Source organism: Acomys minous (genome assembly GCF_964271855.1).
Source record: "Acomys minous genome assembly, chromosome: 2".
In the NCBI taxonomy this organism is placed as follows: domain Eukaryota; kingdom Metazoa; phylum Chordata; class Mammalia; order Rodentia; family Muridae; genus Acomys; species Acomys minous.
The window spans coordinates 21,497,572-21,558,519 of NC_140484.1; the positions used below are offsets into that span (position 1 = coordinate 21,497,572).

Here is a 60,948-nt window from a genome sequence, read left to right on the forward strand (position 1 = left end):
TCAAAAAACTTTATAATGCCACTAGGCAAAGTAGGGCCACTTGGGGCAAAATAATACAATTAAAGCTCCTGGCAGAACACTCAGACCATGGGAAGGAGAGCCGGGGAGAGAGTATCTTTGGAAAAATCGGGCCACTCAAAATCATTCACATATACTGATGTTTTCAAAAAGCCAGGGGACATCCACAGCAGGCACAAGGTAAGAAAAGACCTAGGAAAAGTCCTGTACTTTTCCCTCTGCTGGTTCCTGAGTGCAAGGACAGTGTGCCTGGGCACAGAGGCCTTGTGGTGGGAATTTCTCCTCCCTGTCTCTTCTGTTTTCATCTCTAATTTTCATCTTTTGCTTTCTTTCCTTTTTTATCACCTTCTTCCTTCTTTCTCTTATCTATCTCTATTTTCCACCCTCTTTGTCATCTATAACTCACAGCAACTCATAGTAAAATAATTTCTGTCAGAAACTAAATAAATAGAGTCTTTGGAGACCAAACATGACAAAGAATATAGTCTAGAAAAGTTACTAAGCATACACTTCCTGCCTATAGAAAACAAAAAGTACATGGGGAAAAAAATCTTTTTCTATATCAACAGCTGGGGGCAGAGCTCCTCAGTTAAGAGAACATGTTCCTCTTGGAAAACTGAACCTCAGTTCCCAGAACCTACACAAGTAGCTCATACCCACCTACAACTCCCGCTCTGGCCTCTGCAGGCACCTATACCCCCTCACCCGTGCGTGCATGTGAGCACACACAGCACATGCACACACAGAGCTGAAAAATACGTACAAAGAAAAAAAAGGAAGAAAGGGGAAAGAGAAAACAAAAGAAAGAAAGAGAGGGAGAGACAGAGGGAGGGAGGGAGAGAAGACGGCAGGAGGGAGGTAAGGAAGGAAGGTAGGTAAATGATCTCTAAAATGTCTGGAAACATTCACTCCACAGCTTAGTCCATGTAATTAATGCTGTGACCGTCTCAGAGGAAAGAGCTCAGACGTGTCTTTAGGAAAGAAGCCTTTGACCTCACCTGTATCCACGGTGTGCTCAAGAGCCTGAGGTTTTCATTAAATTTCTCCATCAAGTTAAGAAAAGTCTGATCGTTATAATCAAAGCGTTTCTGGAAAATAATGGAGCAGATGACATTGCAGGGAGCACAGCCCAGGATGAAGGTGGGATCACAGGGTGCGCCTGGATCATAGGAAATATTAAAAATAGCTGTTGGTACGTGTACATAAAGACTTTAACATCATATTAAGGTAATTTTAGAAACTCTAATTAATAAGTTTCTAGAGGGGCTAGAGGGATGACTGAGTGGTTAAGGACACTGAATAGTTTTCCAGCCCATTCCAGAGGACCCAGGTTCAAATACCAGCACCCACACAGTACCTCACAACTGTCTGTAACTCCAGTATCTGACACAGACATACATTCAGGCAAAACGCCAATGCGCATAAAATAAAAGTTAAAAAAAAAACTTTTTTAAAGAGCATACTTAGCCAGGTGGTGATGGTACACCCCTTTAATCCCAGCACATGGGAGGCAGATTTCTTTAAGCTCAGGACTACCCTGGTCTACAGAGCAAGATCCAGGACAGCCAGGGGAAGTTACACAGAGAAACCCTTTCTTGAAAAATCAATCAATAAATAATAAAATAAAATAACTTCTAGAAATTCTCTGTTAGGCAGAGCTATACCATACTGAAAACCAGCATACTGCTTTTCTCAGACCTGATTCTCAAACCTGATTTATTAACTCCTCTTAACCTTGTTTCGGATGGTTATCCAAACACTATGTTAGTGTCACTACCTTTGCTTACACTTAAGGCCAAGTGACTTCTTTGGCAAGCAAAAGAAGAATGATGTGAAAGAAACACTTTTTAAAATAAGTATTAAAGTCAGGCATGGTAGTATGTACCTTTAATCCCAGCACATGGGAGGCAAAGGCAGGTGGATCACTGTGAGTTCGAGGCCAGTCTGGTTTACAAAGTGAGTTGAGGAAAAATAATAAAAATAAAATAATAATAATATAAGTTATTAAAATAGTGCTGGGCATAGGGGGCCCACCTTTACCCAGCACTCACGAGAGCTGCAAGTGCTCCAGCAGTATGAAAACTCTAGGCCAGTCTGAACTACACAACAAGACCCTTGTCTCAAAAAGAAAAAGAAGGAGGAAAGAAAGAAAAAGATTTAAAGATATAAGTTATAAATACAGAACCATGCCTCTCTAGAAAGCTTGTAGATAATTAAATATTAGTATAGGAAGGAAGAAAGTAACAATCTGAAAATCTTTAACACAGATAATAGGTTGAAGGACTTGCAAATTGAACCAGCAGAGAGGAAGACCAGAAAAAAAAAAAAGATTACAGGAAATGCAGGTATTGTGTGGGACAAATGTAACAAGATGTAAAAAAAAAAAAAAAAAAAAAAAAAAAGACAACAAAAAAAAATATTAGGTATGGCTGAAGAGGTGAGCACTGCTGCTCTTGCGGAAGACCCGAGTTCAATTCCCAGCACCCACACAGCAATTTACAACCAGTATAACTGCAGTTCCATGAAACCTGAATCCATGTTCTGCTGTGCAGACATACATGCAGACAAAACACCCATATGCATACACAAATAAATCTCTAATAACAACAACAACAATAATAATAATTAACATTATTTTTAACTAATAAAAATAAGCACATCCTGGACTGGTGATGCAGTCCTACCTCCTCAAGAAGCTGAAGCAGGAGTGTCTTAACTTCTCAGCCTGCCTGGGCTACAATGAACTTGAGGCAATCCTGGGCACATTATAGAAAACCTATCTCAACATAAAACATGAAATCACAGATTTTTTTTAGTAGCTGAGTACTTTCTTAGCAGACACAATGCCCTACATTCGATCTCCAATACCGTTTGTTTGTTTGCTTGTTTTTAAGTAAAAATGAGCACACACTATTAGACAATAGCTTTGCTTACCTAAAATAAGTTAAATTTTTAAATTTTTCATTTCTAATTTAAATCACATACAGGTAAAGCATAAAGGTTAAACTGATAAATAGCATCCTTTATTTCTTATTTCAGTGCAGAAAAGACAGCTAACAAGAATTTCCTATTGAAAATGTTTGCGATCACCGACCAGGTGCCACATTTGTTTGGTAAACCCTACCCTCTAGTGGAAGTCTGTGGTACTGCATAAAAAATCAACAATACGTATTTAAGTCGTTTGCCTACATGTATGTATGTACACTATGTGCATGCCTGGTTCCATCAGAGGTTAAAAGAAGTTAGGGGTGGAATCAGATATCCTAGAACAGGAGTTACAGATGGTTGTAAGCCACTGTGTGTGCGCTAGGGACCAAACCTGTGTCGAATTTCTTACTGGACTCCATAAAAATGTACAATTATTGTTTGTTAGTTTTAAAATATATTATTGCACAGGGATGAGGAATTTAGCAGAAGAAGAGTAGTTAACTATACCCAAGCCAGGCCCCTTTCCTGTTGTGACACATAATGACACTGAATGTTCAGGGTTTTTTGTTTGTTTGGTTGGTTGGTTTGGTTTGGTTTGTTTTTTTTTGGGGGGGGGGGCTAGGAGAAAAAGAAAAAAATTGGAATTATTAATTTGAGATTTGGGGGAAGAGGATTGACAGTGAAAATCTGATTCTTAATCTTGATTTCCACCTTACTTTGAAGAGACATGTAAATATCAAGGTCATTTGGAATCCGAGCTGAAAATCATATTTACTGTGACAACCACATCACAGATGGGTGGAGCCAAGAGAAGAGGGTAGAAAAAAGATAACCACCAGTATTCTAACCCAAAATCTAAATGATTCAAAATTCATCCGGAATTTTGTTTTTATTCTGATATAGTGAGATTCATTAATCAGGATGACCATCAACGGACAAGGACAGCTCCCATGGGATGGACCTGGAAACAGATGGCAAAGGGGAAGCAGATGGAGTTTGTTTGTAGAGAGATTGATGAGCTAATAAAGGCAGATTTTGTAAGTTTGGGATTGCAAAGTGTGCAGAAACCTCTGGGCCATGGGTGTGAGGGGTCATTAACTGTCCCACCCTGGCCCTGGATGGATTCACAGCAAGAACATGGACTTGATGCTTGGGAATTTATTAAGGGAGATGGTGGAGGGTCACAGGTAGACTGGTGTGTGTGCCAAAAGCGTGCTCTGGGGAAAGTATTTGCTATTGTTACCAATTAGCTAGCCTTGGGAGGGGCAGCTCAAGATGTCAGAGCCTCACCCTGCTTAGACGTGGTAGGCTGTGGTCACATGGTGGGGGAGGAGGTCCTATTCCGTCAGGGGTCTAGGGGAGGGGAATAGGGGAATAGGGCAGAAGAGGGGGAAGGGTGTCAATGGGAAGATACAAGTGAGGGGATAACATTCGGGTTGTAATCTGAATAAATTATAATAAAATTTAAAAAGATGTCAGAGCCTCATAAAATATAGAAAATAAAACTCATAACTAATACAAAAATAAAAATGGAGGAAACCATGAGACGAGCTGAAACAGAGCCAACTTACAATTAGGGAAGTTGAGGTTAAGCATTAATAATACTTGAGATTTAGTTCAATAAATCAATTCCAAAGTTCCTTTCTGTAATGTAGACAACTCTTAAAATAAGCAAACAATAAAGTGCACAGTGAGCAACATTAAATAACTCCAGCTGGCATCAAAAACTGAGCAACAAATCACAAGTGTTAAGGGGGCATTGCCAATGAATGCCGAGGGTCTAGCAACCATGGATGAACACCACCGCTGTGAGCTGTGCAGACACAGGCCTTTAAAGAAGCCCCAGACGCGTCCCTTAGGGAGGCTAAAGCTACAAGACTAATTAAGCGAAAGCAAGAATGGTTTCATGTTGCATGGAGTAGCAGGTCACTTCTGCTCACAAACATTTCCTCGTAAAATGTTCTAGAATAGTTAGCCAACAATTATACTATGGGGGAAACATTGCCAAATTTAATAAGTGATATTCAACCCTTCTGTGTGTATGGCATGGTTGGAAAATAAAGCTCGGCATAAAATAGAATTTAATGAATCTTTATCCCCACCGCCTATGCACAGACATTGTGTACAAGCACAGAAGGCACACAGCTACAAAAGCTTCCGTGGCTCTCTGGACCAAACTGTTCCTCTGGCACAGCACTGGCAAGCATTGCCCTCGAGGTAAGATCTTCTATCCCAGGTGTGTTGCCATGAAGCTCATTAAGGAAGAGAGCATGCTGGTCAGTGACACAACGCGATACCTACCTTTGGTTTTCCTCAGTTCCTCCACAAGGCACCGAGCCTCCTCTTGAACACGGTCCTCAATGCTCCTCTTGCCCATCCCAAAATTCCGCAGGGTCATGATGGAGAAACGCCGGATCTCCTTCCATTTCTTCCCATTGCTGAAAATGATTCCTACCAGAATTGGAAACAGAAACCAGTCAGGAGGCGCCACCTGCACGAAGAGCTCATCAGGTCTCATCTGCACACCCAAGGCCCAACTCACACATGCGCACATTTGTACTCACACTTACCAAGGCCTTTGTTAACTCTTTCAGACAAAGGGAAACTGCCTCTTCCAGAAAATTCCTCTCCTAGATCAACAAGAGCTTCTTTTATGGCTTCATAACCATGCAATACCACAGAGGGCTTCATGCCGAAATACAGAGTGAACACGGGGCCATAGACTTTTGAGAACTAGAAAATTGAAGAAAAAAAAATCAAATAAGAGCAAAAAAAAAAAGTCAACATGTAAATTGTACATGATCTACTAATGTCATCATACTGTTGGTAATTTTTTTGTTCCTATAATACAGCTTCAAAATCCAGTTGCTGGATTTTATACATTAAGAAAAAAAAAAAAGATGCTGTTTGTTACAGCTGCCCCAGGCAGAATGGTCCCATCTGCCGGGTAATGATAAGGGAAGTGCCACATGGGTCATGGCAACTCCCCAACACCTTGAGCTACACTTATTAATTTTACAACTAAAGAGGCTGAAGCCCAGAGGGTTTTCAGATCCATCTCAGTGTTCATGGCTAGTAAATAAAAGGCCCAAATGTGAATCCTGCTTAGTGGATTTCCATTTCCTTTGCAGTCAGTCTCTAAAGCGCGCACTGGACAAATGTTCAGCTGCTATTGAACTTGCCTTAAGATCACTGGCTCACCTCTTTTCAGGGAGCTATGACTAATAACTAGAAACCTACATTTTTTTTTTTAAAGTCCCTCGAGTCTGGGGAGATGGCTCAGTTGGTAAAAGGCTTGCTGTACAATCATGAGGACTGGACTTCAGATCCCAGCATTACCTATACAAAGCTAGGTGTTCCTGAGTCAATAATCCCAGCCCTGGGAAGGCAGAGAGAGGAGGAGCCTAGGGCTTGATACTTGGCCAGACTAGCCAATCACCGAGCTCTAGGTTCAAGGACCAAATTTGTCTCAAAACAATTAAGATGGAGAGGCAAATAAAAACACTCAACTTCACCGGGCATGGTGGCGCACGCCTTTAATCCCAGCACTCCGGAGGCAAGGGTGGCATTTCTATGAGTTCGAGGCCAGCCTGGTCTACAAAGTGAATCCAGGACAGCCAAGGCTACACAGAGAAACCCTGTCTTGAAAAAAAACCAAAAAACAAAAAACAAAAAAAATGAAAGACACTTAACTTCAAGCTCTGGTCTCTTCACCCACACATGCAAACACATACAACACACACACACACACACACACACACACACACACACACACACATACAAAAGCAGGGAAAAATTATAAGCATTCCACTATTTCTGACAGTGACAGTCTAAATATAAAACCTATGGGAATATTTCCTTTACAATAAAACAAATAATAGCAAAGATTAATTTTCTAGTGTAAGTTAATGGAGGAGCTTGAAAAACACTTACTTTTTCTAAGGATTTGCTGATGTCCTTCATATCTATCTGAAGGATGTTTCCAATAAGTGGGAGAGGAGTGGGGCCCGGAGGGAGCTTCCCTTTCCCGGAGCTCGATCTCCAGAGTGAGAGGAGAAGCAGACAGGACAGACTGAGCACCAGGACCAGGACTGGATCCATGGCAGCCTTCTGTTACGGAGATGCCTGTGAGCTGGCAGCCGCGAGCTTTTATAAAGCTAACTGCTGATTCCACATGGGCCTCTGGCACATAAGTAACCAATCAGCAAGGTGTGCTTTAATCTTTCTTCTTTTGTGGACTCTGGCCTGCTGGAAAACACGAACGGAAGCTGTCCTTCACTGTTCCTCTCTACCGCCCCACCCTGAAAACCTGCTGTAACTAGCCCATGCACTGCTGGGTTTTTGTTTGCTTGCTTGTTTTTTAAGCATCCCAGGTAGTTCCAACATGCAATCTGAACTGAGGAATAATGAAGTAAAACATTTGATCCAGATTGTTCCAACTTCTGCACTCCTAGACTGGTGTTCACTGGGCATGTTACCGCGTTGAAGGCAAATCCCATATTTGTATATAAAGCAACATTTACTCAGTAATGCTTCCCACTGATTGCGATACTTGCTTTGGTGTGCTGTAATAGCTTTAGAGTGATTAATCATAAGTTATGCTATGCAATTACCTCAGTACATATACACACCTTTTGGCATTAAACACCCTACAAACCCTTTTGGGCAGAGGTTACTTTTCACCCCTCAGAGAGTGCAAGATAACAGAATGGTAGTGGCACCACCACTGACAGACACTCCTGGGGACATACACTACGCTGCCTGCTGACAAGATGGGGCCTGTGTTCCCAAGAGATTAAATCAATAATACATCTTCTCCCTTTGATTCAAACTCTCCCAGCTAAGGCTCCCAGGCTTCTGTGAGGGATGGAAGACAAGAACTTCAGCCTGAGGACCACAGAGTGAGCTGGACTGGAAGGATGTGGTCCACCATCACTGGAGCAGAGCTGACAACAAGAGCTTTCACACAGGTATAGCTGACAACAGAGCTTTCACTGCATCTGTCGGAAATCAACCAGTACAGGGAGTTGTTTCTAATTTTTAAAATTTATGTATTATTTTATGTTCATTCGTGTTTTGCCTTTATGTATGTCTGTATAAGGAGGTTGGAAACTCTGGAACTGGAGTTACAGACAGGTGTGAGCTGACATGTGGGTGCTGGGAATTGAACCCAGGTCCTCTGGAAGAGTAGGCAGTGCTGTTAATTGCTGAGACTTCTCCAGGCCCTTTAATTTTTATTTTTACTGCCTATACTTAAAATGTGCAACATGAAACTCTGATACACATAGTTTAGTAATTATTATAGTCAAACAAAGTGAAATAATACACCACTTTACACCAGTTACTTTTTCTTTCAAACAGGGGGAACCTAAATCTATCCTTTTTCTTCTTTTGCAATGAGATTTATTGTTGTTGTTGTTGTTGTTTTTATCCTATACCAGGTGTTAAATGTTGTTGTTGTTGTTATTATTATGCTATACCAGGTGTATTATTATTATTATTATTATTATTATTATTATTATTATTATTATTATTATTATTATTATTATTATGCTATACCAGGTGTTAAACTCTGTGGAACAGGGATACAGTTCAGTGATAGTTTGCCCATTATGCACAAGGCCTTGGGTTCATTCTACTCACATATACCACATGCACACACATACACACACATACACATACACACATATACACACACATACACACACACATAAAAATCTACGTTGTAGCAACTTTTCACATATAGTACCATACCAGTAACTATTAGCTACTTCCTTTAGATATTACATAAAATCACTGTACATCTTATCTAAGTGCAAATTGAAGCATATGACCTTCTATTTCCTCCTCCCATGCCCCGGAGACAATCGGTTCTACTCTTTTTGTTTGCTTGACTTTTTTTTTTAGCTTCAGTTTGAGGCATTATTGTGTTTATGTTTGGCTCCTTTCACTCAACACATCTTTTAGGCTCATTCATATTGTACTAAATAAGGTTGAATGCCACACTACATACACACATACATATATACATACATACATACATACATACATATATACATACATACCACAGTATCTTTATCTATTCATCTGTTGATGGATATTTAAGTTAATTGATTTTTTTCTTAAGATTTATTTCTCTCTCTCTCTCTCTGGGTGTGTGTGTGTGTGTGTGTGTGTGTGTGTGTGTGTGTGTGTGTGTGTGTGTGTGTTGGTATATGCACATGAATGCAGAAACCTGTAGAACCTAGAAGAAGGTGTCAGATGTTTGGCACTAGAATTTTTAGGGCTTGCTAAGCCACCCGGCATAGGTGGTGGAAACCAAACTCTAGGCCTCTTCAAGAGCAGTATCTATGTATTCTTAACCACTGAGCCATCTCTCTCTCTATCCCTTGTGTCTATATCTTGGCTATTATGAATAATAATTAGCATAATTCAGGCCACAGTACAGGAAAATTAAGTTTTGTTAAGACCCCAAACACCCAATGATTTATTACCAATTTGACTGGGATGCCTAAGTTTATAGGCAACTTTCACACCCATCATATCCCTCAGGATTCTCCCAAGCTCCCTTGCGCATTTGAGATTGAAGGAAGCTGAATTTCAGAAATTCAGTGCTTTAGCTAAAAACCACAAACTTTATGTGGTAGAGTTGTGGCCACAACCCATATCCCTTCTGTTTTGCATTGTCTTTTCATGAAAGACTTCCACTTCTATGGGTTCACCAACACTTACTCATGTAACATGATTCAGTCTCGATTCGGCCTAATCAATGACTTTCAAAGTACACATTAACTAGGTAAATAATTAACACACCCAGTTAATTTAAGTGGAGCTGTAAGAAGAAACCATGCATGGACTCAGACACAGCTCTGAAGCCTGGAAGGGTTTGGAAACCTCTCTGCACAGCATTAGCTGAAGGACAAAGGTCTACAAGGGTCCCCAGGGAAAAAGAACCTGGTTAAAAACCAGGATTCAGGTGATGGAATAGAAAAGGCTAACAGTGGAAGAATCCAGGACCACAAATAGAGCCTCAAGTCACAGTATTTTTAAACAATAAAAAAAAAATGGGGGTGGAGAGTATTCTCTTCCAACACGCTGAAGAAGAGGAGGAAAAATGTACCAGACAGGGACTCATAGATGTCCAGTCTGAGAAAGTCCCCATTAAATAGATAGGTCTTGAGGAAGGCAGATGTTTCATTCATATAGAAAGCTGCTTCAGCCTAAGGCCCATAATACAACCAACACATAATACAGACTACAGATAATATAATACAAACAACAGGCCAGGCTGTGCCAATCCTGAGTCTGGTCCAGAGCCATAGACCTTCTGAGAAAAGCAGCTGAGACTTCAAGGGAGCTATAGCAGAGCGTTGGTGTCAGAGACGAGAAGTTGAACTAAGTTTCAGGTCCCCCACCTGCCCATGGATGCAACATCAGGAAGTGTCTAACAGTGGCCCTGGGAAGACTCAGACATAAGCGAAGTCATTGGGGATAAGACAAAAGCTGAAGCTGCACAGCCCTGTTCCCAACGACTCACTCTGGGCCAAGTTGTACTGAAGAGCACAAGGACACTTGGTAGTGATGAAATACTATACTACTCCAGATGTATGCTCTCACTGAACCCCCCAGTCTAATCTGAGTCAGTCATTTCATAAGAAGATAATTCATAGTCTGTACTGGAGAACCAACCAAATCAAGCAGATCCATGAGATTACCTAAGGCGGGGACGGAAGGGGGGTGGGGGAGAGGGGAGGGGGGGTGTGCAAAGATCTTGAAGACCACATTTTCAAACTAGGACAGAACACAAAATGCATTAAGCAGCAAATATCATACAACTGGAATAGTATCAAATAGAATGTCTCAAAAGTCAGAGTAGTCAGATAAGTTGGCTATATACTTAAAATTGTCCCCTAGCTCAAATGGCTTTCTTTGTGAATTCTGTCAAATGAAAGAAGCCATGCTAGCCTTGGGACAAAAGTATAAAACACCAAAAAATAAAAATAGAAAAGTATAAAACACCTTTTTGCAGAAAACAGAAAAAATACTTTATTTGTTGTCAAACATCAGTATTACTGTGCCACCAAACACAGCAAAGACATTATAAAGAAACAGAACTGTATGCCAATACACTGATTCATATGTTTATACAAACTCTTAAGTATGTTCATTAATCAAGCAGTATATGACAAAGAAAATACATAATAAGGTGATGCTTGCCCATGGAAATAAAACTTTTTAATCCAAACTTCTTGAAAGATTTTTAAAAATTTCTCTATCATCTGAGTCCTTTGGATACAACTAAGGATATTAGACTTAATGGCATAATCTTTATACACTGAGCCACCTATCTTTTTGTTTTACTTTTTATTTAAATTTTTATTTACTTGTTGCCTTTACATCCTGATCACAGGCCCTCCCCTTCCATTTCTCTCAGTCTCAAATAAAGTGAGCCCCACCCCACCCCCGGCTCCACACCACCACCAATTCACAGCAGCACATCAAGTACCACCAGGACTGTGTGCATCTTCTTCTCAAGTGGCCTGGTGAGACAGACCCACCAGGGGAAAGTGATTGAAAAGCAGGCACCAAGCCAGGTGTGATGATGTATGCCTTTAATCCCAGCACTCAGGAGGCAGAGGCAGGTGAATCGCTGAGTTCCAGGCCAGCCTGATCTACAAAGCAAGTCTAGGACAGCCAAGGCTACACAGAGAAACACTGTCTTGAAAAACCTAAAAAAAAAAAAAAGAAAGAAAGAAAGAAAAAGAAAGAAAGAAAAAATGAAAAAGAAAAAGAAAGAAAAGAAAAGCAGGCACCAGAGTTGATGTCAGAGATAGCCCCCTCTCCCCTTTCTAGGGGACCCACAAGATGGCCAACCTACCATTGGCTATGGATGTGTAAAGGGCCTACGTCAAATTCATGCATGGTCCTTGGTTGGTGCAGTAGTCTCTGTGAGGCCCCCTGGGCCTAGAACAGTTGGTGCTGTTGGTATTCTTGTGGAGCTCCAGTCCCCTCCAGGTCCTTCTATTCTTCCCCTCACTTTTCCACAAGACTCTCTGCACTACACTCAATTTTTGGCTGTGAGTCTCAGCACCTGTTTTGATACCCAGATAAGTGGAGGCTCTCAGAGGACAGATATGTGAGGCTCCCATCTGCAGTCATAAGAGAGTATTATTAATAGTGTCGGGGATTCGCTCTCTCCCATGGGCTGGGCCCTAGGTTGGGCCTGGCATTGGTTGGGCATTCCCTCAATCTCTGCTCTGTCTTTACCCCTGCACATCTTAGGGACAGGGTAAATCTTGGGTCAAAAAACATTTACACTTTAATTAAAATTCTTTCAAAAAAAAGTTTTCCATACAATATACTTTGATCATGTTCCCCTTCCCATCTCCTTCCAGATCCCACCTATCTCCTAACACTCTGTCTTTTAGAAAAAAACAACAACAAAAAGGCAAAACAAGCAAAAGACCAATTAAGACAAAAGCTGCCAAAACAAAAGTCCACAAGTAAAACCATGGAGTTCACTTTGCCAAATTAGCCACCCATGAGTGTGGTTAATAGATCCAGTGACCACTGGAGGAAACTGACTTTCTCTTTGCCAGCAGGCATCAACTGCAGACCGCCTATGGCTAGGGGTGGGGCACTGAATCACCTCCCCACCTCAGTTCTGGGGTCTTGTCTTGCTATGCAGGCACTGTGCATGCTTCCACGGTCTCTGTGGTTCATGCATGCATCAGTCCTGCTGTGTCTAGGAGACACTGTCTCTCTGGAGTCCTCCATTACCTCTGGCCCTTAAAATCCTTCGGCTTCCTCTTCGAAATGGACCCCTAAGTCTTGAGGGATGCATCCCACTTATTATTGGTCTACAGAATGAGTTCCAGGACATCCAGGGATACATAGAGAAGCCCTGACTCAAAAACCACCCCCCAAAAGGGGAGGGGGAGGAGTTTACTTTTGAAACATTGTGCCACTATCTTCCCAGCTTATTTTGCAGGCAGGTCAATGTTCTGGATTACAGGTTGTAGCTGGGTGATACTGACACCTTTCTCCTCTGGTAGCACGATAGTATCCAGCATTATGAATGCTAGTCAGTAAGAGGTAAGATTCGAACTAGACACCAGCTTGACTTGGCCATGTTCAATAACATAAGTGCTTTCAGCAACAGAGCCTTACCATCAGGTTGTGGAAAGGAACCAACAGCCTTGGCAACAGCCTGTGATGTTTACAGGGTTTCATGGGATCTCCTAGGCCAACAATTCAACAAGATGTAACCCTTTCCTGGCTCTGGAGCTTTTACTTGGTGGCTTAAGATGTCTAATTGGGGCATTCATTGTCTCCTGCTATTATCTGGTGATTCCATTTACATTCCTCTCATATATGTGTATAAAAAAATCCAAATTCCAACTTCACCTTTGTTTGCTAAACAAAGAAAGCAAGACATAAGTTCAGCTTAATAAATAGAGGAGAGACCACTGTGAGGGAAATCTCCATTCATTACAGGGGGAAATTTTCACAGCAATATTGAAATAGGAATAGAATATAAATACAGTTTTGGCAAAACATTTTTTTAAATCTCCATAAAATTACGACCAAAACAAACATTCATCACTTTTATTCAGCATGACAGAACGCACAGAAGTTAAGCAAAGAAGAAAAAGATATGATGAATACTGTAAAGGAAAAAATCAAATGCATCCTCTTGGCCAGGCCTACTGGTATACAGCTGTAACCTCACCACTCAAGAAGCAGAGGCAATATGATTGTATTAAGTTCAAGGCCAGCTTGATTTACACAATGAGTTCCAAGCCAAACAAGGCTAAACAGCAAGACTTTGCCTCACTTCCTGAGGTGTAAGAGGTGGGTAGATACATGGATTCAGGCTGCTTGGGCTGCAGCTGCAGTAGGATTAAAGGCGTGCACCACCATGCCCAGCTGGCTTGTCACTTTTTAAAGGAAACTGTGGGAGTAATAATAATGGACTTTTTTTTTTTTTGTCATTTATAGAAAATTTTATCCAACAACAGCAGAATGCATACCAAATTTTTAGGTGACAATGAAATAGTCACCACAATAAGTCTTAACAATTTAGAAAGAATTGAAATGATGCAGTGCATACTCTTTGGCCATAAGGAATCAAACTAGAAAGCAGTATAATAATGGACTTTTATAGAGTAGAATACAAGTTGCTTTCAGCAATATGGAAAACGTTATGAGTAAAAACTAGTAATCTATTTAGGCTTGTCTACAACTAATTTCCTATTTGCATGGCTCAACAAATAATATGGACCTGAAATTTCTGGGCAGCAATAGTAACATCATGGCAGGGTTGTGAACTAAAAATAGACATTTGTCAATATCTCAGAATATTTCTTTAAAAAAAAAAAGATCTTATTGTTAATTAGTGTGTGCATGTGCACAGGAATGCCTGTGCCTCTGGGAGCAGAGATATCAGATTCCAAGGATCTGGTGTACAGGCAGTTGTGAGCCACTTGTCATGAGTACCAGAAATCAAATCCAGGTCCTTCCTAAGAGCACTCAGCACTTTTAACACCTGAACCATCCCTTCAGCCCCTCAGTATGTTTCTTAAGTTACAGTGCCAGGTCCAGCAGCTACATTGTTACACTGTTGAAGGGAATAATGAACTTATTAGTAAAATAAATGTGTGGATATATGTGGTGTTTCTTGATTAACTACGAGGAAGAAGATATGGCTAATGTATCAAGGTAAGAAGTTATAGTAAAATGTGGTGGAAAGGAGTAAGTAGACAGGGATTGATATGAATCAAGAGCTCCATAGGGGAAAACTCTTAAACACTGGTTTTTAGAATGATACAAGTATTTTTTTTTTCTTAGTCCATCTGGGCTCTTACAGTAACAAAAAATATAGGTAGCTTCTAGATGCCAGGAATTAATTTATCACAGCTCTGGAGGGCTGAGAACTTATACATGAAGGTGTCAGGCAACTTGACAATCTACTTAACGTCTTGGTTACAAACAGTGCATTTTTATTATGCCCTCACTTGATGAATAGGCAAAGGAGATCCACATGTCCTCTTTTGTTAAGGGTCAATCACCTGCCAAATACTGAATTTCCAACATGTCATCTCATTAGTGATTAGGTTTCAACATATGAATTTTGGGGAGACATATTCAGTCAACAGCAAGTCACTTTTTTAGGTATAGTATTATAGGGATGTACATATTGAATCAACTGTCATCATGTACTAAGTACACAGCAGGTTCAGAATCATAACAATATCCCTAATATCAGACATAAAAATAAAGCAATACATGCCAATTAATGCCAATTAATGTGTACCTTAGCAGACATAAGTCCATGGGTGTGACTGAAGCTGAGGTCTCAGTATCTGGGATGAAGTCATCTCTTTTTCTTTCTTTTGTAGAAAAAAAGATTTATTTAGGACACCATACAAGCTGGGCAGTAACAAGATGACTATCGAAATAAAGTCATTTCTGATTAAGGAATGAAGTCATCTCTAATTCAGGAATGAAGTTACCTTCAAAGGTAAGCTCTGGGCCAGGATGACATCATCTGAGGTGACACCATCTGGAATATGAACCTTGGGTATCCTAAGTGGTTGTTCATGATAGTGGACGTGGCTTTTAGCATCTGCCATGTGAAGTTGAAGCACTTCTTTTTTTAGATGGTTAGGACTTTATAATTGTAAAGCCATTAAAAGTTCTAAGACATATGGCAGTAAGACCAATAATGGCTATGATGATGTGTGCACCTGCCCTTGGTGATATATATGTGTATGTGTATATACAAGTGTGCTAAACAACTTTCCTTCACAGCAAACAAAAATAAAACTACAAGAAAAAAAAGTGGTTCAGAATGCTTGCAGCTCTTACAAAGTATCAGAGTTCTGCTCCCAGAACTACATCAGGTGACTTAAAACTGTAACTCCAGCTCCAGGGGATTCAATATGCTCTTCTGATCTCCAAGAGCATAGGCCCACATGTACATAAGAAACACATGCAGATATATACACACATACACACATAAATAAAAATAAAAGTTTTAAAAAACAATATAGAGAATATTTTTAAATTGGTGTAAGTCAGCCATAAAGCACAAATTTTAAGATTATCTGGGCAAAGATAAAGGCCTATTTGTGGATCTACTGCTGGACAGAAATTGATGAAATTATTGTGTTCTTGTTAAAGTGGCCATCAGGGACCTGTTGTGTATATAGAAGTTGTATTGTCAACAGTCCAGTGAGGGTCTGGAGTGATGGCTCAGCAGTTAAGAGCATTTCCAGAGGTCCTGAGTTCAATTCCCAGCAACCACATGATGGCTCACAACCATCTACAATGAGGTCTGGTGCCCTCTTCTGGTGTGTCGGTGTACATGCAGATAAAGCACTCATACATAAAATAAATAAAATTTTAAAAACAAAAACAGTCCAGTGATACACATTTTGGGAAGTGAAATGTACCCTTATTTCTTATTACTAAGAATGTGGGCATCTTAGCAAGATTGGGCAGTTTCCTTGCTCTAATAATGGACCAGTGATTTTTGTTTATATTTTGGATATCTAGAAGGTAATATGCCAAGCATGATGATGCATGTCTTTAATCCCAGCACTCAGGAGGCAGAGGCAGGTGTGACCTCTCAAAACCTGCCTAGTTACAGGCCAGCCAGGGCTGCAGTAAGAACCTGTACCAGAGAGACAGAGAATCAAGAGAAGGCCAGAGATTCTTTGGCCTAAAGAAAACAGCCAGGCGTGGTGGCGTACACCTTTAGTCCCAGCACTCGGGAGGCAGAGGCAGGTGGATACCTGTGAGTTCAAGGCAAGCCTGGTCTACAAAGTGAGTCCAGGACAGCTAGGGATACACACAGAGAAACCCTGTCTCGAAAAACCAAAAAGAAAAAAAGTTCCTAGAGCCGGGCATAGTGGTACACGGCTTTGGGAGGCAGAAGCAGGTAGATGGCTATGAGTTCAAGGCCAGCCTGGAATACAAAGTGAGTCCAGGACAGCCATGGCTACACAGAGCAACCCTGTCTCAAAAGGGGGGGGGGGGGGAGCCAGTTCTTAGGTAATAAATGTGAACATGGGGAGATTTACTGGCCAAGCCATTCAGTGCTAAGGAACTGTAGGCAGCAATGTGACACTAACCTACAGATGGTGAGACCAGTTATAGTCTGTTACCATTGATTGTTATTCATGCAATTAATGCTAAGGGGTTTCCAAGGTAGCTAAGGTAACTGGTGAGCAGTGATCTCTCCTGGCATAGTAGCATCTTACGAGGACAAGGGAGGCCATTTCTCCAGCAGGTAAACTACAGTAGAGAGCTCTGGCTTATTCCGTCTAATTGTAAAGGTGCCTTGATAGGCATGCTGAGCTTATAAAAAGTTATCTCACACCCCAGATTATGTGCAACTGCATATAGAGCTAAGTATGTAAGAAGAGATGAATAGGAAACCTGCTATTTTTGTTGTGATAGAACATGAGAAAATAGGAACAACCTTTGCATGAGCTCTTGTACAATTTATGAACATTAACTTCTACACCTTTAAGGGTTTAACACTTTCCTAAGTGTTCTGTTAAAAAATGCTTCTATTTACAGTTTTCAAAATGTTGGCTACTAGATGTTTGTAAAATCCTGAAAACATGAATTGTTTTTAACTAAAGATAGCCCCAAAAAAGAGTATTCAATTTTGTGTGTCTGTATAGATCTAGTAGGACCCAATGCTGGGACAGGTAGAACCCACTAGCACAGGTGATCAATACAGTCATGATCAGATTCTTTTTTTGTTGGGGGTGAGCAAGGGGATTTATGTTGTAAATTTAATCTTTTTTTAAGTCTCAGATATACTCAAAGGATCTGTTTTTGTTCCCCCCCCACCCCCTGCTACTAGAAGATAAGTTAATTTAACTATATATCCTTTAAATGTTTTTCTTTCAACTTTTCACAGATATTAAAGTATTCACAGAAATTTCATGCATTATTTATATAAAGTACTTTTCTTGTGTCCTAACCCTGAGAACAGATGGCAACAACTTTGAGACAATTGCTAGAGTATTTCAACCATTTCATAACCGGATTTAATAATTTAATATATACACACACATATATATATATATATACCTTGCACTAACCAATAGTGCCTCTAGAGCTCTATATATGCATATACTGTGGTTGTTTTTTCTATTCTTCTAAAGAACCCTAACATAAACTGTGCTACCATAAGTAGTTGTGAAGAGAGGAAAAAAAAAACAGTATTAGAGAAACAATATAGTAAAATATTTACTATGATAAATTCAGTGGGTGGCTCAATGGATAAGAACATCTCACCAAGCCATTTGATACCCTGGGTTTGATCTCTGGAACTCATTAGAACTGGTTCTGGCAAATTATATTCTCTAACCTCTGTGTAAGTCAGGCACTATGTACATAACATCCCATCCTACAGGGAAGGTCCTTAATCCAGAGGGCACACACACACCTGACCAGATTCATTAGGCCCCTCCTTGCCAAGCTCGCCTAGCCTTGAGCTCAGACCAGCTGCACCTGGAGTAGTTTTAGAACACCTTGGAAGAGACGCTCTACAGGTTGCTGAGCTACCTGCTGGCTGTGTTGTATGCTTCAGCTTCGCACCCATGCTGGGTGGGCTTTGGTGATGAGTTATCTCCTGTAAGTAACTCCAGTAAAATTCACTGGCTCATCAAACTGGACTTTGGTGGTATCAGTACTTTGGTCTGTCATGGGCTCCCTATCTGGGATAATTAGACATGCATTATGTCTCCTAGGAGTTTTGTCACACAACATAATGGCACATATGTGGCCACAGACATACACACAAAAAATAATATGCAAAATATAAAACCCAAACAGATTACACACAAAAAATATGCAGTGATACCTGAGGTAAACAGCATGAAACAGTTGGTGAGATGGCTTGGAGGGAAAAGGTGCTTACTGTTAAAACTGATAATGTGAGTTTAATCCCAGGCCCCATATGGTGAAAGAGAAATGAGTCCTATATGCAGACACAAAACACAACCAGCCCCCCCGGTACACAAAATAAGATATAATAAACTGAGAGAAAACAAATGTATAATATTGCTAACAAGAATAATCAAAAAGGTTTCTTGAAGACACAGCATATCAAAAATATAATCTAACCATTAATCTATAATCTAATTCTACAGAGAATTTATTTAATATGGAACTATGAAATATTTAACATAAATATTTCTCTAAAAGCAATACAAGTTAACAAAGTAAGCAATTATAGATATTAAAGAGAACAATTTGTAAGGCAACAATCAAAAAATGTATATTATTTTCAAATACAAATAAGCACATTCACAAACTAATCATGTATTGGGCCAAAGAGAATATGTATCATCTAACATTTAACACACATGCGCAGTAGTACAAGCAAGCAATGCCTGAACCTGATGGCAGGAAGTAGTTCAAAGTCATCCTTGGCTATAAAACAATTGTGAAGCCAGCCCAAGAGAGATACAGGAGAGACCCTGTCACAACAGCAAAAAACAAACAATTAAAAAAAAAAAAAAGGAAAAAAGTGAAAAATCATACAAAAACTGTTTTCTGACAATAACGCAATATAGGTAAAAGCAACAAAAGACTTGGGTTAACATAAGAATTTAGGAAACATAAATAACAGTGAAAATGTAACCAGCTAAGTTTATGAAATGTCTGAGAGTAGAAAAGAATAATGTCTTTAAATACTTAAACAATAAAGGCTGGAAACTAAGTTATTTAGATCATGTAACATAGTTTAAACAAAAAAGATGAATACATGAATAAAATATGATCAGAGGTACTAAAAGAAAACTTGAACCTGATTCTTCTTATATAGACTATATAGACAAAACAACAGCCAAGATTGATCAAATGAAAAACTAAGAAGATGAAAAACAAAGACTAGCAAAATTTAAACAAGATATACTTTATAGTAGTCAGAATGGCCAAAATTAAAAAGGTTCTGAAACACTGACAAAACTGTCAAAAAACAGGTATCGCTGGTGGAAGGTGGAAATTCACAGAAACTACGAAAAGCCACACAGCAAGGATATGAAGTGAAGAAGTAAATGCACAGCCAGCAATATGGGAAGGTCCTTCAAGTACAATACCAAGAAAGAATAAACTATGCAATATGAGGTAGTACATCCTACACATCAGTAGTTTTCAACAATTTGATTCCTATAACCATTCACATTATTAGAAATTAATGAAGAGCACCAGATAACGAATTATGTCTTTTACATGTGAGTCTGTGCACAATGTCCATGCATGGTGCCTGCAAAGGCCAACTGGGCATCATATCCTTTAAAACTGGAGTTGCTGTTGTGAGCTGTCATGAGTGCTAGGAATCCACACCTGGTCCTCTGGATGAGCAGCCAACGAACCGTATCTTCAGCTCCCAACCAGAGGTTAATTTTTATGATTGCATTGAGTGACATTTAATACTTTAGAAAGTTTTCAAAACTTTATCTACAAGATCCACTAGTCATAACTTGTATCCTCTGTAAAACCACACTTACTTGTAATGAGAAAAAAGACTTAAAAAATAAAGTACTACAAATAAAAGCTTTACCCATACATTCTATTTACTAGACCCCTGCTCACATTTTAAAGGGTGGTACCCTAAGAGATCTAGATACAATAATATTCTACTTCTGAGGAGAGAAAATTTTATTTTGCAAAAAGTACTGCTTATACTTTAAGTCTTATGGCAATGCTGAGATTAGTTTCTGCAGTTTACATATAAGGAAACTATAGTTAGTGGTTCAATGATTTCCCAAAGACCACTTAGAATCTGATCGCAGAACTGACTATGGAACTCATGTTAACAATCACAAAATTAACTAGTTCTTCTAATACACTTTTCTGATTTACAAATCTATTAGGCCCAGAGTAATTGTTACCTCTGCTAAGCAAGCTGGGCATGGAACATACATGATCCTAGCTATTCAGACCTGGGTAACATAAGAATCTGTGTCAAAATAAACTAAAGAAGTCTAGCGACAGACAAGTGCTTGTGTAGCAGTTACTAGGCTGAGTTTAGATGCCTCCCAAGCGTTGTCACCTTTGGAGAAGATACCTTTGTTCAAGAAATGGAGATTAGCCAGGTGGTAGTGACACATGCCTTTAATCCCAGTACTGGGGAGGCAGAGGCAATGTATCTCTAAGACCAGGTAGCCAGCCTGGGCTACAGAGCAAGTTCCAGGGCAGCAGGACTACACAGAGAAATCCTGTCTCAAAAAAACAAAACAGAAAATATTGTTTGGAGGTGTATAACAGCATAACCAAAGGTTTGAGTTTTACCAATGCTAAAATCATTCCTTAATGTACTCATCATGGTGATATATTTGCTAATCATTAAGCAGCAAGCATTATATAGACCCTGCATTCTACATATATCTTCCACAACTTCAAGATGAACTTTATTATTAACGTCCTTATTATTAACTTTTGCTAATTGTTTATTATTAACATTTGTCCTTGAGTGTGATCACATTTAAAGCCCACATCCTCGAGGTAGAAATTACTTTTCCTCTACTTCATAGAACAGATCATAACTATCACAGAAAACACAATTTAGGTACCATAAAATACATGTTTTTGTGAGTGTGTTTGTTTTATGAATGAATTTTCACTCTGTTGACCAGGCTGACCTCAAACTCAAAGATCCACCTGCCTCTGCCTCTTTTCCACCTTATTTTTTCACATTTATTTTACTTACATCAGCATTTTGCTTTTATGTATGTCTGTACATAACATGCAAGCCTGGGGCTCACAGAGGTCAGGAGGGGCATCAGACCCTCTGGGACTGGATTTAGGGTTGGGTGTAAGCTGCTGTGTGGGAGTTGGCAAGAACAAGGGCTCTTTAACCACTAGCCACCTACTTCTCCAACCCTGTTTCTACTTTCTCAAGACGAAACGAAGAAGAGAGGAAGTAGGTACTAAAGATGTTAAGGACAGAAATAATGCTATAAGATATTCACATTTATAATACTACAAAGGCTGGCAAGATGGTTTGGGGGGGGTGGGCCAAAGGGGGAGGGCCTTGAGTATCTGAGTTCAATTTCCAGATTCCACAGGAGAGTGTAGAAAACATTGACTTCTGAAAGTTGTCCCTTGACCTCTGAACTCATGCCACGTCATGGCATACATGCACTCACACCTACAAAAATAATAAATTAAAAAGAAACTTTTTTTTAAAGAACACTACAAAAGCTTGTATTAACTTTTAGGCAATTCACTGAGTTGTGGTTGTGATTAATTTTAAGCAGGAAAAGTCTATGTACTTCAATGCTGGTTGAACATTTTTACCTATTAAATACATATATTTTTAAAGTACCTACAGCTTAGTATATACCAGTCTCTTCTTTGGTCAAATGCTTTCAAGTTTTTCTTCTGATCAAGTTCCATTATTCATTTCATTTGAATACAGATATAACAATTTCCCACAGGACAATCAATAAACACACAGTTCAAGGGATAAAAAGACAGCTCAGTGGTTCAGAGTGCTTATTGCTCTTTCAGAGAGCTTGTGTGTTTCTCAGAGCCAATTTCAGGTTTATAAGCTCCTATCACTCCAGCTCCAAGGGATCTAACAAGACCCATGCACACAAAAAAATTTTAAAAAGGAAATAAATATATGGCTCATGGAACATATCCCCTCTCCTCAGTAAGATACACCCAGGACTTCTTCTTCACTGACTTATTCCCTTCCGTGCAGGGTCTAGGTTGTTCCCTTTGTGGTGGTATGCTCACTGAGGGTGGGTCCTGAGTTTCTTAGACATTCACTCTGCAAGTTCTCTTGGTTCCTCCATTCAACTTCTACTCTTGCTTTGCACAATGTATCACTCACAAATTCTGTTTTGTTCTTTTTTTTTTTTTTGATGAAAATTTTAATATAAGTTTAGGCTTATATTTTTGACAATTTATCTCCATTCCCTCATTTTTTCACAAATATTATATAGCTCTTGATTGTTCTATGTTTGTGGTAAGTTCAGGAGTCACATTGGACCAATGTTTTCAAGGTTAAGCAGATTGTGCATAGCTAGAAACAAGCAATATTTATCTACTTAGATAAACTGGATTACATAAATTGATTAATCAATATACATACATAGATAGACAGGCATGGTTATTCACTATGCTCAATACAAAGATGGTCTTCAAACACTTCAGAGATTTACAGAATATGGCAGTCAATCAGAAAGGGCTTTCCTGACAGAGAAACACATCTGCTTCTCGCGGCACATCCAATATACTTCAATTAAGCTGATGGACATCTATGAAACAAATGTGGCCAAATAGCCACTGAATCAAACAACTGTTCTTTACTGCTGAGAGCACATTGACTCTCGAAATAGTGAACAAGCATGACACTGTAAAATCGATGTCCCACTCTGCATAGACTAGGTGGGCCGGTTCTTCAAATTTCCTGCTTCATAGAACAAGTCTATGAGATACTCTGGACTGCTAGGCTATCTCACATTAATTACATTCAATGAATTTCTCTCTAATATGTAATTGCATGTAAAGACTACAAAATATTAAATACATTCATAAAGATTCTCTCCTGTGTGAATTCTTTCGTGCCTTTGAAGATGATCATGACATTCAAAGGCTTTGCCACAGACATTATATTCAGGACTTTTCTGTCCTGTATGAATTCCTTCACAGCTCTGAAGAAAATTGTGATATGCAAAGGTTTCACAACATTCTTTAACCAAGATCTTACAATTAATTCCTTTGAGCTTTTCTGCTGAAGTCTTTATATGACATCCTTAAAAAAAATGAAACCAAGCCAGCGGTGGTGGCCTTTAATCCCAGCACAGGAGGCAGAGACAGATGGATCTCTTTGAGTTTGAGGCCAGTCTCGTCTACTCCAGCTACACAGAGAAACTGTCGGGGGGGGGGGGGGGGGGGGGGGGAGAACCAGTTCAGACAATGCAGTTGAATCCTAGTATCAATTAAGCCATATTATTTTAACTAAATTACTAGTTTCCTGACAAAATAATGTGATGAGATCATATTATAATAAACATTTATTTGGTAAGTCATCTTATTGACTCAAAAATCAAACAATTCACTTCAGCAATAAAAAGTACAATTTCAATCTCCCCCTATCAAAAGCCTGCTCCATAACTGAAGTCCAAATCCCATGAATTACATTACTAAAGCAGATGGGGGAGACAAGTACTAACCTTCCACAGGAAGACTGATAAACTTGGCAATGGTTAAGTACATAGTAGACAAATTCAAAGTACTACCCAATCCCAAAAACTAACTGAAAATCTAAATTTAATAGGAATTTTATACTTAATAAAACTCAGAAAAGTATCACCTCAAATATGCAATGCTAGTTACATTATGTAAACCTATATAATCCAAAAAGTAAAGTGAACAATATGGATTCCAAAGCCAATAGGCAAGTTACCAGAACAGATACAAACAAAAGATTTTAAAAGCCATTTAACTCCACTTTAAAACAAACATTCAGCACTGGAATCTTCAGAATTTTCTAGTATCTTGAATATCCCTGTTTTCTCTTTAATTGGTCTTGAGGCCTTCATTTGATCTAAGACAGAAATATTAAGACATTTTTAAAGACAAGAAACCAAGAAAAGAAAAATCATTAACGAATTTCTAATATGATGTTGAGATCCAAGTCCTCTAAAATATAACAACCCATTGAATTGTGGAATATTCTTTCCCTTCCCCATAGAGCTTACTGCCTTTATTTCAGTTCCAATCAGCGGGAAACAATATGAAGCCTCATTTTGCTGGTCCAAATCAATGTATATACAGTTATAAGCATAATTCTAACCTAATTATCTTCTCCAGTTTTTTTTAAAAGACAATCATCCTTAGTTTGAAGCTAAGAGAGAGACTGCTTAGTGACTAAGAGCTTCTGTTGCTCTTGCAGCGTTCTAGCACCCACATTTCACAACCATCCTAACTCTTGTTCCGGATGGCGTCTGCAGGAGCAAGGTACACACCTGCCACAGACATACACGCAGGCAAAACACTAACATAAAAGAAACCTAAAAAAAATTTTTTTTCTTTTTTTTGGTTTGAGACAGGGTTCTCTGTGTTACCTTGAAAAATAACTTTTTTTTAAGCGAAGACATGAAAAACTAAACTTTGAGCTTCGAACCAGTGCAAATTTGTTTATGTGCCATATGTCTCACAGAATTACTTAGCACTAATTTAACAAAATCTGATTTTTCCATAGTGAGCTCTATACTTTATGTGTGCCATATATGCACACATGCATATTTGTGTCCCTGTGTGCACAAACCTGAGAACAAGTCAAGGCCAGGAGGAAATCAGGCGTCCTCTCTCTCCCTCTTCCCTCTATTCCCCTGAAACAGGGTCTATCACTGACCCTGGAACTAGTGGGAGTCCACAATGCTGAACAACTCATGGTCTCTACCCTTCCCCTAGCCTCTCATAAAGAAAGTTAAAGTGAATGTGCAATTGTGCCCAGCTTTTCCCAGGTTCCGAGCATTTCAACTCAGGTTCCTATTCTTTGGCACCAAGTGTTCTTTCCTGCTAAATCACCTCCCGTCTTATGAGCTCTGTATTTTATTATTTCAGGATTCTTTCCCAGCAGGGCATTGTGTCATTTACCTGTAACCCCATCTTTGTTTTTGATAGCAATTTCAATTATTTTGTTTGTTTGTTTGAGACAGGGTTTCTCTGTGTAGCCTTGGCTGTCCTGGACTCACTTTGTACACCAGCCTGGCCTCGAACTCATATCGATCTGCCTGCCTCTCTGTTTTGTTTTGAGAGAAGGTTTCCTTGTGTAGTCTTGGCTGTGCTAAAACTAGTTCTATAGACAAAGCTGGCCTTGAACTCAGCGATCCACTTGCCTCTTCCTCCCTAGTGCTTGGGTTAAAGGCATGTACCACCACCTGTGCCACCACCTGTGCCACCACCTGTGCCACCACCTGTACCACCACCTGTGCCACCACCTGTGCCACCACCTGTACCACTACACCACCACCTGTACCACCACCTACACCACCGCCTGTCTTTGCAATTTCAATTCTTATCTCAGTCCTCTAGTCTGTTATCTTATGGTAGTTAGAACTTCCTTCTACACTGTTAAATTGACAACTATTACCTTGGTTAGGCCTGAGTTCAGAAGTATCTACCCAAATGGGTGTTTCGTAACACCTTCAATTGAGCTCACATTCTCTAAAAAACAAACTCAACTAGGTAACAAACCTAAAATACAGAAGCTAGAAAATTCTTAGAAGAAATTTTTTTGCAAATATTACTTAAACACAACTCCAAACTTTTGACACACAGACCTTATAAAACTTAATCACAGTTAAAACTGGACTTGATAGGCAAAGGCTTATAATCCCAGCACTAGGCAGAGGCAGAGAGAAGGACCACAGTAAGTTCCAGAGCAATCTGGTCTACAAAGCCAGAGCCTGTTTTAAAAAAGGAAGAGCTGGAGGTGATTTGAGGCAATGGTTCAATAGTAAAGTGCTTGCTATTCAACTTTGAAGATCTGAGTTTAGATCCCTGGAACCCACACAAAACGAGTCATAACAACAAGAGTACCCACCCATGTGTAGGCCGCATGCCCTCCTAATGAAATGGGAAGCAAGACAGGCTGCTCCTGGCCTGCCAGCCTGGCATACCAGCTGTGAGCAGTAAGAGAACCTGTCCCAAATAAGGCAGGTGAGGACTGGCACCCAAAGTTGTCTTGACCTCCAAATGGGTGCCCTGGCATACAAACATGTCCACACACATACACATGGACACACATACACATGGACACAAGAATTAAAAAAGAAAACAAAGAGGAGGCTGGAGTGATGGCTCAGCAGTTAAGGGCACTAGCTGTTCTTCCAGAGGTCCTTTGTTCAAGTCCAAGCACTCACATGGTGGCTCATAACCATCTATAATAGGACCTGATGCTTTCTTCTGTCAGAAATATATTCATATACATAAATAAGTCTAGAAAAAGAGAGACAGAGGGAGGGAGGAGGGGGAGAGAGAGAGAGGGAGGGAGGGAGGGAGGAGGAAAAAAAGGAAAGAAAAAAGAAAAACTTCCAGGCTCAATGGTTATGAGAGGCGCCAGGATACTGGCTCAATTCTCAATAACCACATGGTGGCTCACAAATGTCTCTCTCTAACTCCAGTTCCAAAGAATCCAAGACTCCTTTCTGCCCTCTGTGGGTACCTGGCATGCAGCTGGTATACAGATACAGATGTAAGAAAAGAATCCATATAAGTGTGTGTGTGTGTGTGTGTGTGTGTGTGTGTGTGTGTGTGTAAAGATTTGTATTGTGAAAGACAGAAAGAATGTAAGACCAGAGGTGGTGGATGACTACAAGAAAAATATGAATTCATACTGGTTCTAACAGCATATGGATACCTGTGCAAGTCTAAACCAGACCAAATCTCAGCACGGAAATAGAAAGTTGGGGACACAATCCCACATCTACCCACGAAGTAGGGCAACTGCTTGTACTGGAAGAGGGACAAACAGATTAAGTCTATAGTCTCTAATTAAGTTAATCAAAAGAACACATTTGGGCAGCATAAACTGGTCTTGAAGACTTTAAGAAGACAGACAAAAGAACACATAATAGGGTAGGTGGGGAAGGGAAAGTTGATCTGGAAAGAGTTGAGAGAGGGAACATGGATGATCTAAAGAGGCTTTACAAATCTCAAAGAACAGAAATAGAAGAAAAAGGGCCTGAATCTGATTAATCTTAGTTCACTGAAAATAAAGACCCAGGTACACTATGCTTTCTGGCACAACAACAAAACACTGTTCATGGCTGAGATATATTACAATGAGTACTTTTAAGTTACAGACCATTTTATAGCATCAAACACAACTTTGATACGGTTTTAAAACTGGGGGAAAAAATGCCAGGCGTGGTTGCGCACACCTGTGATCCCAGCACTCTGGAAGCAGAGGCAGAGGCTGACAGATCTTTGTGAGTTTGAAGCCAGCCTGGTCTATGAAGCAAGTCCAGGACAGTCAAGGCTACACAGAGAAACCCTGTCTCAAAACCAAAGGTGAGAAACTGGGAAAACCTGAATGAATTAGATAATAGATGAAATTACATTGTTAGTGCAATATTCTAAAGAACAATACTGACATAAATGCTCAGTTTAACATGGTTATCCATAATGTCACAACAGAGGTCCAATGTAAGGACACAGGACTTACTCACTGGTGTGAACCATTATGGCCTTATCTACTACACCAGGGCTTCACTACAAATGGGGCAAATACTCACCAAGGAGATCATTTCGATCTAACAATAGCTCCAGATCTTCATCACTGATGACCTTCTCTCTGGATCCTTTGACTTCCCTGTAAAAACCACATGCATGTACATGAGAATACATACAGAACTACACATCACCCTCTTCTAAAATAAGTATGCCACAGACTGGAGAGACAGCTTAGAGATTAATGCACTAGTTGTTCTTCCCAAGGTCCTGAGTTCCATTCTCAGTATCCACCATGCAGCTCATAACTGTCTATACTTAACTCCAGTTGTGGAAAATTCAATGCCCTCTTCTTGCTTCTGTAGGCACAAGGCCTGCACATGGCACAGACAGGTGGGCAAAACATCCATATACATAAAAAAAAATAAGCAAATAAATTCTGGGCCGACAAAATGGCTCAGTGGGTAAAGGTGCCTGCCTGATAACCTGAACTCAATCCCCAGGACTCACAGGGCAGAAGGATAGAACAACTATTGCAAGGTATCCTGTGATTTCCTACAGGTACAGTGGCACAAGCATACAGACACTCAGTCTTTTATTACATTATTAAATGTAATAAATAAATTTAAAAATTTTACCTTTCATAATCTCTAGATTTTAATAATTCCATTAATTCCTTTGGATCTAAGAAATTCTTAGACTGGCTTAACCCAGACTGACCACCTTTGAAATGATCTGGGGAGATAAAGAAAACAAACAGAAAGAAATCAACAAATTCATAATAAAATTTCTTTGAAAACCATAATATATTATAAATAATAAACCATAATATATTATAAATCATAAACAAGGGTTACAATTTGAAGGAAAATTTAACATTTACTGATTTATTTTGGATATAGGAATCCATTGTGTCATTTCATTGGCCTATAACTTTTTTTTTTTTTTTTTTTTTTTTTTTTTTGGTTTTTCGAGACAGGGTCTCTCTGTATAGCCTTGGCTGTCCTGGACTCACTTTGTAGACCAGGCTGACCTCAAACTCACAACGACCCACCAGCCTCTGCCTCCCAAGTGTTGGGATTAAAGGTGTGCACCGCCACCACCCGGCTTAGCCTATAACTTTTAAATGAAAATTCTTGGATCTTGCTGGAAGTATAAAGTCATATGGTCATTTGGCAAAGCCTTGATATTTACTGACAAATAAACACATCACCCCTCTTAAGAACAAATAGAGGCAACATAGGAACAATGACTCAATTAGCTTGTTCATAAGAAACACCATCTGGGAACATTTCAAACGTCCACCAACAGAAAAGTAAATGACCTACTGAGGAAAACAAAATTCCTCTAACATAAAGATATAGATGAATAGTAAAATATATTAAATAAAAGTAAATAGAAAAAGAACACATACACAGCTTAATAGTTTAAAAAAAATTAATCTGTGACAAAAAACAAAGTATCACATGTCAGAGAAGCATGGGAAATGATTAGAAAGGGTACAAGGAAACTTTCTGGGCCTGTATATTTGTCACAATCATTAAATTGCATAACTAAGATTTACGTTATTTTTGTTTGAATGATATCCCTGGGAGGCCTGCCCTTTTCTGGGAAAAAAAGGGGGGATGGGGGTGGGGTAAACTGTGGTAATGATGTAGTATGAGAGAATAAATTTTTTAAATTTTTTGTTGCAAATTAAATTGGCTTCCTTTTTTAATGTTATTTACCTTATGTATAAGTGCTCTGTTTTCATGCACAAGAGAAGAGGGAATCAGATTCCATTAAAGATGGTTGTTAGGTACTATGTAATTGCTGGGAGTTGATTTTTAAAAACTTATATTTTAATGTATATATATTATATCTCAGTAAGCCTATATTTTAATATTCCTCAATATTGTCAAATAACATGAAAATATATAATCATGAATAAAATTTATGTAAACTAAAACTATAGCCAATATTTCAGCAAATTATAATTTTATCAAATTTCTTAGGTAACATAGGTAAAATATTTGTAACAGACAAGGCTCATCTTACTCTGAAATATTTACTTACAACTTAAATTTTCCACCAGGTAAATTAATTCTGTCTCAAATCTAACCTATTTTTCCCTCAAAACCAGGTAAAGAACCATGACAGGCTGACGATCTGGATTCAACGCCTGGAACCCATGTGAAGGCAGGAAGAGATCCAACTCACTAATAATGAATAGGAAGTTAAAAATTAAGCCAGACACCATAAAGAACTGTGTATTATAAAGAGTATTATAAAATCAGTAAGAAGCTGAGCACAGTGGCACAAGCCTGGAATCCCAGCACTCAGGAACAAAAAGGCAGACGGATCTGTGAGTCAGAGACCAGCCTGGTCTAACAGGAGTCTAGGTCATCCAAGGCTACACAAAGAAGCCCTGTCTCAGCCAGGCTATGGTGGCGCACGCCTTTAGTCCCAGCACTCGGGAGGCAGAGGCAGGTGGATCCCTGTGAGTTCAAGGCCAGCTTGGTCTACAAAGTGAATCCAGGACATCCAGGGGCACACACAGAGAAACCCTGCCTCAAAAAACCAAAACCAACCAACCAACCAACCAACCAGTGTGTCAAAATACTAAGCTAAAAAACAAAAACCATAAAATCAGTAAGAATTGATTTTAGACATTATTTTTAAGATCATGCTTCCCTCATTTTTCTAGACTTAGAAAAACAATTTCAACTTTTCTTCCGGTAGCCGATGAGCTCCCTAATCAAGTAAAATTTTATGTAAAACGAACTATCACAAGAAATCTGAGTAAATAGGACATGAAACTCCTCACTCATTTTCCTCCTTCAAAGAATCCACTTAACAAGAGCATTAGCATTTAATATTTAGTATATGGAGAACAACTAGAAATATATAATAGCATTATGTTAAGTTTTGTATGACAGATTTGGGGACATTATACCCCAACTGTCATTATCCTTCAGCCTCTCTGTAGTTATCTAATCAGTGGGGTTCTTTCTGTCTATGGACAACAATGCTTCTTGTTAGCTCCACACTGCCTCTTACTGCAAATTTAAATCCTATTACAACAAGCTGTACTGATTTGCTTTAAAAGTACAAAAATGGGCCAGTGGTTGTAGCACATGCTTTTAATTCCATCACTTGGAAGGCAGAGGCAGGCAGATCTCTGAGTACAAAGCCAAGGCTACACAGAGAAACCATCTGGGGGGGGGGGGGGCAGAGGGCGGGGGAACTTTAAAAAAAATTTACAGAAGTAGAAATTTGACACATAAAATGGACAGCTGAAGCACAAAATTAGCTTGAGGCAATCATTTACAGGGCTGTAGAGACGGCTCAGGTTTATTGCACTGGCCACCTTTACAGGGGACCTGGGTTCAATTCCCAACACCCACATGGAGGCTCACATCCCTCAATTACTTCAGGTCAAAATGAGCCAGTATCTTCCGGCTTCCCTGAGGCTTGCACAAGGGGGACAGACATGCATGCAGGCAATACACTCATACTTTAAAAACAACAAAATAAATATAACATTTTAAGCAAGTTAAAAATCATTTACTTTTATGGATGATCAACTTCTCCAACTTTCTTTTAGCAGCTGCTCTTTCCACAATTTTCTGATCAATAGTATTTGCTGTTACAAGGCGATAAACAACAACTGGCTTTGTCTGACCAATTCTATGGCACCTATCTTGGGCCTGGAGATCAGACTGAGGATTCTTAAAAGTTAAAAAGAAAAGTACAGTTAGCAGAATTGTGTTAAAATTAAACTTAAAAAAAATGGTAAAAGAATAATCATGTACATTATCTGGTGAGAAATTTTTTAATGGTTCTTAGAGGCACTTTAACTTCCAGAATGGCTGTATAAATTACAACTCACACATGACAGTAAAATTTTCTACATAAAGCTCTCACAGGGGCCAGTGAGATGGCTCAGCCTGACCACCGTTTTTATTCCCAGGATCCAGATGGAGAAAAGCATCTCCTGCAGTGTCCTCTAACCTCTACTTGTCACTCACATACACATATATATACCCCCATACACACTAAATGAAGTAAGTATAGTTTAAAATTATTTAAACTGAAAACATCTTGAGGTTTTACCAGCAGAAAACATGATAAATTCCTACCTGCAAATAGTCACTTTTCAAAATAGAGGGGTGAAACTTCAATATTACATAACAAAGAATAAAAATTTCAGGTGATACAGTCAGCATATTGCTATACTTCTTACCCAATCACTGTCATAAATGATAACTGTATCTGCTGCAGTCAAATTAATGCCTAGGCCACCAGCTCGTGTACTCACTAAGAAAAGAAAAACATCTGGTTCCATGTTGAAATTGTATATCTAAAAGCAAAAGAAACATACACATCAAAAATTAAAAAGAAAAACTTGAACCATGAGTGTAGGGCACTACTTTTAAATATCACTGTTAAAGTCTTTCTAACAGATCTAGGAAAGAATTATATTAGAAAATAAAACCTCTGCTTGTATAAACTTTGTTTTCAAGCATTTGCAGTATGTACAGGATGTATTTATTTTGTTAAAGGTATGTATCACACCCAATATCAAAAAAAGACAAAAGTGGTTAAAAAGACAGCTTGGTCAGTAAACTAAGTGCCTGCACAGAAGCAAAAGGATCTGAGTTCAGATCCCTGGCACCTATGAAAAGATCTAAGAAAAGGTTGGTCACTAATGACAGAGTTGGTGGGAGAAATGAAAATGGAGCTCACTAGACAGACAGCCTAGCTAATGAGTTCTAGGTTCGGTGACACAGCCTGTCTCTTAGATCTGATGGAGAGCAATGGAAGGAGACACTGAATGTCTTCCTCACCTCAGTGCACCATTATGTGCAACCCACACAGCAAACACAAGCTCCCCCACACCCCCTTAATGAAAGCAGTGTAAGAAATGAGATGGATGGAATGGGCTGCCTGACTAGGAAGAAGCACACACTGTCTGGCCTGGTGGTAACTCTGATCTCATTAGCAGTATGTAACAAATTTTCCATTATGACTGTCAAAACAATGTATTTTATTTGCTTCGTAAGTAACTCCTCCCCCAAAAGTCAATGCCGAATATATAATCTAATGCACCCAGAGGACATACAGTCACGTCGGTAGTTCACACTTGTAATCCCAGCACTTGGAGGCTAAGCCAAGAGAGTTGTAAGTCTGAGCTACACTCTGTCTCAAAGCTCTCCAGGACAATATAGTGCAACTGTGTCTCACAAAGACAAAACAAGCCCAGTCAAACAGCTCAGTGGGGAAATGCTCTTGTCTCTAAGCTTGACACCTGAGTTCAATCCCAATAACCCACATGATGATAAGAGCAAATATTAACTTCAAGTTGTCCCTTGACTTCCACGCAAGTGGTAGGCCGTGTACATTCCCATTCACATAAGAACACACCAATAAGGAAACGCTTAGAAAATAGAGCCTGGGGATAGCGTAATGGGTTTGAGTGCTTACTGCTTCTGTTCCCAGAGACTCTATCCCCTCTGCTAGCCTGCACAGGGAACAGGCATTTGTGTCCCACACAATACATATAGGAACAGTAACAGTGAGAGGTCCTGGGTGGAATCATAGTAGCCAACTAGGAAATTCTACTAACTGCCACATGCTTAAATTTTTTGTGATTACAAAGCTGAAAACTGGGATAAAATCAGAAAACAATGTCCTATTATCCTATTATTCTTACAGTAGTGGCTAAGTAAGCGGGATATTATTGTAAGCAAGACTATGTTAGAAGACTACATTTGCAAGGGTGAAAGCGGGAGGGAGGGAGGAACGGGAGGATATAAGTAATGGGATAACAAACAATTGAGATGTAATCTGAATAAATTAATAAAAAAAAAAGACTACATTTGCAAACATGAGACTCAAAACTAAGATCTGTTAATACAAAATCAAAGTCCTTGATTGATTCTACCCCAAGGATTTTAGCCATATTATTTCAAAAATGAAATAGAAGTTAAAAAAAAAAAGGTATGGGCTTACATTTTTTTCTCTTTCTGAATAAGACATGGAACCATCAAGTCTGCTAAAGGTGAAGTTTCTAAGATGACAGTAGTCCATCAATATGTCCAACATGCTTGTCATTTGTGAAAATACCAGCACCTAAAATATAAACACATCTTAATATCTACACCACTCATTAGAAACTAAACGGTTAAAATTCTAACTAATTAGAAGTACTACCTTGTGACCTCTTTTTTTAAGTTCTGGCAGCATTCGATCCAAAATTAAGAACTTCCCAGAATTTGTTACCAATTCTTCATCAATCTTAAATGTAGAAAGAGAAACAAAGAAAAATCGTTACTATAATTGCCAATCATTTGCTATTTTAACAGTTCATTTTTCTTTTCTGGTTTTTTGTTTTGTTTTCTTCTTTTTTTTTTCTTCTCTTTTTTTCTTTTCTGGTTTTTAATCTCTGATCTGCTTGCTTCTATCTCCCAATAGGAAAACTGGAAGAAAAGGCATGTGTAATCAAACTCAGACTTTAATAGTTCAATTTTTAATGATAAGTCATTTATTATTCAATCTTTTTAAGTTGAAATAGTTACTTTTCAAGAAGACTTTTTTTAAAAACCGGAAAAAAAAAAAACCAGCAATTGACACTAAAAAATTAAGTATACTTATGAACTTATCCATAAAACATGATTTACATTTCCTACAATTCTCTCAAAACCTTTGTATAGCCACGTGTAGTAGCATAAGTCTGCAATCCAAACATTTAGGAGGCAGAGACAGAAGGGCCAGTCTCAATTATATAAAAGGATTGGGACAAGCTTGGGCTAAAAAAAAATAAATAAAAGTTGAAGGCTGAAGTGGTTGAGAAGGCTTAATGCTCTTGCAGAGGACCAAGGTTCATTTTCCCAGCACCCACACGGCAACTCATAAGCCTTAATTCCAGTTCCAGATATCAGGACACTTAAGACCGAACACGCATAAGGCACACTCATGGTGCAAATACACACATGCAGGCAAACATTCATACTTGTAAAATAAAAGAGAATGCCTAGCACTTTAGAAGCAGAGGCAGGCAGAACTCTGTGAGTTAGAGATCAGCCTGGGCTACAGAGCCAGTTCTAAGAACTACACACAGAGAAAACCTGCCTTGATGAAAAAAAAAAATCCTACTTTAACCAGTGGTGGTGGCACACATCTGTAATCCCAGCACTCAAGAGTGAGCTCCAGGACAGCCCCCCACAACCCAAAAAGAGAAAAAAAATATTAAAACCCCAAACAAATTTACAATGTTGTGTACAATTCAGTAAAATGTACACAAAAATTACAATCAGAATGCTTAATAATTACAAACACAAGCTTATCAACAATCTAATGATCAAGGCTAAAGCAACATTCCACTAGACCAGCAAGTAAGCATTTTTAGCTTGATGATCTGATTTTTATCAGCAGAATCCACATAAAAGTGGAGAACCACGCCAAGCTGACTTTTCACATACATGCTGCAGCATATGCACTATAACATACACACATGCACACACAAACAGTAAGAAGTAATAACAGGAGAGCTAGCTTAGTAGTTGAGAGAATTTGCTATTCTTATAGGGGGCCAGCATTCAGCTCCTAGTATCTGCCAGGACGCCATAACCACCTGGAATGTCTAGTACCCAGCGGTCCTGGTCTCTTCTGGCCTCCTTAGGCACTGTGCTCACATATGCACAAACCCACATAGACACACATGCATACACACATAACTAAAAAAGAAGCCTAAGCCAAGAGTGGCAGCACATGCCTTGAATCCCAGCACTTACAGGCAGAGACAGGCAAATCTCTGTAAATTTTAGACCAGCCTGGTATAAAAAGTGAGTTTCAGGCTACACAGTGAGATGCTTTATCAAAAAAGGCAAAAAACTAAATAAATAAATAAACAAAATGACTATTTAGTTTAATCTATCAAACAAAATATTTTTGCTTCAATATAAAAAAGCTGTAGAAAACAAAACATGAAACTATAGCTGATATTTTACCTTAAACTCCTGTGTGACAGGATCTATAGGGTACTCAATCAGATACGGGTGATTGCAGCACTTACGAAGTAACATCATTATATTCTGCAGCTTCAGATTAACTTCAGACTCTATGGGGATATTAACTTCCACAACAGTCCTACCAAAAACACAGCGTGTGTGTACAGTATGAGAAATGCAACAAATACAACTTAAACATCTAACATCTAACCTTTCCATCCTTACCTTTCTCTCTTTACCTCTGGCTGTACTTGACTTATTAGTTTCTCTAATTCACTAGGGAACTGATCTAGTTCGCTGTAATTTATTGATTTTCTACTTCGCCGTTTTGGTCTTCCAGTAGGACTTAGCTCAACTGTTTCCTTCTAAAAAGAATACATAAAAACTCTGTTGAAGACGGGCAGTGGTAGTACCTGCCTAAGAGGCAGAGGCTGGTCAATCTGAGTCTGAGGACAAGACTAGCCTACAGAGCAGGCGGGGCTATACAGAGAAACCTTGTCTTGAAAAACAAAAGCAAACAAAGAAACATACAAAAACTGTGATGAACTTCTAAATATGAAGTATATTATTGTGTACATGTGATTTCAGAACAGTGACTCTCAAAGATCCCGTGGCTATAAAAACGGACTTCTAAGGGTGGCAGGAGTGAGGGGGACATAGGATCTGGTCAAAGTACATGATGCACTGGAATGAAAATGTCTTCTGAAACCCATTACCACATATAACTAATATTCTGATTTGTTTTTGTAGTATAAAGACCCGTTAAACCCAGGCTGTTGCACACATAGATATGCAAGTTTTAAGCACGGATTTTCAATGACCACAAAACAAACAATACACAGAGGATCACTTAATAGTTTATAGGAGGATGTAGGTAACAGAAAGTATCTTCTACTTTGGTCCTTACTACCCACAAGGTTTTGAAAATAGGTGAGGAGACAGTCATTAAACTGTATGCCATCCCATCGAGAGTCACTCCAAACCCACAATTACCTCACAAGACCCAAACATGTTTGCAATTGTGCGGTTCACAATCGCCGTATAGAAGATCTCCTGTTTGTTGCAAAGTGGTGCATAAACAACCACTTCTCGCTTAGGGGGTACTTCAAGAGCAACATCAGACTTCAGTCTCCTCAGCAGGAAAGGAGTTAAAATCTAAAATTTAAGCATGGGCAAATGAGCATTAATCATTCTTAGTTTTTTCTTGGAGAACAAATAGCCACTCTACACAGTCTTTCTCCTTTCTTTAAAGGATAAAACTAAAGTATCTCCTTGCAACTTTCCCATACCAGGCCAGCACTTGGTAACTTAAACACGTATATACCCCAAGGAAACCATTACAAGTTTACACAAATAGCTGGATGGGTTGCGCGTGCCTTTAATTTTAGCACTCCAGTGGCAGAGGCAGGTAGATCTGAGTTAGAAGCCAACATGGTCTACAAAGAAACCTTGTCTCTGGGAGGAATGGGGAAGGCTTACAGAAATATGAGAAAATATTCACAACAAATAGGCCAGTAAGTTACTTCTGACATATACTATGAACCACTGAGAAAGAGATACTAAAACAAGTCATTTAAGAAATAACTACAACAGATCTGTAGACAAGTGAGTATCTCAAATCTTTAGTGTGTGTGCTAATGAGATTAAGCCCAGGATGTTTGGGTTTTTTGGTTTGGTTTGGTTTTTTTGAGGCATGATTTCTCTGTGTAATAGCCCTAGCTGCATTTTTAACCTTTCTTCAACTCTGATGATAGAAATTTTTCTAACCTTCAAAAATGTATATGCAAAAATCAACTGGTTTCCCCCATGTAATTTTTGAGAATATATAAATTCTTTCTGGAGAGCAATTGCCTGTGTTTGCAAGGCCTTATGCAATTCGCTGGGGGAAAAAAATGGCTCAGTGGCAGAGTGATTGTGACACACTAGCAAAATAAAGATGAAAGGTGATCTAAAAATATAGGTGAAAGAGTCAATGGAAACTCTTTAATCCAGAAGTTCCTCCAAGGAAAATAGGAAACAGGCAAAGATTTAAGTACAATATAAATTTATTTATAATGCAGGAAAAATTGGTACAAAAGGCATGTGTAACTAACTATAGAGGGAAGGTCAACAGGATACTAAAGAATAATTAAAATTCCATGTGCCTGCACAGCACTCCAGATGCAGGCAAATCTGTCAGTTCAAGGTTACCCTGTCTATATAGCCATGGCTACATAGTGAGATCCTGTCTTAAAAAGATAAATAAAAAAATAAATGAAATTTAATAGGCTAAATAATCTCATATAAAAACTTTATTTTTTTTTTTTTTTTGGTTTTGGTTTTGGTTTTCAAGACAGGTTTTCTCTGTCCTGGACATGCCTTGTAGACCAAGCTGGCCTCAAACTCACAGAGATCTGCTTGCCCTGCCTCCCCGAATGCTGGGATTACAAGTGTGCAGCACCGTGCCCGGCTCAAGCACAGTAAAAAATAATTTCCATAATGAAGAATTGTTTACTTCACAAAATCTGTATTTACACAAAACCAGTGTATGCATATGCTTACACAGTGAAAGCAAACATAAGGATATACAACACAACAAGCATACTATAGGACGATAACTTGAAAAAGAAGGATTATTATATTTTTTACATTTAGGGTGGTTCATTTTTCAAGTCTCTACTACAAAGGGTAAGTCTCCAGAATGTCTTATGTATAAGAAAATGAGCATAACAGGAAGGGTTCAGCACCTGGTGCAGCATATGTAAAACATTCTGTTCTCTCTCTTTAGCTATAATATCTTCAGCGGTTTCAGAAAGACTAGTAATGTCAAACCAAGACTCAAAGCTGAAAAAGAAAAATAATTTACAAGTTAACCTATCACACGAATTCAATTGTACTAACATGATACATGTTTATATCATATTTTCTTATATCATACAGGGTCTCATTTAGGCCAGGCTGACTCAAATTCACTGTATAGCCAAAACTGACCATGAACTCCTGTTATTCCTGACCTTCCCCACGCCCGAGTGCTGATATTACAGGCACATGTCACTATAATAGCATCAATCAATTTTATATTAATTTGTGATTACAAAGTAGGAACATTGTTCTAACAAGTATGGGCAATTTTTTAAAATAAAATCAAAACCCGCATTCAAATAGGAAGTAATTATTCTGAAATCTAACGAGGACATTTTTACTAAACGAGACACAATCATATACAAGTCAAATATGGTATATGGTATGCTTTTTTAAATTTTTGCTCAATTATTTTTATACTGGTAAGATGAAACCAGGGCTTAAAGTATACTAAACAGGAACTCTCTTTCACTGGTCTATATCTCCAGTCCAAAGCACATTTTTTATAAAGCACCCATGATGCTCTTTTTGAAGATCAAAGCTGAATGATCTCTCTTGCTACCTGTATGTTCATGAGTAGGTGTGATGCTAAAGTTGGAACCCAGGACCCTCCTAAATAAAAGCCTAATGCCATATTGAATACGTGTATCCTGAGCCCTTGGGTTTAGGGAACAGTGTCTGCTATGCACACTACAGACTTAGGCTGACTTTCAACTCTTGATCCTCCTTCCTCAGCACACGGATAACAGACGCACTAGCACACATACAGCCAAAGTTTTTAAGTTCAATATAATTATAACACTAAACTGGAAAGGGACATACTATATATTTTTACTTCTTCCCCATGTGAAAGAAGGGGACATGCAAATAGTAATGTAATAGACCATATAATCTCAAATTCAGACCACTTGATATGTGGTTTTAAAATGAGATTTTCAACTAGTACCTTAAAACTTATGGGTCTTCATAATTTTATCCTTTAAAAAAGTTTGCACAATCAGGCTTAGAATGCATTCTCGAAATAAAACACCCAAGTTTCCGATATTCAGTTAGCTTTCTTTCCTCACTAATGACATAAGAACAAATCAGTATTTTGTCCTCAAGCTTTTGCTATATTTCACATTAACTCTTTTTACTAATATAATCTTTTTCTATCCTGAAGATACTATTTTCTGAAAGATTCTGAAAATTTCACTTTAAATTCAAATAATACCAACAATAAAAGTATTAGGTTGAAGTTGGGAATTTTAACTTTTCTCTGGTGCTTGTCATTATTTTCTAACAACTCCTATGCAGGTTTCCTTCTATGACACAAAGAACGTCTAAGCTGCCTGAGCTACTCTGTGAAATGGAATTATCCACATAAGTGTTTTAGAAAGCTAAGACGTCATATAATCTCATGAGTATTTAAAAGCTCATGTTTTACTTTGACTGTTTTTCTTTAGTGAAAATATATTAAGCTTTTTAAAAAAATGTACATTCATTTCTTTGGGGAAGGAGTACGCATGTGTCACAATACAGGGAGGAAGGTAGAACATCACACTGCAGAAGCCACTGCCTCCTTCCACTGGTGCAGGCTTTTAGGACTGAACTCAGGCCATCAGCTTTGGCAGCCTACACCTGCTGAGCCACCTTCCCAGCCCTAAGGGATTATTTTTGTTTTCCTTTAATCAATCTGAATATGTCCTAAGTCTTCATCATCTCTCGCATATACTCTGTCAAAAGTAGAACACATAATATATAGCACAAAAAACTACTAAATGTCATTTAAGTTCAGCAACCCAAAAGAAATGAATCATGGGCTGGAGAGATGGTTCAGAGGTTAAGAGCACTGAACTGCTTGTCAAGAGGTCCTGAGTTCAATTCCCAGGATCCACATGGTGGCTCATAACCATCTATAATGTGATCTAATGCCCTCTTCTGGCCTGCAGGCAGAACACTGTATACAAAATAAATAAATAAATAAATCTTTAAAAAAATAGAAATGAATCAGTTTTAGCTAAGAACACAGATGTTTGAGGTTTAAAGAGACAGAAAACAAGTAACTGCCTTACCTACCTTTTTAAGTCATCAAATACATCTGGCAACAAAAAGTTTAGCAATGACCAAAGTTCTGATAAATTGTTTTGCAAGGGAGTACCAGTCAAAAGAAGTTTGTTATCAGCATTGAACCGTTTTAACTCCCTGATTAGCCGGCACTTCATATTCTTAATCCTGTGTCCTTCATCTACTATTAAGTATTTCCAATAGCAATGCTAGAAAATGAATTAAGGAAAGAAATTTTAAGAGTCAATCTCATTAATTTTTTCCTAGAAATACTTTAACCATAAAACTTCTCTTAAAAGGGACTTTGGATTAAATGTCATTTTACTATCTACTGGGATTATTCTTTCTCCTGGTGTAATAAAGAGAATTAAATTCATAAGCCTGGTATGTTATATTCCTAGAGTACAGTTCACTGGAAATCCCCAATATCATATATCAATATTTTTACTCATTCTAAAGTTAAAGTCATCTTTAGCTTGTCCTTTAGTGTTTCCCCACGTGACATTAGTTCCTGAAAAACTGGTAACAAAATAATAGTAATAATGAAGGAAAAAAGAAAGCTTCCATTAGTTACATGTACTCTAACATTTGGTTTTATTACTTATTATTTATTTATTTTACTTAGTGTATCATTATGTATCCCTGGCTAGCTTGGATCTCAGAGAACCAGCTGCCTTTGTCTCTTGAGTGCTAAGGTTAAAGGCATAAAACACCAAGACCAGCTTGCTCCAGAATTTTAAAACATTTTAAAATTTTCATTTTGAGACTAACATATAAAAGTGATAATTCTTTTTAATTTGGTAACTTTCCACAATTTTCTTCACTGATTTTAGATGTGTCCTATCGTCAGAAACCAAATTTACTAATTAAATTTTTTAAAACCACCATATATGCTTATAAAGTCATAAAAACTGTTCTTACTTGTCCTTTCTCTTTTGTTGACCAAGCAAATAAAAATCTATCTAAAGTATTTTGTTACAATACATAAATATGCATAATTTCTTTCAATCAATCAATTCCTCCCCGCGTCCCCCCTTTCTCTCTCCTCTCTCTCTTTTGTTTGTTTGGTTTTGGTTTTTTGTTTTGTTTTTCAAGACAGGGTTTCTCTGTCCTGGACTTGCTTTGTATACCAGGCTGGCCTCAAACTCACAGCGATCCGCCAGGCTGTCTCCCTGAATGCTGGGGTTACAGGTGTGCACCATCATTCCCAGCCATAATTTCTATCTGGAAGCAGAAACATCAAACTGTAAAGCCAAGATATCCTTGACACCATTAGCTAAAAATATATCCAAAAGGAGGGGAGATGGCTTAAATGGTGAAGAGCACCTGTTCCTCTGCCAAAAGATCTGGGTTGGAATCCTACCACTCACATGGAGAATTCAATGCTCTCTTCTGACGTCAGAGGGCACCAGACACACAAGGCACAGACATACATTCAGACAAAATGTCCATATACATTTTAAGAAAGTTAAGATTAGCAAATTGGATTAAAAAAATACGAAATTATAGTAACTTCTAACAGAATCAAAGTCTTACTACTTATTAAATGTTAACAACTAGAAAGGGGCCAGGCGTGGTGGCACATGCCTTTAATCCCAGCACTTGGGAGGCAGAGGCTGGTGGATCGCTGTGAGTTCAAGGCCAGCCTGGTCTACAAAGCGAACCCAGGACAGCCAAGGCTACACAGAGAGACCCTGTCTCAAAAAAAAAAAAAAAAAAAAAAAAAAAAACCCAAAAAATTAGAAAGGGGCCTACTTTTCTGGTAACACAGAAAGACAAATAATCTGAATAATCTCCCACTACAAAACTTCCAACATAAAGAGCATCATAAAATAGAAAACAGCCTTTGTACATGAGTAAGTGAAAGGCAAGAGAAAAGCCAAGGGAACTGAGATGAGACATGAAAACTTAGGCAGTAAGTAAGCACTAACACCTTTGCTGTCATCAACAGCAGCCTCAAAACCTCAGGCCCAACACCCACCACTAACCCTGGCAATGATTCAGTAGCTCAGTGGGCAAGAGTATTTTCAGTTATCAAAAGGAACTGACAAGGAAGACTCACTGACAATATAGGCCAGGTAAAGAGGAAAAAACGTAAGTCTTCAGGTTACATAGTTAAATAAGAAGTTACAAAGCAGAATGTAGTCTGATTTGTGTATAAATTATGCCTGTTATTTCAACAGTAGCTATTTAGCACAAAAGAATTCTCATGTAGAATTACAAGTATTTCATATATTACTTCTTGAGGCAAGGTCTCAATATGTAGGGTTAGGGGGTTAGGGGGTTAGGGGGTTAGGGTTAGGGGCTAGCTTTGTGGACCAAGCTGGCCTCAAACTCAGAGATCTGCCTATCTCTGCCTACAAAGAGCTGTGATTAAAGGCATGTGCCACCAAGCTCAGCCATATGTTACCTTCTTCTATAAATATGTCTGCTGTAAAGGAAAGGCTTTGTTAGTATGTATGTGTTTGTTTTGAAGAAAAGGTGTAACTCTGTGATCTAGGCTAGCCCAAACCACACCAATCCTCCTGCCTCTACCTTTTGAGTACTGAGATTACTCCCATGACACATTTTTATTAAACTACGGACTGTAGCTATCATATTCAACAGTACCATACACACAAATGTAACATTTGATAAAATATTACTCTCTGCTTAGAGCTTCTGTTTTGATGTCATGTTAAAACCATTATCTATATTACTTCCCTTCTTTTATGTAAGAAAAAGTTAAGGGATTTGGGCAGTGGTGGCGCATGCCTTTAATCACTGCAGTCTGAAGGGAAAAAAAAAACCCAAGTGGATCTCTGTGAGTTCAAGACCAGCAAGATCTGAACAGTGACATTCAGGGCAGCCAGGGCTGTGTAGAGACCCCATCTTAAAAAGACAAAGAAAAGAAAAGGCTAAGAGTGACTTACTTAGGATGAACATTACATGATCAGAAGAAAATGCAAAGTAATAAAGAACCATAACCAATTCCGATGGAGCAGGTGAGGGAGAAAGATGATTAACTGCATTGCAAAACATGGACATAATAAATAAGAAACTAGAACAATGAAGAAAAAGGACAGTATCATCCACAATCCAAGAAGACAACACAAAAATGACTTTTTTCTGCAAATATTCTATTCTTATTTTGAATAAAACTGAATCAATAAGTAAATCCCAACTACACGTCTCAAATTTATCTCTAACATATTTACAGATCAAATTATGTGTGACAGATTCTAATACTTTAATATGACCACAGCTTAAAATCAGGGGCTTTAATTCTACTAACACACAACAACATCCATCTTTCTATACACAAAAGCCTCCAGTTGTACAGGAAATGAAAAGTACATCGATTACTTCAACCACGAGAAAGAAATGTTACTGGATGGTCATAACATGATTTAAAAATCCGACTCATGAACTGCAAAAGCAACCACCGGTACCTGTAAAGCATTCTGGTCTCTCATGGCTATCTCAAATGATGTGACTACCACAGGATGAATCTGCAGCGTCCCTTGTCTTCTGTGGATATTCTTTACCAATTTTCGACGTTCTTGCTTGGTTCCGTGATACAGCATAGTAGGAATCTACAAGGTTATATTGATCCAGGATAAAACACAAATGAGAACAAGTCACTTTCTCAAGGATATTTTTAGGTCTATTTTCCTAAAACTAAGTAGGTCAACTTGACTAACAAAAGAAAAATAAAACAAAACAAAACAAAGCACCCCTAAACCCACAAAAACAAAACTGTTTATGAGGCAAGTGGGTAAGCTATTTCAGGAATATATTCTTCTCATAAGGCAAAGATGTAAGTAAGACAGCATATGCATGCAGTACCTGCAAATGTTTCTCTTGAAAACAAAAACATAAACAAATAAATAAGTGCAAACAATAAATCTTTTGCAAGCCAGATCTCATTATTTGATAAGCTGACACAGACAAGAAGGGCTATTAAGGGAGGATGAGGGGATAGCATATATTTGGATGTAAAAAATATATATAATGTAAAAATAAACAAAGGACCAGCTTCCATTCCCAATTTCCATATTATGGTTCACAACTGTGACTCCAGTTCCAAGAGATTTGATGCACTGTACTGACACCAAGCAAACATTTGGTGCACATTTTTAAATGATTTTAAAAATAGAGCTGGGTGGTAGTGGCAATGGCCTTTAATGCCAGCACTCAAGAGGCAGAGGCAAGTGCATCTCTTAGTTCAAGGCCAACCTGGTCTACAGAGTGAGTTCAAGGACAGCCAGGGCTACTCAGAGAAAGCCTGCTTGAAAACCAACAGATAAATAAACAATATAAGAAGCAAGCATGACGTGATGAGCAGCCAAGAGGCGAAGGAAATCAGACTGCAGAAAGCCCAAGGTCAAACTGGACTAAACCAATCTGAGGACAGCTGGGCTGTACAAAGTGAAACAGTGTCTCAACAACACAAGCAGAAAAATAACCATAACAACAAAAAATTTTAATGTCTATCTCAAATGAATCAATTTGTGAATCCTAACAATTTAAGGAAATTTTCAGCAATATGTCCAACTGTACATATAAGTCAAAGAATGGCACTGCTCAAACTGAATAAGTGAAATCAGATGCATTGTATACAGACATCATTAATAATCGTGGATTGTCTGTACTTTATACAACAAAATATATACAATAATATTAATGTTAAAATAAATTTGGAATGAAGTGATGGCTCAGCAGTTCAGAGTGGTAACTGCTCTTCCAGAGGACCAGGGTTTGGTTCCTAGCTGTAACTCCTGTTCTAGGAGATTTGACACTCTCACATAGGCACGCATGCATTCTAGGCACCAATGTACATAAAATGAAAATAAATAAAAGTTTAAAAGATAAAGAAAATATATCTTACTTCTGGAGTAAATCTTTTGAATTCAGCCATCCAGTTAGGAAGTGTAGACAAAGGGCCACAAACAAGAAAAGGTCCAGGTACACCTCTCTGAATCATCAACGCAATTGTGGCAATGCACTGAACAGTCTTTCCCAAACCCATTTCATCTGCTAAAATTCCATTAATTCCATTTTCCCAAAGCATCTGGACAAAAGAATACATTATATATAAATGTCAATGCAAACGTTTCCTGAATTAACAAAAGCTCCTTTTTAAAAGTATAATCAAAACTGAATCCAACATAATAAAGTAAATTCTGTTATGAAAAGTCCTTTATGTAGGCCAAAGTGTTGAAGCCCTAACATTCATTTTAAAATTTAAAATTTCCATTTTAAAGCACTCAGAAAATATACACAAAAGACTGAAAAGATGATTCAGCAGTTAAGAGCATTTGCTTCTCTTCTAAAAAATCCCAGCTAGGATCCCAACACCTAGTTCACCATCATCTGCAACTCCAGACAAGGTTTTCTCTGACTCCCTTTGTAGACCAGGATGCCCTTGAACTCCTGCCTCTGCCTCCCTGGGTGCTGGATTACAGGTGTGCGCCATGGCACCTGGACTCTCCTAAGGACACCACTACCCAACATACAAGTACAAGGTGCACATGCACCCTGACAATACACACAAATAATGTATACTTAAAAAAAATAAACAAAAATTTTTATTTTATACTAAAATACAGCACTTTGAATAGTAGTATTATCATGCTACTAAGTTATTAGAGAAAAGAATCCATATGAAGTTTCAAAAATGAACTCCAGACCAGGTATGGCAGCACACACAGTTTATCCCAGCTCTCATGAAACAGAGGAAGGTGAGCCTCTGAATTCAAGGCTACCCTAGCCTAAGCATGCAGTGTATTCTGGATCAACAGCTACAAAGTGTGACTATGTATGTCTCCAAAAACAAACAAAACGACAGGTAACTCAAGGGCTAGGGAAATGGTTTGGTGGGAAAGTGGTTACCACAAAAGCCTAATGAACGAAGTTTGGAAACCCAGAACACACACAAAAGCTGGACACAGTAGTGCACATGCTCTTCTAATCCGTCCACTCCTACAAAAAGACAGGAGAATCTCCACAAGCTCCTGAGCCGGCAAGCAGAGCACACGCACTCATACTCATGCGAGTGTGCACGCGCACACACACACACATACACACACCTCAAACCAGGTTTCATACTGAATGTCTGTAATGCCAGCACTTGAAGAAGCGGATGCAACAGGACCAGGATTTCAAGTTATTTCCTGGCTCACTGTTTCCCAGCCAACCTCAGTTATGCCTCTCTTAAAATCAGACAAATGATGCCATGAAGGTAGGTAAGCAGATAAAGAGCCTACCAAGCAAGCTAGGCGACACTGACTTCAATCCCAGGACCCTCAAATGGAATCAATTGCAAAGTTACTCTGACACTCTCATGCCACACCATGGCATCACATGAGCTAATACATACACATTATCTATACCCAAACACTAAAAATAAAAGATGGAGTAACAAGAGAGCTTAGCAGATAGAAGTGTTTGCCATTCAAGCCTGCTGCTCTAAGTTCAACTGTCAGAAACCACAAAAAGGTGAACAGACTCAACAAAATCATTTTCTGATATAACTACACTGTTATGATATAAGCATTGTGTAGTGACACACACCCATCACCCACAAAGACACAATAGTAATAGAAAGAATTTTTTAAAAAAAGAAAAAAGAGAACTCATTATTACCCTAAGCCATTCCATGCCTTCTACTTGGTACCACCTCATCACGCCTCCTGTGAAGTGCTTTGGTTGTTGAAAGGGCACAGGCTGTCCATTACATTTACGAACTGGATCAAAAAAGAACTTAGAATTCTGCCTAACGGTTTGAGACAATCTATCTTTAATCATACTATTTGAATCCTTATTTTTCTGAAGATCTTCTACACAGAGATTAGTAGTGGAAGAGCTTTCACCCTGTAATGAGAAACATTAATTAAAATCTTGATATTAAATGCTATTATGTTCACTGTTTGCCAGAAAATGCAACAGGCTGGTGGCACATGTCTCAGTGGGAACAGTACTTGCTGTGCAAGCCTGGAGACCTGAGTTGGAATGAGAAAACTATCAATTCCAAAGCTGTCTTTACTTCCACATGTACACTGAGGCATCATGCACGAAATTCTTTTTCAAAAAAGAAAAGGTAGCAAAACCTACAGTAATTTATTTACTAGGTCTGGAGAATAAAACCTATATGCACAGTTTAATAAAACTGGACTGAAAAAAATAAAAATTAAAGAAAAAAATAAAAAAATAAAAATAAAACTGGACTGACAAGATAGCTCTGAGCAGATCTTGCAGAATAGAATTCACTTGTCACCACTCTACTGTAGCTCTGAAAGATCTTACGGCGTCTTCATGTACTTAAATGCACATATGTGTGTGTGTATATATATATATATATAGGCACATAAATAAAAACAATCTTTAAAAAAGGAATGCCAATGTATACCTATCTTTTTGAAACTCAGTAACAACTTAGTAATCAATGGTAGATCTTACCAATTTAAAAATAAATAAAAATAATGCTTTTCTATGTTTATAACAACCTCCTATGCATCTCAGGCTGGACTTGAACTCAGTATGTATGCCAGACAGGCCTCAAACTCATAATCCTCCAGGATCACCTGAAATTACTGGTCATACCAGATTCAAGATGCCATTAACCTGTGTTTTAAAATGTTGAGGAAGAAAAAGATAGCTCAACATTTGCTCTCAACCTTAATGATGGATGATCTGATTTGTTCAGTCCCTGGACTCCCAGGATAAAATGAGAAACCATTCCTACCAGCCAACCTGACACCTGCATGCCACACATATTAATGCAAAACAAACAAAAATGCCAAAAGGCCAGCAAAGATAGGAGGTAAAAGAGTCTGCTGTCAAGCCTGTCTTCTGAGCTCCACACCACATGCCATGGCATGCACATGCACTCATGCAGAGATACACACAGTAACTAAAATTTGTAAATCTTACCTCATTGTCCTTATGTTTTTTAGCCACTGACAAAATTTCCTGTAATATTGAAAAAATAAAAATTAATAATGTATAAGACTAGCACTTCCCCTGGGTGATAGTGGTACATTCCTTTAAATAGCAGAATTAAGATCCCAGCATACACATAACAACCGGGGCATCCAACAAATGTCTTTTAACTACAACTCTGAGAAATCTGAGGCCCTCTTCTGGCCTATATGCACAAAAGTGCAAGCATCTATACCACAGACTCCTCAACAAACAGCTGATGCCATCTTCTTGCACGAGCACTTCGTAGCATCTTTGCTTCCCCCACCTACAATTGTCTATCTGTGCACTGTCTGCACACATACTAGTTCTATAAAACAGAAGACTATTTTCTCTACCAGAATTTCGGTTATAATTTTATTAAAATCCACTTGATACTTAGTAAGCCTATGGCAAAGGCTAACGGAACTGCATGATCCTGTAACCCAGTACTCAGAAGGCTAAGACAGCAGAATCCCAAGCTAGAGGCCAGCCTGAGCTATATACTAAGACACTATCTTTAAAAAAAAAAGAAAAAAAAGCAGGCATGGCAGCTCACACCTTTAGTCCCCGGCATTCAGGGAGGCAGAGGCGCAGGCAGATCTATGCGAGTTCTGAAGCCATCCTGATCTACAAGGCCGGTTCAGGATGGCCAAGGCTACACAGAGAAGCCCTGTCTCGAGGGAAAAACAATAAACTAATATCGGGGCTGGAGAGATGGCTCAGTGGTTGTGCTTCTAGAAGACCTAAGTTCAATTCCTATCACTGACATGGCAACTCACAATCTTTCTGTAATTCTGTTTCATGGAGATCTGATATTTTCTTCTAGATTGAGGGCACTGCACATACACACACGCAAACAAAACTGCCATACAAACATTTTTTTTCTCTTTTCTTTTTTTTTTTTTTCAAGAGAGGTTTTCTCTGTGTAACCTTGGCTATCCCTTTGTAGACCAGGCTGGCCTCAAACTCAGATATCCACCTGCCTCTGCCTCAGATGCTTGGATTACAGGAATGGACCACCTCACCCAGCTTCTTTTTTTAAAAAGGGTCTGACCACAGAGCCCCTACGTAGACAGGATGGATGGCCTCCAAATTAGAAATCCACCTGCCTCTGCCTCCCAAATGCTGGAATTAAAGGGATGTGTCACCAAGTCCAGCTAAGTAAATACATTCTTATTTGGTTTTTCAAGACAGGGTTTCTCTACGTAGCCCTGGCTATCCTAGAACTTGCTCTGTAGACCAGGTTGGCCTTGAACTTAAATAGATCTGCCTTCAAAGTGTTGGGATTAAAGGCATGCACTACCTACAACTCAGCAAAAAAAACACATTTTTTTTTTTGGTTTTGTTTTGGTTTGGGTTTTTTTTGTTTTTTGGTTTTTCAAGACAGGGTCTCTCTGTGTTGCCTTGGCTGTCCTGGACTCACTTTGTAGACCAGGCTGGCCTCGAACTCACAGCGATCCACAAGCCTCTGCCTCCCAAGTGCTGGGGTTAAAGGGCGCCACCACGCCCGGCGCAAAAACACATTTTTAAAGAAAGATCAGCAGTAGATTTTAGTCAACATCTAATATTAAGTAATCTCTTTATATTATTACCTCTTTTGACATGACCTCTGAAATACTGTAAGATTCATCTTCTCTTCCTCTTTTCTTTTTCATGACTACAAAACAAATCCATTAACTTTTTAATAGCAGTTAAAAACAGAAATGCAAACATACATTCAAGACAGAGCCAAGTCAATTTACCTGGATTCTCATCATTTCCATCAACTGAATTTTTACCCTACAAAACAAAAATTTAGAATATTATGTTTATTAACTTTTATGTGTTCCTCCTACATGTATGCCTGTGCACCATGTACACACCTGGTGTCCAAGAATAGAAGAGGACATCAGATTCCCCTGAAATTAGAGACAGTTAAGAACCACCATGTATTCCAGCATACTCAGGCAATCAACTTTATCACTTCTCAAGTCTCTGAGGGAGTTGAAGACCAGGTAGCTTAGTTTTACAATGAAGCTTACTTGATTCGGGGTTAAGATATTTTTAGGTCTAGATAGGTGCTCTAAGTTGATAATGACAATATGTGGTAGAGATTGATTTACAATCAGAAATTTAGATGCACCAAGATAGGAAAGATGTCTTCTTCGAAGCTGTCAAATACAAATAGCCAAAGCACTAAGAATACAACATCTATATAATTCTTGATTGTGTCATGGTTCTTCTTGCTATAGGTAATCTATTGTACATATGTGTAATAATATAAATGTATATGTAAAAAGAAAAAAAGAACCATGTGACTCAAGTGGTGGTAGCACATGCCTTTAATCCTAGCACTCAGAAGGCAGAGAAAGGCAGATCTGAGTTTGAGGGAGGGAGTTCTACGACAAGAAACCATGTCTCAAAAAACCTACAACAAACAAAGAACCACCATGTTGAGTGCTAGGAATGAAACTCAGATTCTCTGGAAGAACATCCAATGCCTTTAACTGATCAGCCTTCTCTCAAGACCCTAGAATATTACTTTTACTAAGGTCGTTTGTGCTATTACTTTCTTTTATTTTCCAGATAGATTCTCACTCTTAGCTGTCCTGAAAGTCACTATTTAGAGCAGATCAGGGGCTGTAAAGATGACTTAGCACTTCCTGTTCTTGCAGAGGACCAGTATGGATCTGAGAAGCCACACTGGGCAGGTCACAAGAGCTTTGGAGGATCCAGGATCCCCATGATCATGGAAAACTCCATGATCACCCAAACATAGGTGGGTTAGGTAGACACATGTACATTATAAAAACAAAAATAGAAACATTTCCTATGCGGTGGTGCCACATACTTAATCCCAGCACTCAGGAGGCAAAGGCAGGAAGCTCTGTGAACTGGCAACTGGTATGTAACCTCCTATTCATCATCATTACACACAATAAAAATTAAAAAACTCTAAACTCAGTGAGTCACGAACAAATAAGCACGAACATAGAAGGAGAAAATGTTAGGAAGAAGGGATTCAGTGGAAGTGGATAAATAGGACAATGGAATGAATACAACCAAACACTGCTAATAATTAAGTGAAAAAAGAGCTAAGGAGACAGCTCAACAGTTTAAAGCCTTTGCCCAGCAAGCTGAAAGGGTCAAAACTGGAATGTGGATTCAAGAACTCATATCAATGGTGGGTCAGTATGGTGTCCCCATTTAACTCCAGGGCTCCCTGGAGAAAGCAGACTAGCCATACTAAGTGAGACCTTGTCTCGGTGAACACAGGGGAATAACCTAGGAAGCCTCCAACAGACAACCTTGGGACTTTACACATATACATATGTGAATATCCATAAACATTCAGACACACCACAAATACACAAAAATATGAAACGGTATTTAGAAAAAATAATTAATTAAAATGTTTTAAAAGATTTGAAGAAGGGGTAGGAACAATGGCTACGTGTTCAAGAGTTCTGGCTCCTCTCCCAGAAGATCCAGGTGCAAGATTCCTAGCACCCACAGAGCAGCTCACAAACACCTGTAACTCTTTAATTCCAAGGATCTCAATGCCCTCTTCTGGCCTCTCCAGGCACCAGGCACACGTGGTGTACACATGGTGTACATACATACATACATACATACATACATACATACGTACATACATACGTACATACATACATACAGGTACTCACTCATATTCCTAAAATAAAAACACATCTTTAAAATATATATACTACTCATTAAGAAAAAAGTTTTAATGAGTTGAAAACTAAAGAAAACAAATACCAAACAGATGAACAGGCTGAATATATCATCCACTTTTGGCTCCCGGGGGCATTCCACATACATGGTATTCTCACACGCACATCCAGGCAAAATAAAACACACGCACATAAATTAATGATAAATATCTTTGTACAGACAATGATAGAATACATATGAAATTAAGTAGATGATGAAATAAGTAACAATTTTCTCAAAGGGACTAAATCCTTCACTGGTGTATCATGTTGAGTACCAGAATCAAGAACCTAGGTTTAACCCACAGAACTAGAGGGGGGAATTCTAACATGTTATATTACCTCTACAACTTTCAATGACTGCTTTTTTCTCTCCAACTTCTCTTTCTTCTTCTGTTCCTGTAAGATAATTTCTTCTTTAGGATATGTGACAAAAAGTATGCATCACAATTATATCACCATGTATTCAAAATGAGGGAAAAACATTTAATTTAAAAACAAGAACTTTTACTTCTAGGCTTTACAAGATTACAGGAAACAGATTTACCCTCTTCTGTCACACAGAAAATACAGACACAATATATCAGACCTGAACTCTGAGAAGGAAAAAACAAAGGTGACGAACCTTCTAACTGCTCAGCTGCCTGAGGTCAATTTCAAGGGCAAACAAACAGAAAACTAGTCTCTGAGATAAGGAGATAAAACTCAAAACCAGAAACTCATAGCATCTCCGAGGTCAAGTACCACTGAGAACTATGATGCACAGAGAAAACAAGTCTCTTCAGTCTTCAAGCTCTTAAGTCCCTGGGCAAAGCCATCAGACAACCACTAGCAGAGGGAATAAACTGGTAAAGCAATCTGCCCACAAAGAATCAGGGAAAGGAACAAGTTTATTCCCTAAGCTAAAGAGGAAGTCCCACAAAGTTGTTCCAGGTACACCATATGTACCTTACATTTTGCCTTAACAAAGTTTCATTTTATGAGCACATCCATGATTCTGCCACATGGGGCTGAAGATCAAACTAAGGTGTCAGGTGTGAGATCAAGCACCTTTGCCTACTCAGCCATCTCACTGACCCTTTAAGCAAGATATACAGATTCATATCACTTCTAAGAGGTGACTGAAATGAAAGTTGTCTTGTACCTGAAAGAATTGTTTTATGTTCTTCTATTTGTTTATTATTTTACCACAAAGATTTAAACAGGCTTTCAAAGTGAAAAAGAAAAACCTTTGGCATATATAGTAAAGTCTTAGCCCATCACTGTTAATTGTGGTGACAAGAGACAAGTACACTCTGGAAAACCTACTGAAAGATAATGCGGTTGAAGCAGATAGCAAATTTTCTTTAAATCTTGCTGTAAATCTTGTGAGCAACAAAAGCTACAAGCCAATGAAGCTTGAAAAATAACATAAGGAAACTAAAGCACTAAAGAAAAGTCATTTTGCTGGGCATGGTGGCTCACTGTGGATCGCTGTGAGTTGGAGGCCAGCCTGGTCTATAAAGCGAGCCCAGGACAGCCAAGGCTACACAGAGAAACCCTGTCTCGAAAAACCAAAACAAAAAGAAAAAAAGGAAAAATCATTTTACCAATTTTTACTGACTTCTTCGGGGAATCCGTGTGCCATGCTACACATATGGTCAGACTTTCAGGAGGCAGAGAACTCTCACTGCACCAGATGGGTGTCATGATCAAATTAAGTCTTCAGGCTTAGTGGTTTTACCCACTGAGCCAACTCACTGGCCAGAAAAGAATGCTTCACAAGTAATACCTTTTTTTTTTTTTTTACTTGATGGCAGAATGTGCGAGCACACACCTTTAATCCCAACACTCTGTAGGTAGGGGGCAGGTGGATCTCTGGAAGTTCAAGGGCAGTTTGCTCTAAATACTGAATTTCAGGATAGCCAGGATTATGTAGAGAAAAATCCTGTCTCAAAAAATAAGTACATTTGCTGGGCATGGTGGCCCATGCCTTGAATCCCAGCACTCTGGAGGCAGAGGCAGGCAGATCACTGTGAGTTCAAGACCAGCCTGGTCTACAGAGCAAGTCTAGGACAGCCAAAGCTGCACAGAGAAACCCTGTCTCAAAAAAGGGGGGAAAAAACCCCACTTATTTTATAGGCATAAACATTATCGTGTGTGTGTGTGTGTGTGTGTGTGTGTGTGTGTGTGTTCATGCCTATAGATTATTATGAGCCACCATGTATGGGCTGGGAACCAAACCTAGGTCCTCTGAGAGATTTACCAAGTGCTCTAACCGCTGGACTATATATATATATATATGTTTTTGGCTATCCTGGACTCGCCTTATAGACCAGTGGTTATACATCAATTTTTTGAAGGGTACATTTTTAGACAGGAAAAAGATATTCAGACATGGTATAAGCTTACCAAGAGAAAATGCAAATAAATCCGTAATACTAGAAAACATATCAGCACTATTTAAGGTCACGTATCAGTGCAGAAATTAAAGATAGGCAAGATGAAGCACTTGGTGGCTTCCCAGGTATATAGAAACTGTATGTGCAGGTCAGCACTAGGATTATAGCTCAGTGGTAAAGAGTATTTGCCTAGCGTCTGAGAAACACAGGGTTCAACCCCTAGTACTACTGAAGAAAACAGAGGGAAGGAGAGAAGAAAAAGTGTGTGAGCACAAGACCAGCCATTTAAAAGGTAGCTGCACCTGATGAATATGCCTATAATCACAGCACTCAGGAAGCAGAAGAATCCTAAATTCAAAGCTAGTCTACAAAACAGCTCAAAAAAAATAAACAAAAACCAAAAATGGACAATTAGCATTCATCAAACTATCTAAAATAATGCTATTTTTAAGAATGAGATAAAAAATAAATAAACAAACAAACAAACAAACAAACTCATAAACAGGATGGGGCAGTGGCTGCTCTTCCAGGACTCAGTTTCAGCTCCTAGCACCCAAATGACAGCCCACAAGGATCTGTAACTCCAGTCTCAGGGGATCCCTATGCTCTCTAGCCTTTGCAAGCACCAGACATTCATATGGTACATATACATGCAAAAATAAATAAATAAATAAATAAAACTAATTTTAGAAACTCAAATCATATACTTGAAACCTCTACATTTTACTATACCTAATTTATACCTCAAAAAGCAGTTTCAATGTTTCTAAATTATTACCTAGTTAATCATACATACATACCTCCAACTGCTGTTGTTCCATTTTAGTCAACAAAAATTTTGAGTAGATATTGCTTTTTTCAAGCAAATGCTGAAGTCTGCGATACCGAATTTCAGTAGACTCTCTATCCCAAGACATTCGCGCCTATACAAAGAAAAATAACCCATACTACATTTACTAAAAAGGCACAAGTATCATTCATAGCCATCCTTTTACATAGCAAGTTAGGCGCCAGGTGTATTGAGACAATAAACCATGTCTCAAAACAAAATGAAACAAAGCAATGAAAAAAAAAAATATAATCAGAAAACAAAAACAAAACCCAAAGAACTCAAACCAAAACAGGTGGTGAGAGAGAACTGAGGAAGAAAAAAGGGGAGGAGTTAACAATGACATCTTGTATAAAACCTTAACTTTTTATGCTAAGTGAAACAAAATAAACCAAGAATAAAAAGCTCACTGGCTGGGCAGTGGTGGCACACTCCTTTAATCCTAGCACTTGGGAGGCAGAGGCAGGTGGATCCCTGGGAGTTCGAGCCCAGCCTGGAAACCCTGTCTTGAAAAGCCAAAAACAAAACAAAAAAAAAAAACAACCCAACCCTCACTGGCCAGAGGCCACCACATCTTTTCATAACTTTAAACCTGTTGTTACCCAGGCATATGGTTTATGCCTATAATCCCAGTATGCAGGAGGTAGGCGAAGAAGGAGAATTAAGAGTTCAAGGACAGCCAGTTACGTAGGGAGTTCCAAGCCAATCTGGGTTAATGAGATCCTGTCTCAAAAAGCTCAGAACAAAAAGACAAATCCTGTGCTATAAATTTGGCCTACAAGAATGTCATCACCAAATTCATACCCTCAAGTTTGGATCAGAACAGTAAACAACAAAATAAACCTTTTGCCTTTCACAGGCAGTGCCCATGACCAGCTGGGGGCATCAGATGCTCTGGAACTTCAGTTACAGGTGGTTATTGGCTTTCAAATGGCTGCCAGGAACTAAAGTCAGGTTCTCTAGAAGAGCAACAAGTATTCTTAACCACTGAGCCATCTCTCCAGCCCCCTGAAACTGAAATTTTCGTCACTGTAGTCTGGCTAATCTACTCTTCAAAACTCAGCTTCCTGTACCTTTCAGACAGACTTTGATCCAATTCCAGCTTGGAGGATTTGGACTTTCAGAATTTCAACATTTGGGATTTAAACCTTCCAACATTGTGATTTCTGCGATTTTGTGGAGTAGACCATGTGACGAGCACTGCTGCTTGACAAACTTCTAGCATATGGGTATCGTGGACCACAATTCTCAAGCATCCTTCTACTTTCTTTGGTGATTTTCACTCTGTTTTGGGAATTTCTTGATGCTTTTATCCTTTGGGAAACTTTGTATGGGCTTTGGTAGAGGATGGGAATATGTACAATGATATTCTCTCCAAACAATTCTTGGGAGAAAAAAAAAAACGCTGCCACTGTGGAAGCATATAGCTTGATAACTGCCTACGCCCACAGGAGAATCGCCATTGTGTCCCCATGTTTGCACCAAATTAGAGAAGTTAAAGATTTATTAACTGGCACCTCTCTCTCTTCTGTACACAGGCTTGCCTCTAGCTCTCCCTTCCCCTTCCTGTATGGCCTCTTCCTTCCCCTCCCAATAAACCTGTTTATTAAAAGACTTTACACACACACGATTAACTGAAAGATGGTTGCAGAAATTCTGAGGCACTTACACCTGATCCCAAGGATGAACACACACACAATCAAGAGAAATGGTGGATCTAGACCCAGAGTCTGAGTTCAGTTAAGAAGTACGGAATAGGGCTGGAGAGATGGCATATAGGTTAAGAACACTGACTACTCTACTCTTCCTGAGGTCCTGAGTTCAATTCCCAACAACCACATGGTGGCTCATAACCATCCATGTGATCTGATACCCTCTTCTGGTTTGCAGGTGTACATCCAGGCAGAGCACTTTCTACATAATAAATATATCTTAAAAAAAAAAAAAAAGTACAGAATAGTGCTCACAATTGAGTCCCTTACAGGATGAATGGTAAGATCTGGTGTGCCCCACAAGGAGCAGATTCTGTTAAGTTAGACTGGCACATGCAGGAGAGACATTGTAAGAGTTAGGATGGCATGGCATACTGGGAAAAAGTTAAGCTATCAGGACCTTCCTTCTGAGGAGTGTATGAGGAGAACAGGCCGGCATTTTCAGCCTGAGGCACACAGGAGCACACAAAGGAACAACTCAGTGCTTATTATGCTGCACGGTGCAAACACTGCATCGTGCCCCGTGAGGAAGGCAAACCGCTCTTATGAGTTTGTTGCTCAGGACTCAAGGTCTGGGACCTCCTGACCACAGAGGCTGAGAATGTGCAAGAGGAAGTACAGAGGGCCCTTGGGGTGGGGGGTGGGGTCGCTGAACCTTAGGAAACCACCAGGACTTAGATGCTTGCTGAACTTACTGCTATTGCTTCAAAAACAATGTAATAAATTTGATTACCTCTTTCATTCTGGATGTTGAAAATAGGGCTAAAATATGTTAAAAAAAAAAAACAATCTGTGAAGAGATCATATGGCTCTTACAATCACTAAGCCTGCAATAAATCAGCTATCCTGATTCACCCTCACATCATCCTCCTTGCAGACTCCACATCTCCTCTTTGGGACCTGCACCCCGCTGGGGCTGGACTCTGACACATTTACCTTATGACCCCAGTTTGTTCATTTGTAAAAATAACCTGGGCTGGGAGGATGGCTCAGCAGGTAAAAGTGCAACCGCTCGGGCAGAGGATCCAGGTTTGGTTCCCAGCACTCCTGTCCTACCATGTGGCTCTCAACCTCTTACTCTGGCTCCAAGACATCTGCAGCTTCTCCAAACTCAAGTGCACACACCACACACACACACACACACCACTTCAAAATAACAAAGAAAAAAATTTTTTTCTTTTCTTGGGTTTTTCCAGACAGGGTTTCTTTGTGTGATGGACCAGGCTGGCTTCAAACTCAGAGATGCCGCCTACCTCTGCCTCCCCAGTGCTGTGATTAAAGGCACAGGTATATAATTCTAATACTCAGGAGGCTCAGAGTGGAGGATTGTTGAGCGTTCTAGCCAGCCTGGGCTTCAAAACCCCAAAGAGACCTCATATATTGATAGGATGAAATAAATGCAAGGAAAGAACTAAAAAAGATTTAAGAACTTTCTGTGGTTTTATCAGTTTTTCTTGCATATACAACAATTAAGCAGCAGGGTGGGATGTCATAGTACCGAAAACAAGGAAAATTTCCCAAATGTTAAAGCTGCTCTTGCTAAGTTTTAAGGTTCTGTTTAAAGAAACTATAAATACTATAACTTGTTACAAAATGGTACACCTCAATTTTAGCTTACACACTTCTTACAGAAAACCAAAGCAAGTTGATCACTTAGGTAGCCAACAGTAATAAACTGCTAAGAAATCATTAGGTAGCACACGTCAGTAAAGAGGAATCCTGGGGTGTGGAGGCCAGCTTAAGACTGTTTCAAAAACAAAACAAGAAGAGGAGGAGGAGGAAATAAATAATCAGTAGATCTGGATTCCAGCCCACTCTTTGACTGATGGTAGTATGCACCATCTTTGTCTAGTACTACATCATGACTCTGGGCGTTAAGGATTAATGTAGGTGGTGAAGCATACAGTGACGGTTCATATTTAAAAGGCAAGCAGAGATGGTGGTAGTGGAGGGCACTCCTCAGTGACTCTGGATAAATCATAACAGCCAAAAATAAAAAGCAAAAAAGCAATCTGTAACCTTCACTCAAGATAAATTGGGACTCCCCACGCCCCCACCCCCAAACCACACCTCGGAAACCTATCACGTGCCAAGATTTCATCGTTACAAGTACGAGAATAAGTGACCAGGCTGCTCTGAAATTCAAGGAAAGAACTAGCCAGAGGCGAAGAAACGCCGGGGGGCGGGTGCAGAGCCCCGGGTCATGGGGAATTACCTCTTCTAACATCTTCCGCTCCCTTTCAAGTCCTGCAGCCTCGAGCTGTTCTTCCTCCTCCAGCATGGCTGGGGTAATCACAGCAGGCTCCGTTTGCTCAGCCATCTCTGGAGCTAAGGGTCCTAAAGCAGGTATGGAGGGCTTTTAGGAAGTGATCCCACGTCGTTACAACTAACTTACCGAGGGTCACGACCCTCCTCCCGTCCCAGAGCCATCTGAAGCAAAAGCAGTAGCGCCTGGGTGACAATGTCCATTTGCCCGGACCCAGGTCGTGAAGAGGGGTGCAAGGGACCCGGAACTCCTCCACGCCACCTGCCCCCTCAGCCCGGACCTCAGCTGGCTCTCACCCACCCCGCCCCCGGGTGCAGCCTCCATGCCGCCGGCTCACCGCTGCTGCTCGCGGGCCGCTCCGGGGGCATGGCTGGACACCGGCCGGGAAACTACTCTCCTCTCCTCAACACCTCAAACGCCGCGAGCGAACTCCTCACAGTGCAGCACTCGCAGCCGGCTCGCGCAATCCCCGGCGCGAGAAAAACCCGCGCTTCTCCTTCGCGGGAAAATCCCGTCGTCTCGCGAGACTTCCGGATCCCCCGCCCGCTCTGGAACTCTGCTCACGAGATTTGGAGCCCTTGGTCTTTTCGATCCGCCTCTCAGCGCTAGGGACCCGATGTTCTTTACCGGGACCTGAAAGTGTGTGTTTGCTGGCTCCAGCCTTGAACTTCTCCCGTTATCGTGGAGACTCTGCGGGTCGTAGAGGGTCAGATTGTCCCTTTTTACTTAATGATGGTTCCTAATTGTCGACGGTGTGCAGGACCTTTTCACACACTGATGTGATTGAATACCCCTAAACGATGTCCTTTAGGTAAGAAAACTGTGATGAAGGTCGGTGTCTCGATGTCCAAAACCGCCAAGTTTGCTGGACCCTGCACAGTATTTATAGTCCACATTTTTCGTAAAATTCCTGCCCAAATAACTCTGAGGATGACTAATTTCAGGAAAATTATTTAGGATGACTTAAAGATAACAGGCAAGACTCAGAAACCAGGGCTAGAAGTGTAGCTGAGTTGGTGTAATGCTTCCCTAGCTCGCACAGCCTTGAACTAGCCTCA

The 60,948-nt window shown here is 39.3% G+C and overlaps 2 protein-coding genes across 4 annotated transcripts in view; both read right to left on the bottom strand.

Annotated features, from left to right (window-relative positions):
- LOC311582230 (cytochrome P450 2C55) overlaps positions 1 to 7,116 on the bottom strand; it is a 51,164-nt gene extending 44,048 nt beyond the window's left edge. For both annotated transcript variants that reach the window (XM_084755166.1, XM_084755164.1), the window contains exons 1-4: positions 6,880 to 7,116; positions 5,517 to 5,679; positions 5,248 to 5,397; positions 1,017 to 1,177 (exon numbers count right to left, since the gene is read on the bottom strand). In XM_084755166.1, coding sequence (XP_084611292.1) covers positions 1,017 to 1,177; positions 5,248 to 5,397; positions 5,517 to 5,679; positions 6,880 to 7,047 — 642 coding nt within the window. In that variant the 5' untranslated portion in view covers positions 7,048 to 7,116. The remainder of the gene's footprint in view (positions 1 to 1,016; positions 1,178 to 5,247; positions 5,398 to 5,516; positions 5,680 to 6,879) is intronic.
- A 16,873-nt stretch (positions 7,117 to 23,989) lies between these two features.
- On the bottom strand, positions 23,990 to 60,388 carry HELLS (helicase, lymphoid specific). 2 transcript variants are annotated; one of them, XM_084754918.1, is made up of 22 exons: positions 60,228 to 60,388; positions 59,840 to 59,961; positions 55,884 to 56,006; positions 53,045 to 53,101; positions 50,732 to 50,768; positions 50,582 to 50,646; positions 48,960 to 48,998; positions 47,673 to 47,900; positions 45,916 to 46,098; positions 44,477 to 44,620; positions 41,058 to 41,254; positions 38,885 to 38,981; positions 37,152 to 37,313; positions 36,384 to 36,523; positions 36,159 to 36,297; positions 34,363 to 34,446; positions 34,162 to 34,281; positions 32,393 to 32,509; positions 31,718 to 31,877; positions 28,806 to 28,902; positions 28,233 to 28,309; positions 23,990 to 24,535 (listed from the first exon to the last, which is right to left on the bottom strand). In XM_084754918.1, exons 1-22 carry the CDS (start codon positions 60,256 to 60,258, stop codon positions 24,441 to 24,443), a joined length of 2,514 nt encoding a protein of 837 aa, XP_084611044.1. In that variant the 5' UTR covers positions 60,259 to 60,388; the 3' UTR covers positions 23,990 to 24,440. The 2 variants fall into 2 exon arrangements, with proteins under 2 accessions (XP_084611044.1, XP_084611045.1); XM_084754919.1 differs by lacking the exons at positions 41,058 to 41,254; positions 45,916 to 46,098; positions 47,673 to 47,900; ... (5 more) ...; positions 59,840 to 59,961; positions 60,228 to 60,388 and having other exon boundaries at positions 44,477 to 44,614.
- Between the last annotated feature and the right edge of the window lie 560 nt (positions 60,389 to 60,948).

Bases quoted from the DNA above. Each gene is read 5' to 3' on its own strand.
- HELLS (XM_084754918.1), bottom strand. From the start codon at position 60,258: ATGCCCCCGGAGCGGCCCGCGAGCAGCAGCG. The intron at 38,982-41,057 runs GTAGGTAAGGCA...TTTCTTTTTCAG, and splicing joins GTATTTGATGACTTAAAAAG to CTTTGAGTCTTGGTTTGACA. The intron at 34,282-34,362 runs GTAGTACTTCTA...TTTATATTTTAG, and splicing joins TTAAAAAAAGAGGTCACAAG to GTGCTGGTATTTTCACAAAT.